Here is a 71,568-nt window from a genome sequence, read left to right as displayed (position 1 = left end):
CCTCTCCGTGCGTAAAGCTACCGGGGGAACCTTTCTGACAGACAAAAACACAGTGGACCGTGCGCCACACACTACACCACACCGAACCCACGGGCCCCGACGGAGGTGCATGGCCCCTTCCCCTTGCGCCATGATGAATCCTGCACTGGGCTCTCCGTCCCACGCCGGCAAAGCAGCTCTCCAGAAAGAGAAAGAGGACACCGCCACCGCCACCGCCACCGCCGCCGCCACCGCCACCGCCACCACGGACACGGACGGAGAGGAGCTCCGACCCAAGGACATGACGACCGACAGAGGATACAAATCCCCGCGGAGCAGTCTCCCGTTCAGCGTCGAGTCTTTAATCTCCAAGAAGAACGCCTGTCGGACGCCCGCGCACCCCGCCGCGGACTCGGCTCCGGCGCTGCCCCCGCCGGCGCTGGCCCTGCCGGCCCTGGCTCCTCCGGGGGCGGCCCCGGGCGCGCTGTTTTCCCCGAGGACGTTTTACGCGGAGAGGAAAGCTTGTGCGGAAAGTTCCCAGAGCTCGTCCGGCTGCAGCCCGAGCGACGACGGCGCGCCGCGCTGCGAGAAGGACCAGGGCACTTGGTTCCAGACGTCGTCCTCCTTCTCCCCCACTCCTCCTCGTAAGTCCAACCCTTCGCTTAAAACCCTGCTTGGAAACCGCTGAAGCGCGGCTGGAACCTCTAATAGCGGCAACGACCGACTGTCAAGTGGAGACATATCCGCGTTTTTTATTTTCCTCGTGCGTAAAAGTCACTCGCGATTGACTAACGATGCGTCCCTGCTTTTGGCCTTAATCAAATGATATGAACTAGAAAAAGACTAGAAAACCACCAAATGGACCAAATAAACTAAGTAAAAAACAAACAAACAAAAAAACACCAATTGTTTCCTCTTGTTCTATGTGCACACTACTTTTTTTTTTAGGCACGCTTGTTACACCACAGAACACCCGGTGTTTCTCCTGCTCTTCCTGACCAAACACGCCAAACTGAAAAAGGGGGAAAGGGATTAAATAAGACGTTTGCTTCCCGTCGTTCCGTGAGCACCTACTACTTTTACGCGAACATTGGCTACACATAGACACCAAAGACACCACTGAGACCTCATTCTGCGCGTAATGACTGTCATGGCCCGGTCAAATGCACATTTGGCGAAAGTCCCTTTAAACCGCCTTTTCTCCCCCCTCCTTGTCTACCCTCCAGGGAGCACCAGTCCCACCCAGTGCGCCCTGAGGAAGCACAAGAACAACAGGAAGCCCCGGACGCCCTTCACCACCTCGCAGCTCCTGGCGCTGGAGCGCAAGTTCCGCCAGAAGCAGTACCTCTCCATCGCCGAGAGAGCGGAGTTCTCCAGCTCCCTGAGCCTGACGGAGACCCAGGTGAAGATATGGTTCCAGAACCGCAGGGCCAAGGCCAAGAGACTCCAGGAGGCCGAGCTGGAGAAGCTCAAGCTGGCCTCCAAGCCCCTGATGCCGGCCTTCGCGCTGCCGTTCCCCCTGGGAGCGCACATGGGCTCCCCGTCCCTGTACGGGGCCTCCGGCGCCTTCCCGAGGCCCGGCATGCCGATGCCGGGACTCTTCAGCGGACCCGTCACTTATGGGATGTACTATTTGTCTTAAATGGACTCTCTCTCGCTTTCTCTGTCATTGGCCTTTGAGATTTTTATTTGGAAGGAAAAAAACACTTATGAATGACGGTGACCCAGGTTTTTTTAGACATTGAAAACCTTTTTTTTTTTTTCAAAACTCCCTGCACAAAGCATGCAGGTCTATGGTTTTAAATATGAGGAAATAGGTTCTCTTAAATACATATAATTGGGTCCGGTTGAAAAAATAAGCTCTATTCAATTATAGCCATTATAAATAGGCCTACGCGCAAACAAAATTGAGTCACTGGATCAACTTAAGAAAATGTTGAAATTTGTCACATCAATTTTTCTCAGGTGTTCTCAGTTCCACGAAATAAAAATTGAGATGCATATTTTGAGCTGAGAAAGCCCCGGAAAAATATCGAGGTTTGACAAATTAAAGCACTTTTTTTTTTTTAGTTGATCCAATGGGATCGCCCCACAGGCCTCGGCCAATGAAACAACAGTGAAAAGGCCTTAAATAAGTCATTCTGATAAAAATGTTCCGGATTGCTATACTCATGTTTGCAAAAAAAAAAAAAAAAAGTGGCATTTAAACCGCGTTATAACATGAATGTAATAATCTACTGTAATAATGTCCTTGAGTGAAAGTTGTACTTAAAGGCAACAAAAAAGTACTTAAACGGCCCCTGTGCCTTATGACCTATGTGCTTTAAAAATAATAATAACATCTTTTATTGTCATCTAGACTGTTCCACATACGTCCCAGAGTCTTCTGACCAAATTCCGTTATTTTTGTAATATGAATTCCGTTGTTCTGCACAAATCTACAGAGAAAAAAATTATATTTTTGGTGATTTCTTTCTCTCACTCTGTGGCCTCTATGGGAATGATTTGATGATGAGTTTGATATGATAAGATTTTTAAGGTTTTTGTTTGCTGTTATGATGTAAATAACGTGTGTAGATTAAGCACAGGGTATTTATTGAATATCTCTATATCTGTACTGTGTACACACATTCCCTATCGAAATCTTCAGTTACTTGTAAAACTGACTTTTAAATAAAAACAAAATACAAAAATAAACAAGTTAAAAGTGTCACGAGAGCCTTTGGCATTTATTGTTATTCTGTGTAAAGGATTACGTCCCTGTTACTGTGAAGGGCTGCAGTCCCATTGGAAATGGTCATTATATATATTCTGTTTGTTTGTTTTGTTAGGTTTTTGTTTTTATATATTGTTTTGTCCCCAAAAAAATATATTTTATTTTTGGCAAGCAGTTGAATCTTAATACAATGGAGAGGGAACAACTTTCCCTAAAAGTCAGAATAAATTATAGGATATCATCTCCATGGTTCCAATAAATAATTGATAGATATTTTATGTTGCATTTGTACCTCAACAGGAATATTCTCTCCTGTCGCTTAACACTTCAACTGTTGTTTCTTTTTGTTTGTTTGTTTTGTGCTGCAGGAAACATCCGATGCCTTGTATAAATCGACATAAAATAAATGATATATATTCCATGTAGTGATTTCCCTTCAGAGCAATGAGATCGACTGTTTAACTGTCAGGACTAATTGTAAAACACACTCAATATGATTGAATGTTGTGCGACTTAAATGTCAATATTGTTCGGCACTCGTTCGACCAATCTATACTGTATGAGTTACAACTATTTTTAATCTCCATCAATCAACCTTTTGAATGAAAGCATGACCACTCCAATTATGTCGGCATGATTGTGGCCTATAATGATTATCAGCCTAGATGTTTTGTCCTTTTGCCTGGAAAGATCCAATTATAACAAGATAAGACACTTTAATTCCGGTGTCAAAGGGAAGAATTTGAACAGAATAGCGCAAAACAAAATGGAAGCCAAATAAAATAATAATAAAAATATATAATATAAGTGCACATATTAACAGATATATTTGTATAATATGATCACAAGTGGGGCTGCATATAATGAGGGGGAGCGTTGTGCTGCGACTCTAAGGGCAACATTTATAAATATTTCCCATTCATGGACCACTTCTCACCGCTGGAGGGCAGCAGATTGGCCTGGTTAATAGTCCGTCTCTTTGCAGACGGAAAATCTAACAATGTTTTTGTTTTATTCTTTTTTATTATTAGAATTGTTGGTTTTTTTTTATAAAATCAGTAATATTCGTTGAAAAAAATCGAATGAAGTCTGTCTTTTTAATATATTTCCATTTATGTTAATATGTTCCCATGAGCAAAAGACATCCAAACGATCCTCTTAAGGGGTCGACGCCAGAATAAATGTTATGTTTCTGGGTGTTCTTCCCAAAAGCATGATTGGCATTTATATCATTTTTTAAAGCGTACCATTATGAGTCCAATTATTATTATTATAATTATAATTCTTATTCTTTTTCTTATTCTTATTCTTGTTGCTGTTGCTGTTGCTGTTGCTGTTGCTGTTGCTGCTGTTGTTATTATTAATATTAATATTGTTATTATTATTACTATTATATAATAATAATAATAATAATAATTATTATTATTATTATTATTATTATTATTATTATTATTGTGGCCCATCATCATGTGACGTCACAAAACTGGGCGTTTGGGGCAGTTGCCGTCAGTTCATGTACACGCCAAAGAACACATATACACCAACAGGACCAAGTACATATTTAAGATTTCACCAGGAATTGTCTCGTTATTATTGTTATAATAATAATAATAATAATAATAATAATAATAATAATAATAATAATAATACAAAAATAATAATTGTAATGATAACTATTAATATTGATAATAATAATAATAATAATAATAATAATAATAATAATAATAATCATATAAATATGATTCATTATTTATAAGAATAATTATCAACAATATGATTACTATTATTATTACTATTAATAATAATAATAATAATAATATTAATAATAATAATAATAATAATAATAATAATAATAATAATAATATTAATATTATTATTATTATTATAAATATTATTAATTGTTTATGAGATTAATTATCAACAATGTTATTATTATTATTAATAATAATAATTGTAATGATTACTATTAATATTGATAATAATAATAATAATAATAATAATAATAATAATAATCATCATCATCATCATCATATAAATATGATTCATTATTTATAAGAATAATTATGAACAATATTATTACGATTATTATTACTATTATTATAAATATATAATAATAATAATAATAATAATAATAATAATAATAATAATAATAATAATAATAATAATAATAACAGGACTTAGTTATAGTAGTCGTAGAAGTTCTATAAAAGTTTTTATATAAATTGTATTTTCCGTTCAGTTGAGCGGTGAGAGCGACGTTCCCTCACTGACCGACAGAGGGCAGCACCACGAAGCGCCCACTCCGCCGGAAACTCGTTTGAGGCGCTTCCGCACTTGCGCAGTAGCCCCAGAGAATCTGCACCTTCGAGGTAAGACGTCGAAGGACTCAACCTCCGGGTGAGTCTCACCGCGTGGAGGTGGCATTTAACGTCGGTCACCGTCGTGTTTCTCCGCCCGTGGGGTATCGTGTAACACGGCCTCCGTGCGCTGTCGTAGCAGCGGCGGTTATTAATGGCGGACCACGTCCTGACCTTGGCTTGGACAGCGCGCTGTGGTTAACATTAGCCGGCGAGCGCCGGGTTAGCTGCGTCCTTGTTAAACCGAGGCGCAGAGTGACCCGATGACCTTTACTTAACCCATAATAAATACACGGAGTCTCCCTCTCGGTGACTTTGTCCCGGAGCTCCGTCTCGCCACCTCGCCCGCTACCTAGCTAAACAAACCCCGAACGTGCGGAACGTTGTTGATTTGTCGCTTACTGTACGTGTGCGGTGCAGTGATGTGATGCAAGGGCTGTAAAAAAAAAAAAAAGAAAGTAGGAAGAGTCATAAAGGATCTAAATTAAAAATATACCTGCAAATATGTGTGCGATAGCAGCAGTGTAATAATCGGTAATAATCAGTGTCTATAGGTCCTTAAAGGTCTTGGATTTAAATTGATGAGTCTTAAGTTCAACATCAACAGTTTGGCAGATCTGTAGTTGTCGTTTTTTCTGCAAAATGGGTGAAGTTCTTCTGCATCTGAAATACTTAAATGATTTACCTAAAAATCAGTCTAGTGCATTAAATGGAACACTCTGATGCCAGCAGACGCCCACAAAATTTTCCATGGTTATAATTATCAATAAGTATTGTAATTGTCACGCAGCGTGCCACCCTCCTGGCTGGCTGTATTCACCGTTTATCAACATCACCCCCCTGCACTGTAGCATGTATCTTACTAATTGAATGAAGCATTACACATATTAATGGTCAGCCACGGTGTTGTCTGGATCTGAAAGGTTATTTGCTTCTGACTTCAGATCGTAATGGCAGGACGTCGCGCAGCCCTGAAGGCGATCGACTGGGTGGCTTTCGCCGAGCGGGTTCCACCCAACCAGAGGGGCATGTTCAACGCCCTGAAGACCCGCAGCGATGCCATCTCTGCTAAGTTAGTGCACTCACGCCCCTGCTAAAGGGGTCCAAACTCCAGTAAAGAAACCACTGCCCCAGATGTTGGAAGTTAAAATTGTACTGCTGTTAGCTACTTCAATTGTTAGTTTGGTTCTTGATAAAGTGGCAGCGTCAGAAAAATACCAGGTTTACAGTAGGTTGCTCTAATATCTGCAATACAGAGCATTTACATACAGGAGTTGTATCAGTCAGGGCACTACATTTCTGTAAGAACAAAGAAAGGTCTCACAAATTGGCTTAGATATTGGAAAGATGGACTTAAAAAAAAAAACAAGTACTTGTCTTGACAAGTACTTGAGTTGCCTTTTTAAATCCACTCTGTTGACCTTCCTCTCTTCTTCCAATACTTTTATTCATGAGCACCTTTGCACCTGCGTCAGTCGTCCGTCTCTCTGTCATCTCTTACACTTCATTTGTTCTTCCCAACACCAGACTTGCTTCTCTGCCAGAGACTCCTGTAGCCATTGATTGGAGTTACTACAGGAGTGCAGTGGCCAAGGCTGGGATGGTGGACGAATTTGAGAAGAAGGTGAGTTTAACGCAATGGGCATTTTTTTTTTTTTTTTTTTTTTTTTTTTTTTATGACTTATTTTGATGACCAAATTAGCAGAGAAGTTGGAAAATGAAAGCAATGTAGTGTTTAATTTATAAAATTTCCCCAAATTAACACAACAGGATCAGAATTGTGTGAAAGCCAGAGGTTTGAGACAGGAGAGGAGGTGAGAAATTCCCGGCAATAGAGATCAGCAGTTTATTTACATATATAGGGTTAGAAGAAGTGATTCTGGCATTACTGCCCTTTTAATCATCTTTTTGAGTTATTTTATTTTTATTTCATTTATAATATTCTATTCCCTAACTGCATTACCTTTTGAGAATCAGTTCGTTTCAGTTAGTTAACTATCTATTTCATTTTATTTTATTGTATTTTATTTTATTCTATATATTTTTACTTTATTCTATAAGTATTCGACTTACTGTATTATGTTTTAGGTGTCAGTTTGTTGGTCGATTAGAAATAAATTTTTCCTAGGACATATTGTGTGTTATCACCAGGTACGTTGCATTACATTTCACTGCATATATGTATGAAAGTATGTATATGTATGTGACGAATAAACCTCTTGAATCTTGAATCTTGAATAGGTAGAAATAAGGGTTAGCGATTATGTTCGGTTTTGTAACTATTGTGCATAAACAGGGTGCGTTGCAAAGACATTTCACTGCATATATGTTTAAACGTATGTATATGTATGTGATAAACCTCTTGAATCCTAATAGTTTCTACAGGGTAGAGAAATGGGAATGCACAGATTACAATCTACTCTTTTGAGAGCATCCTCTGTCCAAATGGCCTTTATTTGCCAATTGATTAAAAACAAAAAAAAGGCATTCAGTTAATTTCTTCTTTTTTATTTTTTAAATGTTTTTATTTTTTTTTACTCCAACGACTGAGCATTTTCGTAGAATCTTTTCTTTTTATTATATTGATGATTTAAAGATTATCCCTTTTTGTCCGCAGTTTAAGGCCCTGCAGATCCCTGTGGCCGCCGACACACAGACTGCGGTCATCAACTCACAGGAAGCTGAGGCTGTAAGCACCGGCTATTATACCCATTTATTGGCTCACATTGTTCCACAGAAATATATTATCATTTAAAAGACTTTGATTTCAAAAGATTGTCAACATTCATTCATTTGATACATAGTCAATATCGGCACACAAGAGTTGGGTGTGGTCTCATGCCATGGAGGTACCAACGTGTGCAGGACTGCCCACTCACTAATTGCCCCCAGCAGCTCTCACCAGTCCCTTTCTCTGTATCTGTTTGCCGAAGCAGATTAAAATCAAATCTAGCCTCTGCTTCTCCTTTCATGAGAGAGCTGCTATGTTATGAGGTGCACACCTCACGGCAAAAATGTTCAGTTCAATTTAGCTTATCGTGTCGTCAATCAGAATCAGAAATACTTCAATAATCCCAGGGGGAAATTACTTTCGTTATAACTCCAATCTACATACAACATATTTACATACAACATATTAACATACAACATATAATTATCAAGAAACATATTTATATATAAATAAATATATACACATATCTATATACAAAGAAAGTGCAAAGTGTAAAATGTACAGTTAAACATGTGCAAGAAGAAGAAAGTGCAGAAGTGGATATCCGTGTTTTGAGGTCAGATTACAGAGAGGGGGTGTCTGACTCTCTGAGGGAGGCGTTGTAGAGATTGATGACCCACAGGCAGGAATGATTTCCTGTAGCGCACTGTGGTGCATCTGGGTAAGAGGAGTCTTCTGCTGAAGGTGGCCAAACGGGCCAATATGTAATATGCTGCGTTTGCTCCAACAGAACCAGAGCGCTGTGGCCTACATTGAAGCATCCAAGACCCGTATCACTGGATATGAGGAAAGGGTGAGCCTCAACATTGCGCCAATCAATGCTGTCGAAACATTCCCCCCAACAAACGGGGCCAATGTTGTCTGACACTTGCCGTCCAAATATGTGAACGTTCTGTGCTCTCGACTCACATATTTCATGATGTGTTCTCAAACCTATTGGTTGTATTTTTTTTCATTCTCAGTTGAATAAGTTGAACACCATGATCCCCTTCGATCAAATGACCATTGAGGATCTCAATGAAACCTTCCCAGAGACCAAGCTGGACAAGGTCAAGCACCCCTACTGGCCACACAAGCCCATTGCTGACCTGTAATCTCATAACTTGAAGCTCTGCCCACAATAAAAATGATGTATTCAAACGTGGACTGTGTCACCGTTGGTCTGTTTCACATGTATCCTCATATGATTGATAAGAGCTCTACCAGATTGGGGGTGAGGTTGCTGCGCGTCAGTCATGATCGATGTACTTCCAGCAGGGGGCGGTGTGGACCACACTGCGGCGTTGGGAACGCGTGGTGAACTTGTAGGAGACTGTTTACCACGTGTCAAGTATCAATCATGGCGGGGAATCGTGTCCAAGGTTCAAACTGGCGACGAGCGTTAAGCAAACAAGCCCAGATAACACGGGTGGAGTTAAGGTACATGATGGTATCTGTGAAGGCGTGCGTGCGTGTGCGTGTGCGTTCAGTGCCTTAATGTCCAATCAATAAACGACTAAACTCATTAAATACGTATAACTTGACGTTGACACGCTTCACTAGCCAATCACGGACCACTGCACTTTGGCCCCCGGTGACCATTGGCCACTGACGAACTATCGTAACCCGGATGTGGGCGGGGGCGTCCCACACCCCGGAAGCCTCTCTGGATTGTGATTGGTCGGCGGCCGCCGATCTCCTGCGCTCCGTTCGGCCAAGCGCTCCCGTGCCGCGGCCGGTGGGCGGGGCCTGGCGAGGGACCGTCTCCACTCGGTGTTGTTTGAAAGTGACGCCTGACGGGAGCCCCCCCGGTGCAGGTAGGACTCCGCCGCCCGCCGCGCTCAATGGCGATCGACGCCCTCCCCGCCCCTCCCCAACGCCCCGCTTCGCGGACGGGGCGGCGGGGCGCCGGGGGTCGCTGTCGCGGGCGGGCGGGCGGGCGGCGTTAAACCTTCCACGTCGCGGCGGGAGGCGCGGAGGTCACGGGAGGAGAAGCCGCGGCAGCCCGCCGGCGGGTCGGCGCTGGTGCGGGAGGACACGGTGGCGACGACCCGCTCCAGGCGGCTAGCATCAGCGGCGCAGCTAGCTCACAACCGTAACCGCAACGTATCTGTTGGGCCAAGTGCAGCTTCGCGTACGAGACCCTGGTCCCGGTAACAGTTGGTGAATTGTTGTGCGTAGTTGTGTATTTCTCTACGCGATAAATCACATGTGTAGGTTAAACAACACGGACAGGTTATCGCAGCTATGTGGGATGACACCGCCCGGCTGTCCGCCCGGTACCGACACCTTGGTGAGGGAAAGTAACGTAAACAGCGCCTAATATTTGCGGTCGTCAACATTTTTATTGTTTTACGTAACCAGACGCTCGTGTTATTTTCCATAAATCTCGACACGTACCGTGTGTGTGTGTGCGTGTGTGTGCGTGTGTGTGTGCGCGTGTGTGTGCGTGCACGGTAACGGGCCTGTAGCGGCTGCTATGTCCCCATCGGCTTCAAATGGGTGGTTCGCGGACCGGCGACGCACCACACTGCGTCACAATGGAGATCCCGTCCCATCGCTGAGCTGGAGGGTTCTCGGCTTTTGTTTATCGATAAAGGAAGAAATAACTAAAGCACTGGCGCGCCAATAAGTCCCGAAGGAAAATGTATTTTGTTTAAAGTCATTTCAAATATTTTAGAGGTTTTCTTTTTTTGTTTTTTTTTTTTTTTGTTGACTTTGTGATTTTACAACTGATGTTAAACCAATCAGGCTTAATATATATTAAAAAAATAAAATAAAATGTTTGGAACTAGTAATTTAAATCGTAGGGGAATTAGAAATATATATTTCTAGAAAAACACTATATAATGAATTGAAAAATATATATTACGGATCGGTTTTTTTTGGGGTCCCAGAACATAGTGTCCCTAGCCACTGGGAATCCATCTGTGTTGACGTGAAACAATCCTGCTTGGCACATGACAGGTCAGTAAGGCAACACGTGGGAGGCTCCAGTGATTCAAAACTATTTTGGCAGCGGCGAAATGTGATCTGATCAGGTCCTGTGCTGGAGGACCCTCCTGACATGGGGTGCTTTCACACCGTGGTTGAGGATGGACCGCGTTTCGTAAACTGTCCGAGGCAGACTAAATAAATAAATAAATAATATTACCGAAAGCGTAAACTCATAAAACACTTTCAATCATTGACAACCGGAAAGCTTTGATCGTTGCATAACAATGCTTGACAACAGTGACAGCTGTGAATTCGGCCGCCGATAACATTGCATTTACTCAGTGCAATGATGATTCTATCAATCTCTCCCTAACAAGTCCTTAATGTAAGTAGTGTCATTGTTATTGTAATTTATATTATTGATATTATATTTTGGCAATATCGTCCAACCCAATTGTTATTCTATAAAATACAATTAACAAACGTAGAGATGTGTGTATAATGGCCGACCATTGAGAATGATTTACAGTCGCTGAGTTACAGTCACATCTATACAGACCAGGACAGTCATGTCACACCCCTGAAAGCCAGAGTCTTGGCTCTTATTGTCGTTGTGATCCAATAGTTAGGAGTGTGTGTGTGTGTGCGCGTGCATGTGCATGTACATGTGTGTATGCCCTGTTAAATGAAAACAGCGCTGGCTGTTGGTTCTGCCCCTAGACAGAGGATGCCAACACTGGCTTCATTGTTCACTGGGAACAATGGGAATCGGCCTGCGTGGTGGGAGGCTCTGCTGGGCGGCGAGGGGTTAAACCCGCTGTGCCGTGGCTGCTACTTATCTTCAGTGGAGGGGCAAACTGAGCTGATGATCTTACTGCGAGGAAACGAGTGTTGCAGGGTTTTCACCTCAAATGGCAGCAAGAGGGAAGTTGCCCCACTGCAAGACACACAGAGAGTTGCTCAAAAGCATTGGTTTAATTTTGGGAGTAGGTCGGTCACCTACTCAGGGGGATGATCAATAAACACTGAACATTCAGTGACCGTCAATACATTTGTTCAATTTCAAGTTCTAAAATACTACTCCAAAGATATTTTGCTTCTTATTCTAATAATGTAATGAGAGGCTAAGTTACTATACATTAGGGATTTTACTACAATGACGTTGAGCTTCCAGTTCAATATGCTGTATATTGTTGTTGTTTTAGTTTTAGGAGTTTGGGAGTATCGTGGTTAATATTCCACTTTGTTAATATGTTAACACATTTTTCTGAGATAAATGTTTCTGGACACGGTTCTCTGTTTGAGTAAGTGCACTGATAATTACTTGGATGTTAAGTTATTTACTCCTTTCCAGTAGCTGTAGATGTGGATGTTGGGTATTCTATTGCTTGTGTGTTATGGTGGTTATGATACATTTGGTAAAAACAGAAAATCCAGATACCTCAATATCCCAACGGCAGACGTCCATATCACCATGTTTTGGCCTCTCTGCAAACTACCCAAATGCAACGCTGCTTTGGAGCCGCACCGCCTCTTGCTGCTGGGTGTGCTGTCTGTAACAATCCACTATCCATCTCCCACTCATTTGATTTAATCCACACGACACAGACTGTCTGCCCGCTGTCAGGATATTATGTCCTATATGAAGGAAATGAGCCACAATCTTATAAACCAACGGTCTGTCAGACCACATCAGGACGTAGGATATTCAGTATCAAGTCAACAAATTAAGTCACGAACAAAACCTATGAGAACAATAGACTAAAATCTAAGGTTTCAGTGTTCAAACCTCAATGCCTCATAGAGTAAATATCGGTAGAATATCACATTGCATTGAGATAGCATATTAAAGGGGACCTATTATGCAAAACTCACTTTTTCAGTAATTGTTCACATATTGTACACTCTCATGAGCCTACTAACACACAAACTGTGAAAAAAGACAATTCATCTAAACATGTCCTGAAACAACCTGTTCACATTTGCAGCCAACCCCTAGGTTACTTTGGCTTCAGTAGAATTTGAACGGCCCCCATCTGAGTGACTTAAGAATTTTTTAAAAGAGGAAAACAGGAACAGGAATTAATACCAACTGTCCGTGAAGAAACTGCATAATGTAAATGTTGGTATTTAAAAGGTAATTCTGCTGTTTCTTTCTATTAAAAATAAATAGACTGTAGGCTGCGGTGCGTGATCTGCTTTGCGTTTCTCCAAACAAAACCCAAAGTGTTTTTATTGTAGATGTTTGGATGTATTTATTTTATTTTCCGATGTTTACATGAAACAAAAAATCCCCGCGAAAAATCCCCCGAGAGTAGCGGTGTCTCCCACAAACTTGAAGCACGGCAACGAATGTGGGAACTAAATTTTAAATGAGGCCTCGTAGATCTAATATGAGTTCAGATTCAGCAACTGGATTGCTTATTTCTCGCCTCCAATTTGTTCAGAAGCATATTTGGGTGGACTGATGAGGTAAATCAGTGAAAGTAAATAATAACTCCACGAAACACGGAAGCCATGCTCAAACCCTACTGACTCACGGAGCTCGGGGCCTCAGGAAGGGGGCTCCTCCCGTAAAAACCAGCCCCTTTTGGAACAGGACGGTATAGAGGTACAGTGGGGCAAAAAAGTATTTAGTCAGCCACCAATTGTGCAAGTTCTCCCACTTAAAAAGATGAGGGAGGCCTGTTATTTTCATCATAGGTAAACCTCAACTATGAGAGACAAAATGAGGAGAAAAAAAAAAAATCCAGAAAATCACATTGTCTGATTTTTAAAGAATTTATTTGCAAATTATGGTGGAAAATAAGTATTTGGTCAATAACAAAAGTTAATCTCAATACTTTGTTATATACCCTTTGTTTGCAATGACAGAGGTCAAACGTTTTCTGTAAGTCTTCACTATGTTTTCACACACTGTTGCTGGTATTTTGGCCCACTCCTCCATGCAGATCTCCTCTAGAGTAGTGATGTTTTGGGGCTGTCGCTGGGCAACACAGACTTATAACTCCCTCCAAAGATTTTCTATGGGGTTGAGATCTGGAGACTGGCTAGGCCACTCCAGGACCTTGAAATGCTTCTTACGAAGCCACTCCTTCGGGCGGTGTGTTTGGGATCATTGTCATGCTGAAAGACCCAGCCACGTTTCATCTTCAATGCCGTTGCTGAAGGAAGGAGGTTTTCACTCAAAATCCCACGATACATGGCCCCATTCATTCTTTCCTTTACACGGATCAGTCGTTTTGGTCCCTTTGCAGAAAAACAGCCCCAAAGCATGATGTTTCCACCCCCATGCTTCACAGTAGGTGGGGTGTTCTTTGGATGCAACTCAGCTTTCTTTCTCCTTTAAACACGACAAGTTCTATTTTGGTTTCATCTGACCATATAACATTCTTCCAGTCCTCTTCTGGATCATCCAAATGCTCTCTAGCAAACTTCAGACGGGCCTGGACATGTACTGGCTTAAGCAGGGGGACACGTCTTTGAGTCCCTGGCGGCGTAGTGTGTTACTGATGGTAGCCTTTGTTACTTTGGTCCCAGCTCTCTGCAGGTCATTCACTAGGTCCCCCCGTGTGGTTCTGGGATGTTTGCTCACCGTTCTTGTGATCATTTTGACCCCACGGTGTGAGATCTTGCGGGGAGCCCCAGATCGAGGGAGATTATCAGTGGTCTTGTATGTCTTCCATTTTCTAATAATTGCTCCCACAGTTGATTTCTTCACAACAAGCTGCTTACCTATTGCAGATTCAGTCTTCCCAGCCTGGTGCAGGTCTACAATTTTGTTTCTGGTGTCCTTTGACAGCTCTTTGGTCTTGGCCATAGTGGAGTTTGGAGTGTGACTGTTTGAGGTTGTGGACAGGTGTCTTTTAGACTGATAACGAGTTCAAACAGGTGCCATTAATACAGGTAAGGAGTGGAGGACAGAGGAGCCTCTTTAAGAAAAAGTTACAGGTCTGTGAAAGCCAGAAATCTTGCTTGTTTGTAGGTGACCAAATACTTATTTTACCGAGGAATTTACCAATTAACTCATTAAAAATCCTACAATGTGATTTCCTGGATTCTTTCGCCCCATTCTGTCTCTCATAGTCGAAGTGAACCGATGATGAAAATTACAGGCCTCTCTCATCTTTTTAAGTGGGAGAACCTGCACAATTGGTGGCTGACTAAATACTTTTTTGCCCCACTGTATGTTAGAATGCATAATCAAAGTGGTATTTTCAGCAAAAAGCTTTAAAAGCATGTTTTGGGGACCTATACTGTATTAACTTGTGTAAAAAGGAGCATAATAGGTCCCCTTTAAACACGTTGAACCTGGCAAATATTTTAGTTTAGTCTTTCAGTATTTGCACTGGTATCCCGTTCAAATGCTTTATGGAATTGTCCTCCAACTCTATGAAGATTTCCCATTACCATCCCTCTTGGTGGTGAACATGCTCCCCTCTTCTAAAAGCCAGACCACCTTGTACCAAACCTCCCTGCTCTGCTCAGAGCAGCTGCTTAGCATGCTGCCCGGGGCGCTGCTTCCCACCGCCTTCACTTTCTGCCCGAGTTTGGAGTTTGGCGAGCTGAGTGAGGCGGTCTTCTGTTTGTCTGTGTGTTTGTTTGCGAGCGCTCGCCCGCCGTTGTGTGGCTTGCTGGTGTCAGCTGAATGTGTCTGCGGAGGACGATGGCATTTGGCAGCGGCGGCGTGGAACTTTGACGGAGCATGTCTCCCTCGCCGCTGTCCCGTCAGTGGCATGTGGAGCTGAGATGTGTTTGAGCCCGTACGGCTGTCAACACCAACGTGCGTGTCGAGCTCAGTGGCTCCAAAACTAGGGATGCGCACACATTGAGTCATCTGTGTGTTTGTGTGCATTTGGCAACATGCTCAATGTTGTAATAATGTCGAAAATATATACATACTGTTGTTTTTAGTTGCATTGAGTTCCCCTTTCTGGCTTCATTATGGGAACTGTGTGATTGTTTCATCTTATATCAGATATTTCTAAACGAAACAGCAAATAAAAAAAGGACAAAAACAATTTTTTTTTTAAAGAGACGAGGAAATGACTATTGAAGACAAACGTTTCAATAAGATACACACCGATGAAAGCCTCACCCCCAAATAAGACAGCAAAAATGATTAATACATTTAATACCTTTCCAGAGTGAAGAAGAGAAGGATTGTGTATTTTTTGCCTCGTTCAAATTCATAACCACAGTAGTCCGACATGTTTTTGTAAATGATGTTTCAAAACAAACATCATTTACAAAAACATGTCGGACTACTGTGGTTATGAATGTTTCTCATGTTTGTCATTGCTGCTGCAACTCTGGAATTTCCCTTTATCTTATGTTATTTTAGAAAGACAGACAGACAAAGGCTTTCATCAGCAGAATCTAGCTGAAATGTTGGCCTGTACTTCAAAGTGATAGAAGGGTTTTTAAAAGCGTCGTTTTCTTCACGTCTTTCTTACGTGTGTGAAGTTTGAATCGGAAGGATTTTTTGGTGATGCACGCTGTTGCAGTCTTGACACAAGTGGAGTTTGTGACTTGTTTTCCCCATTGAAGCACCAAGGGAACCAAATGGGCACGGAGCCAGTGATGCGTTCAAGACCGATCGGTAAAACAGCCACATCCAACTAAGGAAAAACAAATTTGAACCTTTTGTCGAATTTGGAATTTAAGGTCTGAAATCCAGGGCCAAAGCATGACTTCCTTTGTTATGGTTAGTTTGAAGAATATATTTATCATGAAAACATATCATATATCAAGAAGTTTTGGTGTAATATGTTTTTGTATCATTTTTGCCTGACTACAGCATTCTGTAACACAAAGAAAAGTTTCCTGCTGGAATGGCCTTTCTGTTTTTCATGAGTGAGAGCAATTCCTGGAGGTTGGAAAACTCTTGGTTGTGAAATGAACGAGTTCCGAGTTGACTTGAATGCAGCATTGCCGTGGAAACTGATGTTGACACGTTGACAATGTCTGTCATAGCATTTTTTATTTTTTTTTTAATTGAGGGAAGGTGCAGGCAGATGCTTTTATATCCTTTATCTTATCTCTGGCCAGCGTGCAACGAGTATAAGGGTGGAATATATTTTAATTTACTTTGAATTTACTGTTGATCGTCCTCCTTTTCAAACCAAGCAGATCTTGACAATAGATTCCCACAAAACATGCATATAACCCTTTAATAGGCTCTTCAATATTATTTTGTTTGCTTCAATAAATGTAGATGCACCATGGCCCCAGCGCTGCAATCTGTTTCCTATTTATTTTATGTTTTTTTCAAGTTCTATTCTTCCCGATCATAGTCACTAAATCCCTACCGCCTCACATCGGTGGTAGGGTAAGAAGAGCATCCCTGATGGATGGATGGATTGATTGATTTATGAGGGGGCTTAAGATCTGGGTAGGGTGCCGTGTGTGTGTGTGCGTGCGCGCGTGTACTTGTGTTTGCATTTCAGCCTCTGTCGCCATGTCCCTAGGGAATCTCAGCTGGTGGTGACAAAACAGCTTTCTCTCTCTCCTCTTCTTCCTCTGAGGCTCAGAATCTGGAGTTTTTCAGAGGCGATATTAAGCAGCAGGATCCTTTGCAACGCAGTGTATTAAAATGTATAAAACGATCCCGTGGCTCCGTGGACATTCTTTACTGCTGCCCTGGGCTCAGGCCATCACCTCAGCTCTCCTGTTATTTGCACCGCTGTGAAATAAGATGATCCACTTGACCAGCTCAGCGGTGGCTCTGACCTTTGAGTGTTGTGAGCATGGACACGCATTCATGTGTGTGTGTGTGTGTGTGTGTGTGTGTGTGTGTGTGTGTGTGTGTGTGTGTGTGTGTGTGTGTGTGTGTGTGTGTGTGTGTGTGTGTGTGTGTGTGTGTGTGTGTGTGTGTGTGTGTGTGTGTGTTCCTGTCCGTAGATGACCAGTTTTTTTAATTTTTTATTTTATCTCCTGCTTTCAGTGGCCGTTGATGGACCATCCCTATGAAGAGGTGGGGCCAGAATGGGACAGAGCGCCTCGGAACACGAGGTCCAAGACGCCTCCGAGGTGGGTGGACTCAAAAATCAGTTTTGATGCTTACATGTAGAGTTGGATTTCAACACAACGCCACAGTCAATTGTATCTTCAAAACTTTGTGATTGACCCAAAATACTTGCACGCAGAGCTGTGACAATCGTGAGGTTTCAGTTGACGCTGAACAAATAATAGCGATTAACGACTGAATTTTTTGCCACTATCAGTAGTTATTATAAGCCTCTAATAGTCGAATAATACACATTCACCTTATGAAGAACAGAAATTTTTGACATTGGAATATTAACCTTTGAAATTTGAAATGTCATCAAAACTGAGGAAATGCACCAACTTCGCATTCTCTTTTTTGTGACAAATCCAACACTTGACTTCAAATTCCCTTCAATTTGAATGTAAACGTCACTGTAGAATCGGATGATTTTACAAAATGATCGCAACTGGCTCAAATTGTTGCGATCAGGCGATTAAATGGAAGTTGTGACAGCTCTGCTTGCGCAAGTAGTGAGTTGACATGCGTTTTACACTGGCCGTACGTCATCTGCTACTTCCTGCTGGTGCTTTGCCTCCTCCCACAGATCAATATGCACTAATAACAGACATGAAGACTCCATCTGGCTGCCAGCCAGAGCACTAAAAGCCTCACCCCAAGAATACTGTATCTGATGAACACACACACACACACACACACACACACACACACACACACACACGCACACACGCACGCACACGGGTGATGTTCTGTTATTGCAGCAACACATACAGGCTTCTCTTGGCTGATCTCTGCACTCATATGCTGTTGCAGAAGACTCTCTGCCTGGGTCAGGCCTCCTCCGGGGCCTGCAGGTTGGTCGGTGGAGATCCTGGATGAGCGCAAAGAAATAAGTCACAGTACTACTTCTCAAAGCTTTAAGTAAATGTAATAACAGCTGGCACGCAGCTGGCGGCACCTTAGCAGCTGGGCATTTTGTCCAAGTGCACCCCGCAGGGTACACTGGAGAAGTGCCAGAGTCTGTGGCATGAACAGAAATGCATAAAGGCCGGGGGTTGGGGGTCATAGTCTGACTACGTCCCTACAATAATAGAATACATGATGTGTTATTCAGAAAAACATAATTAGCAGTGTACAGTCTGGGCACGGGTGCAAGATGTAATACATTAATAAGACAGAACCGTGTGTGTGTCTGGGAGAAGTTAAGCAGTACCTGGGAACGGAACGGAGTGTTTTTGGATGTCTCAAAACGTAGGTACCTGCTAAGCAAACATTTCTGTAGAGACATGGGAGCATCACGTTGACTTATCTCTCCGGACAAACAGGAGAAGATGGGAGTGTGGTGCGGCCTCATGCAGGCTGGAGAATTGTGCACACACAGCAAGGACTAATTATATGGAAATATAAAGAGGAACTCCATTATATGAAGATATCTCCTTCACTGTTAGGGGAGAGGGTTATATGTAAAAAGGGACATTTCTGAGAATCTCAGAATACAGATTTTTGATCTCAAAATGCTGACTTAAATTTCTGAATTCTGACTTTATTCTCAAAATTCTGACTTCATTCTTTGTTCTCATTTCTGAGTCTCATTTCCCTATGTGCTCACATTTTCCTTGTTTTTTTTTTGTTGCGAATGTGACTTACATTTTTCATGGTCATGTTCTTTATAACCTTTCGAGCGAACATTCCGACCATCCCTCTTTACGCGTCTCCCCCGAGCCGATCTGCATCGGTGTGCACGTCTCGCCGTGAGCCCCCGGTCCGTCCTGTGTGCGCTGCGCTCTCCTGTCGGTTCCCTCGGCAGGCGGGCGGCCCCGCAGGCAGGTGGAGGGAAGTCAGGGGCCCAGGAGACGATTCCTCTGACTACGTCACACCTGTCACTTCCCATCTGTGTGCATGGGAATAGGTCCATGGTGTGGAAGAATGATATGGGAGAATTCTTTGAGCTCAATAGTTATGGGAATTTCTCATTGTCATATAGATATGTCATGTTTCTGAATTCAGAATCCCATGTCCCAAAATCTCAAAGAATACAACTGCGGTCGAGTCATTTAAAGACTCACCTCAGACCCAACGCAAATATTTCAGACCTCCTATTACGAAAGTTTTGAAAGTCTAATAATTTTGTGAATTTTGTCAAATGAATGAATTTACAATGTTGGGCTTATGGAGAAGTTGATTTGGAAAAAAAGAACGTTCTTATAGTCAGCAAAGGCAGAAATACAGGGAAAATGTAGGTGTTTAAATTGGCACTCACCACACACTCATCTCCGCAGTGGGGCAGAGCTCAACCCTCTCTTGGTTACCTTTCCGTGTTTGGTTTCATACAAGTCGGAAACTAAATCAAAATTAATATGAATGTAATATACAAACACTATATTTTTCTAAAAGACCGCTCTGTCTCCCCTACGTGACGTCACGTTCAAGTTCACGGGCACTTTGCTCTTTAACGGTCAAGTTGGAAAGGGTGGGCGTGGTGCGGAAACATCCTCAAGCTACTAGATGACATCCTCATACACACACACACAGACACACACACACACACAGGTACACACGGTGGCCCGCTCCAGACCTCCTGACCACACCAAATGCACCGTCATCGTCCTCCTCCCGTTTTCCTCCCGGTAGCAGCAGGCAGAGCCAGACATTCCTGCCCCGCGACAAATCCCCGCATGCCTTTCCGCTTGGCCGAGCCTGCCGCCTCTCAGAATGACACATGCGATACGGCAGTGAGCGGGCGAGAAGCCGCTTGATGTGGTCGCCGCAGGATACGGTCACACTCCGCCCGCCGGGGTTCTCATGAAGCCTCCCCCTTTCTCTCCTTTCCACCAGGAAAGGTTCAATAACCTCAAGTCGTTTGTGGAGGAGGAGCTGCAGACGAGCATGGTGAGCATCGTGCCGGGCAGAGCTGTCCATCTCACTGGCTTTACCGGGGTTTTACTGTAGTGTGACTGGCAGAGCAATTGAGAAAACATGGTTTGAATTCATTTGATCTGAAATGCAATATTAAAATATCCCATAATAGTTCACATTTAACTTACTTTACTTTAAACTGACTTTTTTCCATTTCCCAATAAATTCATTCTTTTAGTAGCATAGTGCCAAATCTGGGCTTGAAGGGAAAAAAAAATGGAAAAATGAATTTAAATAGAAACTTTTTTTTTTGTTTTTTGATAAATGGGATGTAATGCCCTGCGCCATCTTCAGTGTTTACAAACAGCAGAACTAACGCAGCCTCTCTCCCCCTGCTCAGATGGTGGGGATGGTCATTGGCGCTGGTATCGCCATCGTCCTCATCGCCATCCTCATCTTTTTCGTCCTGCGGAGGATCCAGCTTCGAAGTGAGTCGCAGCCGGGGAAAATAAATACGTTAGGGTGATCCATATTCAAGCTGAACAGCAGGCCGAGCTCTGCGTTTTCCCCCCTTCTGTTCTGTTGTGTTTTGACACTACGCTATCACTTCACCCATGTTCATGCAGACCTGGCAGCCCAGGAAGCGCCGAAATACCGCTTCCGCAAGAGGGACAAAGTCATGTTCTACGGGAGAAAGATCATGCGCAAGGTGTGTGTTTTCCGGGCGGCGGACAGATAAGTTATCAATACAGCACTTCCAGTCGGGACGCCGGATAACTTTTGAGTAGTTTATATTTCGAAATATAATGTCGACTAGTTTCAACAGCTGCTGTGTCTGCAGAGAAGCAAGGAGGGAATGAGGCAAGAGACAGATACCGTCCAAGAAAAACCAGGGCCTGACACAAATTTATAGAAGTGGTTGACAAGGCTGACAAAATGGTTGCTTGATTTCAGTCATTGTATAATTGAGCGTTAATGATCCTCAAGAATTATAATCCATATTTCAGTTCTCTCACTCGTTTCACTATTTTCGAGTAACTCAGTGTGCCAGGATAGGTCCTTTTCCTTGGTGGAAGTTTCTAACATACGGGAGGAGGTGTGCCACTCTTAATACGGTGGACTATGGCTCAGACCTGGCGACCGTTATTGTCGGACCATGCAAATTCCCTTTCCAAGTGACCCCCATCCAACCCCTCCCCTCTCCCCTTCCAGGTGTCCCAGTCTACCTCCTCCCTGGTGGGCACGTCCTCCTCCTCTCGCCCGCGACTGAAAAAGAAGCAGAAGATGCTCAACATTGCCAAAAAGTACGAGGGCGTGCGCCCGCCGACACGTGGCACGGTCGTCATGTAGCATTTTCACCGTCACCGTCTCACCCCTGCCTCCTCCACCTCCTCTGGCCTCATGCAGGATCCTGCGCTTCAAGAAGGAGGTGCCCACCTTGCAGGCCAAGGAGCCCCCTCCCTCCGTGCTGGAGGCCGACCTCACGGAGTTCGACGTGGCCAACTCCCACCTGCCCTCTGAGGTGCTCTACATGCTCAAGAACGTCCGGTAGGTCCATCACGTGCAGGCGTGGGAACAGCCTGCGCTAGACAAACAAAAGCTTTGTACGTTTTTGACCTGAAGACAATTTCCATAACAAAGTTGAATGAAAGTCTTCAGTATAACAACCGAATATTGACAAAAGCGAATATTACCGTATTTTTGGACCGATACCTCAGTATTGTGATTTTGACGATATTTTTGGGATGCCCATCACTCAGGTAGCGAGGAGAGGCTACACCCCAACATCTAAAACATTAAATTTTGAAATCTTTTCAAGGTCTTTTCATCGCTTTACTTTGTCATTGAATGTACATTGATTCCACCAGTTTAAATATTCTATGACCCCTCATTCGGCTACAGCGTGCTGGGTCACTTTGAGAAGCCGCTGTTCCTGGAGCTGTGCAAGCACATGGTGTTCCTGCCGTTCCAGCAGGGGGAGTACGTGTTCAGGCCGGGACAGCCGGACAGCAGCATCTACGTGGTTCAGGATGGAAAACTAGAACTGTGCCTTACTATGGTATGTCCACAGCCTACACTCTGATAACTCATGGTGACTTGAACAGGTTCATCCAGTCCTCTCTCTAGTCCTGTGGTTACCAATGTGGGGTCCGGGGTTCCTTCTGAGAGGCTCAAGGGGGTCCCCCTGTTAAACCTGATTAATGAATTGATAAAATTGATTAATGAAACCTTTATTTAACCTCTAGCTCCATTGAGATTCAAATCTCTTTCACAAGAGAAACCTGAGAACAAAACAAACATGATCCATATATCATACCTTTGCGGGCGCTTTCTTTCTTTCCTCTATGTGGAAACAACAAGCTGCTTGGTCATGGCCGTGTTAGTCGTGGAGCTCCGAGAAGTAGAATCCCAGCTTTGTAAACGAACAATTAGAGCCTTTATTATTTGTCGGTTAGAGGAACATTTCCTCGTTTTGGACGGGAAACCTTCTTTGTGGAGATTTGGAGATTGAACGCAAATCTAGGTCAATATTCGGGTATTGAGCTGTTGTGTTGTCATTAGAATTAAAATGTAATAATCAGTAGACAAAACCCTGTAAATATTTAGGTATTTTACAATTGACGCTGTAATGTAGAGCGGCGTGCGGGAAATGGACAGCACGGCTCCGCAGTGTGTGGTGTTTCCAGGTGTGTTGAGGTATTTAGGAGAGAGGTTTTAACACCTTCGCTTTTTTAGCTGCTTTCAGCCAATGATAAATAGTGTCGGTAGGACTCGTTTTCATGTTCTTTATTCATCCTGTCCTGCAGGATGGCAAGGAGAATGTGGTGAAGGAGGTTTTCCCCGGAGACAGTGTCCACAGCCTTCTCAGCATCCTGGATGTCATCACGGTAGGCCGCGGCCACGCCTGTTTCTCTGCATATGTGTAAATGCATCAATGTCACATGGACACATGCATGCAGGGACACATGCACTCTCACTGCTTTCAGTGTCCTACATCCAGTATGAGTGTCCTACTCACCCTATTCAGCAGATAGTCTGATAAAGTATTTCACCAATTCAGCATAAATTAAGGCTTAACATGATTAATATGTCTGAGATTTCTAATTAAAACAACAAAAATCAAAATTTGCATACGTATTTATTTGGAAAATGGACATTGAGTATGCTTACAGTCCCCAGGAAAAGAACTTGAACTTGAAAAGAAGGCAAAAAATATACAAAGTTTAAATGCATTTTAGGGTCGCGCCGAACTAGAATTGGGATATTACATTTCAAATGGAAGTTTAATTCTAATTTTAATATTCAATGGACATTGAAACCATAATTCTTCACCTCTAGTGCTCTCACCATTAGGAATTCAGATGGTAAAAAAAGATTGGATGTTGGTTAAGTGTAGCACCAGAACATGGTAATCCGGTATTCTCTGTGCGTCTGTGTGCAGGGCCACCAGAAGCCATACAGGACGGTGTCGGCTCGGGCGGCCGAGGTGTCTACTGTCCTCAGACTGCCGGTCGAGGCCTTCCTGTCCATCTTCGAGAAGTACCCCGAGAGTCTGGTGCGGGTCGTACAGGTCAGTGGTGCTGGGAACGTGCCCCCGACCGGCTTTATTCTCTGTAGCAGAAAGAAACCTGTTCATTCCAAGCTCTCTATCCGTCTGCTGATATGACGTTAGGTCAGAAACGATCCTTTCTGCTTCACATGCTCAGATCATTATGGTTCGTCTCCAAAGAGTTACAGTCCTGGCTCTGCACAACTACCTGGGGCTCACCAACGAGCTCTTCAGCCATGTGAGTTTCCACACACACACACACACACACACACACACACACACACACACACACACACACACACACACACACACACACACAGGTAAAAAGCTTCCAATTTCTTAATTTCTTAATCCTAAGAGAATTTTTTTAAGGACACAACTTTTTGTGGTAGAAAAGCCTTTATTCTAAGAATATAGAAAACTATTTGTTTGCAATTTTTCCTGTGTGATATTTTTGTTTATGTGATGTAAAGTGTCTTTGAGTACGTTGAGAAGCACTACACAAATAAAATGTGTTATTGTTTTTGTTATTATTATTATGATTATTATTATTATTTATTTATTATTTTTTAGTTGGTTTACTGATGTGTTTCGGCCTACGTGCCTTCATCAGGGTGTCGATGGTCATTTTCATGCCCTGCTATCTAAGAGCACCTTGTGATACCTCATATTTTACTTTTTCTGAATCTATAGTGCTCTTCTAGAGTTTATTTTTCCTTTCAATCAATTCTAGTTGAATCGTTGAAATGCTCAAACACGTTACATATTTATCCATATTAAGTCATTCTACCTCACAAGGTAGTATATCCATCTTTCTTTGTTTACAAATGCCATTGTACACACTTTAATGACTGCGTACGGCCCCCAGTGTAAAGTGTGTTCTTCTGGCTGTGGAGCAGGAGATGCAGCCCTTGCGTCTGCCACCCTTGTCCCCCCACCAGCCCCGAACGAGCCCGATCCGCCACGGGAAGCGCTTCGGCAGCCTGACCGTCCCCGAGGAGCACCGCGAGGCCGCCACCAGGGGAGAGCCCTCAGGTGAGGATCGCTGCACCTCCACATGTCGTCAGTAGTTGGATATTTTAAGGATACGCTATTTTTCAACCCAGGTCTGATTAAAAATTCATACAGGGGGGAAAAAAAAAAAGTAACTAACGTTGCGTTGCTTCCTACTTGAAACCTGCTGTAGCCAACTTTACACTCTAGATGTGCTGCAGTGATTCGGTAGTTCTAAATAAAATGTGTTATCACTTTTATTCAAAACATGTGTGACTCTACTTTATGTTTCCCACTTTTGAGACGTAGATGTGAAGTTTTTTTTGGGCCTTTTTAGGCTTAGCCAACATTATAAGACCTATCCTTTAGGTCACTGATTCTCAACCTTATTCATATCAGGGATCCTCAATTTGATCAGTCTATTTGATCCGATTTTGTCTATGGGACCCCAGTCTGAGGAGATTTTTATTTTTGCGATGTAGTCCAAACTTCCAGTCCTGTCGAGGCTATGGTTTCAGAGATAGCGGTGAAACTAAGATTATCCAAACATGTCTATATAGATATACAACATCAGCCTGTTAAAGCTCAACCCTCTGTCTTTCTCTCTTTTGTTGTTGTTTACTGGCTTTGTGCAGTGGGGGAACAGAGTAAAGACGGAGCAGCATTGCCAACCCTTAGCAGGACCATCTCCATGCCTGTGGACATTGCAGGTGAGACGTTCCCTTCTTTCCCACACCTTTCTTGTCGGCAACGCGGCGGCTTAGCAGTGCTTAAGGAAACGGATTCCCATAAAAAAAAACATAACGTACGTGCAGTTAAAATTGTACGGACGCCCCTTAATGGGCCTGACACGACTCCGGTGCACCCGGACCATGGTTTCCGATAATATTATCAGATGTTCAGACGTTTGTTTTTGAGAAAGTTAGAAATCAGAAAAATAAATCGATTTAAATCGTCCACGGCAAAGTGTAGTCGCTATGTTGTAAAGTCTAAATGTACTGTAACTTTATTTATTAGAATTGAGTTTGTTTATGGATCATACTATGAGCGAATAAAGTGGGATGTTTATATGTTTGTTTGAGTTTGACAACAAACAACTTCGATTGATTGAGGAGCAGTTTTCGTGTTTATTGATTTATTTTTCGGTCGGCCGGACCGACCGCGTGGAAACGTCAGATGAATCCTGTGGGATTTCTCTTTCTATTTATTTCTGCGGTGCAGGAATGCAGAAGAGCCTGCGGTCAGACTTCGACATGGCGTACGAACGGGGACGCATCTCTGTGTCGGCAGAGGAGGGAAACACCCCGCCCACCTTCACCAGGGTCAGTACACACACACACACACACACACACACACACACACACACACACACACACACACACACACACACACACACACACACACACACACACACACACACACACACACACACACACACACAGACACGCACTGAAAGATCCTTACTTTAGGAAGAATTAAGATGCATTTGCTGGAGTACAAGTAGAAGCCGTGATGAGGAAAATTACCTGGGTGAGTGTATTTACTGTAGTTTACTCATAAAAGCTGGCTGAGGTGATATTGGCTACAACCCATTTGTAATTCACCTTTTTAATCCATTTAAATTTTCCATTAATAAGCCATGTTCATTCTGTGCGATAAAACAGATTCATTATGCAATGCTAATTCATCCGATCGATCTGATGAATTAGCATTGCATAATGAATCTGTTTTATCGTGTTCTAAACGTGTGTGACCCCGGGTGTGTCCCTGCAGTCTGTGTCCCAGGACCAGCGGGAGAAGCGGGTGACGGTGGACGAGGTCCCGTCGGGCGTCTACCTGTACCCGGAGGAGGAGGCGGGTGTGGACAGCATGTTCTCCCCGCTCCCCAGCCGACCCAACAACGCACTGTTTGAGGAGGCGCAGAAGGAGATCCTCAGGAAGCTCATGGGGATCGAGGTCGGTGCAAAGAATGTGTATATTATTATTACTATTATTATGAGAAACAGAAACTGTTTGAAACTCACTCACTGGTTTATTTCTTCATCTACAGCAGATGTCAATATATCATATGGTGTCTTTTCGTTCATTGCTTTCTTTAAAACATTAGGGGGGGCGGGGAATGTTACTACTCTACTCTACCTCTAATTTAGATTTCGGTTGGTAAAGCTTTATTCTTTGTGGTGTTTGTCGCCGGATTGTCTTCGTGTGTTTTGCCGTTTCCGTTGTTAAAAGTATATTTCTAGAAAAAAGAAAAGATTGAAAAAATAAAGGCCATAGCCGTACTGTCTCCACTGAGCCAGTGAAGGATTTGAATCCCTGGTGCTGATGTAGGTGTAGGTCCCATATCCCCTCTTTATGTACAAGAATACAGCATTTTGCGTTGGTTTTAGGGATTAGGTAACAACAGCGGACAGACTGGATTGTTATTCTGGAATGAATAATCCTGCTGCTTCACAGCCTCCGGGATAATCTACAAACAGATTAAAACGGCTAAGAAGTCATAAGGAGGTCACTGGGAAGAGTCTGTCTGTCTCTCAGTCTGTCTGTCTGTCTCTCAGTCTGTCTGTTCGTCTGTCCGTCTGTCTCTCTGTCTGGCTATCGCTACCAGTCTGTCATTCTGTGTCTGTTAGTCTGTCACTCTCTATCTATCAACTCTCTTAGAGTTGTCATTAGGAACAAAGTGTGTGTGTGTGGGTGTGTGGGTGTGTGTGTGTGGGTGTGTGGGTGTGTGGACTGTGAACCCGACGGTATGATTGCTGAGCTTTGAAATACAAAACGAGTTTTGTATTTCAAAGCTCATCTTTTGGAAAATTCAAAGGACAGTGTGAGAAACCCTGGAAAAGTCACTTCCCGTTGCCGAAGAAAGACGATGGGCTCCCATCAGGGAAAAGCTAAACGTGCGTGCCGACTCGTAAACGGGCCAACGCTCGGTTTTGGCCCGTGACGAAGGCTCACACCCCGCCCTGTGGGGACTGTTCTGCGACGCTGTGTCTTCTCAGCGGATATTTCTTCACTGTGAGATTTCAAAACACTGTAGTGGCGTCAGCGCTGCGCGGGGCAGATGCTGCCGGCACTGAGAGAGCTTGTGTCTCCTCCCGCCTCCAGGACCCGGCGTTGCTGAACAACAGAGTGACCCTGCACCATGTCAAAGCCGGAGCCGTTCTGGCCAGACAGGGAGACCAGGTATCCCCCTTCTCCCCTTCCACGCAAAAGAAAACACAAAACACAAAACACGGCCACTTCAAGTTCCAACTTCACTGCTGCGTGCATTACATCCTGGTAGCGATGAAACGCTTCCTGCGCACGTTGCCAAAATAATGAGACTGAATGACGGATAGGTGAGAAGAAGTCATAGGCAATAAAACTGTAATAACGGTTGTAATTTTGCAAAACAAATCTAAAATATGGAGCGTGATACCAGCTGAAATATGGAGCTTTCCATCTGAAATGAGCCCCCCCCCCCCCTCCAATTTGAACACAGAGGGAAAAACAGACGCTCCCGAGGTTTTTTTGTGCACGACTGAATTGCCTCATTATCCCTTAAGAATAAATAAAAAAGTCTTTATTATACTCTATTTTATTCAGTTCTGTGTTCCCGAAAACAGCTGCTCAGGTAACAGGTGTAGGTCGACTCAGAACATCTGTCAGCTCACATCTCTGTCAATCTGCCCTCTGGGCCACGACCTCCGACCCCTGGCCCTCTGAGCTGTGCCCTGTGTGTTTGGGCCCCGACGTAACTTCCTCCTCCCGCAGGACGTGAGTCTGCACTTCGTGCTGTCGGGCTGTCTGCACGTCTACCAGCGGATGATCGACAAGCAGGAGGCGGTGTGCCTGTTTGTCACGCAGCCCGGGGAGATGGTGGGCCAGCTGGCCGTGCTCACCGGCGAGCCGCTCATCTTCACCATCAAGGCCGTGCGGGACTGCACCTTCCTCAAGATCTCCAAGTGCGCCTTCTACGAGTGAGTCTCGAAACGGTGGATCAGCTGAGCGTGTACGCAACAGAGGGACCATCAATTAAGGCCAAAATTGAAGTCATTAATCTTCACGAAATACCTGAATCCCCTTTTAAGTATTTAAATGTGTCTTGTGCTGCTGAAATAGGAATTGTACCGCAAAGCAACACATGAGTACATTACATACACTTAATATCAGGAACAGCAGAAAGGAGTCAGAATGTAATAGAAATAACTGTTTAGCCCAGGGAGCCTCAACCTATTTGGCCAACGACCCCCTTTTTAGGACGGCCTTTTTTTCCTTTTCTATATAAAGGAAATGTTAAATTAAGAGTCGTCGTTACTGGAGTGCAGTCGTTCTTGCTTTGAATATAGAAATTAGGATACATTACAAACCTATTTAATTATTTTTAAATTAAGAACAAATCAGTCAAGTATCAATTTATTTATCTTAGCAATGCCTACCGATTCTGCGTACATATCGGGTGAACCCACGCGGGGTCGAGACTTCCAAGGTCGATCGAGGAGTGGCCCGGAGTGGAATGCCCCTTTAAGTGTGTGTGTGTGTGTGTGTGTGTGTGTGTGTGTGTGTGTGTGTGTGTGTGTGTGTGTGTGTGTGTGTGTGTGTGTGTGTGTGTGTGTGTGTGTGTGTGTGTGTGTGTGTGTGTGTGCTCTCTTGTGCCCCTGCAGGATCATGAGGGAACAGCCCAGCATGGTGCTCAGCGCAGCCCACACTGTGGCCGTCCGCATGTCCGCCTTTGTCCGACAAATGGACTTCGCCATCGACTGGATGGCGGTGGAGGCCGGCAGAGCCCTTTACAGGTAACTCACTCTGTGCTGTTGTCACAGAGCGAGTTTTTTAAATTTAATTTAATCAGATTTCTGTGCTCGGGTCCAGATGGTATATTAAGGGACTTGTTTGTTTTCAAACTAAGGAGGCAACAAAACGCGCATTTCATTAAGGTTTTGAACCCAGAACTGACCGAATAATTTTCCCAGCTTCTTATGGCCACTCAACTAAAAGCCCAAAAACCTTTCTCCAGAATGAACCATTACTCATTTATCGTCAGCTGTAGAAGTTGATCAACTTAAGAAACCTCATCGACTTCCTTTCCCCGCTCCCCGCCTCCAGGCAGGATGACCAGTCGGACTGCACCTACATCGTTCTAAACGGCCGCCTGCGTTCCGTCATCCGCAAGGCCAACGGCAAGAAGGAGCTGGTGGGGGAGTACGGCAGAGGAGACCTCATCGGAGTGGTGAGAGCCTGGGAACCCGACAGTCCTTTGGTTTCAGGTCCGCATGGAGCACTTTTCGGGAAGTTGAATTCTTTGTGTGAAACGTGGAACCTAAAATCCATGAGAGATCGGCCTCAGGGGATGATGACTTTGGTATCTGAGGAGTGAGTTTAATACACAATCCACATTGTGTAAAACTTTTGGGAAAATTTCCTTCAACCCAACGGATTAAAACCGACGTTTCCACATTGGTACATAATTCCCATGAAATTGGATGAAAACACATGTTTGTATTGTAACGATTTTACAAAATTGTCATTGGATATTATAGACTGCGCCATCTGTATTTTGCCTTTGCATAATCACTTTCTTATAGAATGATTTGTTTTGTCTTTCAAAGTTCCACTTGGCAGCTATGCAGTAAGGCCGCACAAAGAATTCCTCTTTGCACCTCCTGGTGGCCAAATAGAGAATAGCAGCATAATTAAATTACATGATGTCGTTTAGCGCAGGTTTTCCTGAACTTGGGTCTGCGGCCCCCTTGGCATCTTCAAAGCGATTGCAGGGGATATTTTTATCTTTAAGTTTGTAGAGAACTCCTGATTTAGGGGGAAGTGTTGTTCTATGCTTCTTAAAATAAGTACATTTGTCTTTTCCCGCCTTCTTCAACACCAATTTACATCCGAAATTCCCCCTAACTCAGGCCCCAGGCCCTGCAGGTGCTTGTGTTCCCAGGCCGGGCTTTATATATCTCTGTGTTTCCAAGGTGGAGGCCCTGACCAGACAGCCCAGAGCCACCACCGTGCATGCCGTCAGAGACACGGAGCTGGTCAAGCTGCCGGAGGGAACGCTCAACAACATCAAGAGGCGATATCCCCAGGTCCACGCCTCGCCCTTCTCCCAAAATCAGCTCTGTCGCAGCCGATTACTTGATCCATTTTTTAGCTCAGACTTACGCTTCATATGCCTTCTCCAGGTTGTGACGCGGTTGATCCACCTGCTGGGTCAGAAGATCCTCGGGAACCTGCAACAGGGCCGCGGGCCTTTTTCTGGTGAGGCCATGGTTCACGTGCAAATGTGAAAAGATATATGAAAATGTGAGAAAAAATATGAAAATTTAAATTAAAGTTGGAAAGAATGAATGAAACAATACTAACAGCCAGCTATAATAGAGTGGGTAAATAGAAACCAAAAAAAAGACTTAATAGTCATCATACTTTATCAAAAAGTTAACCACGGTTTTCAAGACAAGAAAGCAAAGTTCTCATCTGGCACGTTCCCGAACTTGCGTTCGTGGCGGGAAAAGTGGATCCCGCCACCAGCATTGGCGATGGCGTATAAAGGAGCATATGCAGAACACAAATGCATTAAATGGCTGTTTCTTAAAACGTGCTGGCTAAATAAAATATCAAATATGGACATTTTTATTTATTTATTTTTTTACTAAAGAACCTTAACGGATTACCACTTTAATTGACTCCGCGCCATCCAGGTTCAACTCTGTCCACCATGACCACCAGCCCCGACGTCACCAACCCGGCCAGCAACCTCTCCACTGTGGCCGTCCTCCCCATCTGCGACGAAGTGCCGATCAACGCCTTCAACCTGGAGCTCAGCCACGCCCTCCGTGCCATCGGTACGTCCACCGCAAAGTCGGATGAGATTGATGAGGCATTACTTTTAATGTTACGCCTGAGGGCTGGGCGATATATCATGACCTGTTGTGATATGAGACTAGATATGGTCTGAGTTTGGTCATGGTGGTATGGTTAGATGTTGTCTTTAACGTGCTTTACAGTATATTGATTCCAACTCTCTGAACTTCATAGACTGTTGTAGCTGTTCTGATTAACGCCTCCACCTGCTCGCTCATAATATCCACATTGCTCACGATTGTTTCTTCAGTATTCCTTGTGTGTTATGAAAGCTCCAATAGTCATCCCTAAAATAGGGGGAAAATATCAATATTGAGGTATCTGTCAAAAAATACAATGCTATTTGATTTTTTTCAATATCGCCCAGCCCCGCTGCACCTCTTCTCATTGCTAAGCTCACTCTGTATTAAAGGAAATTGAAGTCAGTTTTTGAAAGGAGTTAGGCCTCCCTGGTCCTGGTTTTTTGGTTCTTTATCCACCAACTGAGCATGTTTTACTTTTGTACCTTCAAAGACCTTCAAGATATTTCACTGGAACACAAGCGATGCGCTCATGTTAACGTAAATAATGAAGCAGAGAGTATTTTGCTGCTCAGGTCCCACCTTGCTGCTCACCAGTGAAATCATCAGAGAGCGCCTGGGCGCGTCAGCTCTGGACAGGTGAGTTCTCATGACATCAGACGCCGGTCATGAAGGGAACTCCGGGTTGTTTATTCACAATTCCTAATTCTATTCCTCCACTCGCTTCGTCCCCATCCCCGTCCACCCCCCCGACCCTGCAGCATCCATGAGTACCGCTTGTCCGGCTGGCTGGCCCAGCAGGAGGACATCAACCGCATTGTGCTGTACCAGACGGACAGCAGCATGACGCCCTGGACGCAGCGCTGCATCCGCCAGGCCGACTGCATCCTCATCGTCGGACTAGGGGACCAGGAGCCCGCCCTGGGACAGGTGAGGGAGGGGGGAGGCAGAGGGAGACCAGGAGCCCGCACTGGGACAGGTGAAGGAGGGGGGAGGCAGAGGGAGACCGGGAGCCCGACCTGAAAAAGGTGAGGGAGGGGGTGGCAGGGGGAGACCAGGAGCCCGCCCTTGAACAGGTGAGGGAAGGGTGAGGGAGGGGGAGGGATAGGGGTAGGTGTGTAACGCCACACTCAGCTAATGGTTCGGTCGATTCATTCAAATATTCATAACTTGTAAATAAATGATGACTGTTGAATATTCCTTCTTTATTCCTTCAGCATTAAATGTGCAAAATGTGCAATGTCCAATTAAAGTAGAACAATTTCAAGTATAACCTTTTTTTCACAGTTTCTGCTGTTATATTTTTTTATATAGTTTAAAGTGCAAATAATACAATCTCTCATATGGAATGAAGCAGGTTTTAAAAGCAGATGCTTGTCAAAATAAATGAATATCAAAGAATATTATATACTGTGTATATATATATATATATATATATATATATATATATATATATATATATATATATATATATATATATATATATATATATATATATATATATATATATATATATATAAACCCTCAAAATAACCTCTAAATAAATGTAAGCCAAAAGAGAACCCTCGAGTTGCAGAGTTGTTAAAAGAGTGCACCGCGTTCAGGCCAAACGAGCGGCATCTCAACGCTCCTCCTTCCTGGGTTGGAATCCCGGCCCAGGTCCGGTCCGCGCGCTCTGCCTGACATCATGTGTTTTAGTCCGCTCCTCCACTGTCCTCCAAAGACGCAGGGCTGAACTGGAGAACCTCAATGACCAAGATGTGTGAATAGTCTTCTTCTTGTCCTCCTTCTCATGTCGTCATCCTCCTCCTCCACCCTCCTCCTCCTCGTCCACCGCAGCTGGAGCAGATGCTGGAGAGCACGGCGGTGCGGGCCCTGAAGCAGCTGGTCCTGCTGCACCGGGAGGACGGTCCTGGTCCATCCAGGACGGTGGAGTGGCTCAACATGAGGAGCTGGTGCTCAGGACACCTGCACCTCAAGTGTCCCCGCAGGGTCTTCTCCAGACGCAGCCCCACCAAGCTGGTACCGTTTGCGTCATCTCTAAATACTATCATACTGTCTAGAAGAATGAAGGTACAGCCATAGAACGGAACACATGCACTGTACTGTGTGCTGTATGCTGTGTTTGTGTTGGTGCAGAGGGAGGTGTATGAAAAGGTGTTTGAGAAGACGGCGGACAGACACAGCGACTTCTCCCGCCTGGCCCGGGTCCTGACGGGGAACAGCATCGCCCTGGTGCTGGGTGGAGGCGGCGCCAGGTGAAGCATTTATCTCAGGGACCAAAGTGCATCGATACTTGGGAAGTTCTACGTCAGTCGATGGCAAATTTAGATATTCGCCTCGTACCTCTTCATCGACAGCGAGCCTAAAATACAACCAAATGGACGCTCAAAAGGTCAATAACAATTCCATCCATGTGTCTCCAGAAGCGAGATAGTGAAGGGCTCCATGCTAACTGTGTTAGCTCAATACATAGCTGCAGAGGGGATCAGCTAGCCTAGCTCCTGTGAAATTATGGAAATACACCTTCCAGCCTCTCATAAGCTGAGTTATTTATGTTATTGAAGTTAAAATTTTCCAGGTTATGTTTAGCCATTGATCACCCCAAACAAAGGTGTTACTGTTCATTAAAAATCGATTTCATCCAATGCGATTCCTAAAGATGAAATGCTAAAAAAGGTGGTAGCGTCTCTGTGTATCCCAAATGCCAGGTTGCACCAATTTCCATGGCCCGTCAGGCCTTTGGTTCTCACATTCTGTCTTTAGGATGTAACTTCTATGACTGTTATGATGTTTTTCCACAACATCCGGCTTTGGAATAGTTTTGAAATGAAATAAAGACAACTCTGTAGTTGCTCTGTGGTTTTTGTTCCCATTTCCTATTTAATTTGCTGCTGTTTTGGTGCCTTCAGAGGCTGCTCGCACGTGGGTGTGATCAAGGCCATGGAGGAAGCGGGGATCCCCATCGACATCGTGGGCGGGACGTCCATCGGGTCGTTCATCGGGGCGCTGTACGCCGAGGAGAGGAGCGCGGTGCGAACCAAGCAGAGAGCTAGGGAGTGGTCCAAGGTACGCCGCCACACAATGCACCACCTCTCCAATCTCCCTTCACCTTTCCGTCATATTGGAAATGCACTGGGGATTTTTTTGAGAGTGTTATTCAAGATTGCAATAAAACATGTTTCCATTTCGTCGCCCTGCTATGTATTGGTATTAAATGGTGTAAGCGGCGGTGGAGTGGAGACCAGCGAACCTCTCACACTGGAAGCAGAAACACTTTGTTTCCAACCGTGATGTTGTTTCACGAATAAGAAATGGAGGGAAATGGAACGAGATGTTTAAAATTTTCACTTTGTTTTGGTTGCATTTTCACCGTATACAGCAGGTGTCAATTTAATTTGTGTGTTCTCTACCAGGTGTTAAAGCATATTTCTTCATGCTCATGTTTCATAAATGAGACTTGGAATGATCTGTTTTGTTTTTCCAATACAGTACAGTAGTTAAAAGCCGCTGCAGAAACCACAAATGGGAAATAAAAATCCTTTTTGTTGATAAAGGAGCTCTGCTCTTCTCCTGCTGAGATATTCTATTCATTATTTTTGTAGGCGATGAACTCGGTGTTCAAGACGGTGCTGGACCTGACCTACCCCATCACCTCCATGTTCTCCGGCTCCGCCTTCAACACCAGCATCTACAAAGTGTTCCAGGACAAACAAGCCGAGGTGAGAGGTCGCTCGAGCCAAAGAAAACAACAACAAAAAAATCACAGAGTATACTTTGACTATACGCACTTTGACTAGATGCCTTAGAGCTGTGAAGATGGTAAGAAAACAAATATGACCAGGTTCTAAAAAGTCATTGTGTGCGTGCGTGCGTGCGTGCGTGCGTGCGTGCGTGCGTGCGTGCGCGTGCGTGCGTGTGTGCATGCGCGTGTAGGACCTGTGGCTGCCCTACTTCAACGTCACCACCGACATCACGGCCTCCGCCATGCGCGTTCACCAGGACGGTAAGTGACAGCTGAGCTGGAGCCCATACCCCAACCACCCTTTCATTCAGCGAGTCAAATTGTTGTTCATTTCTTCATCATTTATTCGACTCCGATTAGAGAGCCTGGTGTCGCTCAAAACCAGGAAGGATTAAATGAGTTTTTTCAGCCGTGTGTGTGGAATGGATTAGACGAACGCTCTTCACATTACGTAACAAGGCAGCAGCTCTGTTCGCTCACAGAAGGACGGAGGTCGACCGTGTGAACACGGGAACATGTATAATATCTGTTCACACGCAGCCAAAGAAATTCACCAATTCAGACGCTGAGTGAAGCATCGCTGTTTTGGTGGGGGATTATTCTCCATGTAAACAAAGGTGTTTCCGTCATGTTAGAGTACAGGCGTTGAATACAAACCTCTGCAAGTTAGGGATTCTGTTTAGCTCTTGAGGTAAAAACAAAGAAATATGCTTTTCTAAATAATGTAAATATCTCAACTAAACGGTGTGTGCTGCATTATCTGGATTAAATGGCATGGTTTTAAAGAGGTTAAAGAGGCTGTTGTTTAAATAATGCCATTGTGTTTATGGAATATGCATCTTTGACGGAGGAGAATCCTACACTACATTTAATCTTAATCAGAGGTTTTCCACAATGAACCCCATTCAACTAATAACTATTTGAAGGCGGCACAACAGAAAATCCTGTGTGTGTGTGTGTGTGTGTGTGTGTGTGTGTGTGTGTGTGTGTGTGTGTGTGTGTGTGTGTGTGTGTGTGTGTGTGTGTGTGTGTGTGTGTGTGTGTGTGTGTGTGTGTGTGTGTGTGTGTGTGTGTGTGTGTGTGTGGGGGGGGGGGGGGGGGGGGGATGATTATTTTATCATCAATATTCACTGTTATTCCATCCCTGATATGGTTTCATTTACTATAATAATCTATTGTGCAGTTTTTGTCAAATTTTTCCAAATCTCACGACAAAAAAACAACCCTCATTAGTGAAGGTGACTATATATATAGTTTGGGTTATTATACTGTATACGTAAGACAACCTTGCGATTCCTCCGCAGCCCCCTAGGGGGCCACAGACCCCAGTTTTTGGAACTGCACACTTTTAAAAAATCACTGGATTTTGTGTGGGTGCCTCAGCCTCCAGAGGAACGTGTGTTTTGTTCAGGCATCTTGGCATGCGTGTACTAACCGCTGAGGTCATCGCTGCGTCATGGTTCCCCATCCTCCTCCTTAACCTCAGCAGCCTGAACTCAACCGCTCTTGTCTCCCTTAATGTCGCCCTTCTCTGCCTCTCACTTGTTTCAACTTTTCTTCCTACTTTCTCTCTTTCGTCCTCTCAAAGAAGTCATGACGTCATTTAGCCGTAGCCGTCATTGCCATCATTGTTTTGTGTCTAAAAAGTCGAATAAAAAATAGCCTGAAACCCCATTCTCCAGTTAACTCGCTCCTTGCGACAGAGGCTCTCTGCAGAAATGTCTCACCTTAGGGGGCGCTGTAGGAAGAACTCATCATTTTAGTTGCTGACCCCTAGACTCCCACCACCACCCATGTCCACATCAGTATGTAGGATCCAGAGCACTCCGCCCTTTCTGCCATCGCTGCCCTGCTTCCCGCCTCTACTTCCTGTCCCCTCCTCTCTGTTTCCTGTAGCCGGACCGTTTTCTTTTCTCCACCTGGTACCTCCATTCCCTTCGAGCGTTGTCTGCTGCTAGTTTGGACGAGTGTCCTCCACGTTTGCGGTTTGAGGCGCGTCCATAAGAGGCGCGTCCTTTTTTTTGTATTTTATTGACTTATTTATTATTGACTGTGGTCTCTCACAGGTTTGGTTGCTCACGGCAGGGGGTAGGTTGTTAAAAGCATAAATGTAACGCTGGGAATTTTAGGTGAACACACCCAATTTAGCCCTTGGCTGGGTGGTTCTCCTCCCGTTTTTCCTATTTTGCTATCGTTTTGGATATTTTTTAGGAGAGCATAAATTATCAGTGTCTCTCTCTCTCTCTCTCTCTCTCTCTCTCTCTCTCTCTCATATTCCCCCTCTCTCTCATTCCCTCTCTTCCACTCCACCTTTTGTGCTGATTGGAGTCAACTAACAATCCTCGTTCTAATTCTTTGTTGCATTTAACACAAACATTAAGGAGATCTAACGGTATGAAGGCCATGGGACTAATTTACATGGGACTTTGGATTAATCTGGTTAATTCATTGCTCTTTGTATTACTGTTCACGCTAGTTTGAGTCTGTGCAACCGGTTCTATAAATCATTATTTTAATAAAGGTAAATGTAACTGGTTGTGTTCTGAGATGTTTTCTACTGTTTATGCAAATGGGATGTCGCCATGTATGCTGTGCTTGAAATCGGTCTCGTCGGGCGTTTTATCGCGTCTACTTTGTGTTCCGCTAAAGCTGCCAATGCTAGCCTGTTAAAGTGCCTCCCTCTCTGTGTGTGTTCCACACTGTGCTGTAGCTCTGTCTCTCTCCTCCTCCAGTTCCTCTCTTTTTCCTGTGCTCTCTCTCTCTCTCTCTCTCTCTCTCTCTCTCTCTCTCTCTCTCTCTCTCTCTCTCTCTCTCTCTCTCTCTCTCTCTCTCTTCTCCCCATCTGTGAGGTGAAGTCCGCCCCGCTCCACCCCTCATGTTTGACGTGCTCCACCTTCTCCATCTTCCATCTCCTCCCGACAGGCTGCGTCTGGCGCTATGTCAGAGCCAGCGCCTCCTACACTCCCTATTTACCTCCCCTCTGCGACCCCCGGGACGGCCACTTGCTTGTGGATGGTTGCTATGTTAACAATGTGCCAGGTCAGACTTCATGAACATACCCCACCCCCCCAACCCCCCGATCGTACCCCCACACCGAAAGACCACTGGGCTACCCTCCTCCTCAACCTCCCACTCCCACGTCTCTGACTCACCCCTTTAACCCACCCAGCCCTGACCACTTGGACGTTGGGAGACCCATGGTTTGGAAGGAAAGATTTATCTTAGATCGGTCAAATAACTAAATAAGTCAATCAATGGCGTGTTTCGGCGAGCTGTACCTTCTGCTCCGAGTGGATTGGCGGCTAGCGCACACTGCAGATTGGAATAACCTCAGCTCCACCCGGTATTAAACCCCACCCTCCCCTACCTCCCCTGATGGGCCGCTAGGTGCATGCTTTGATCATCTTTGGGTGGGCCAGGAAGAGAGATGCATTGCGGCCTCGCTTCTTTGTGGCCCTCCTGTCGTTGCCGACGTCCCCCCCACCCCCCCTCCACTCCCCATTCTCATCTCCAACGTTCTCCGCTTGGTGCTCTGGAACCCAGACGACGCAACCGCTTCTCCTCCACGCGTCTGCTTCGGTAGTTCCATAGTTCAAACGATACAATGGCGGTCTATGTCCAGAGCGGTATCTAGTCCACGTTGTGTTTATTGTGACCGATGGAAGCCAATGTCTGTGGTTAAAGTGAAGTGTTCCTGTTAAATCAAGAAGACGGAGAGAGGGGAGATAACATTGTTGAAGATGGCCAAGTTGTTAATTAGGTGTAAATTAATAGGTCGTCGCTCCACCGCTCTGTTTTTGTTGTGGACAATTTGTCAGTTTCAGTAAGTCCAAGTGTTTCTGTGTTGTGGCGTCAAATGCAGCATTCTTCCATCACAGCCATAAGCAGAGTCCCTTTCCAAAGTCTGTGCTTCCATGTCATGTCAAACGTCTCCGCCCTCCGGAACATATTATGACTCCTCCACAAAGACCCCATCCTCTCCCTTGGCTTTGCTTGCTTTTATCTGCATGCCAATGCTATACAGCATGAGCCAATCAATATATTTTGCATAAATATGCTGTAAGTTGTTGTGTACATTGTGTGTTTAATTAAGTGCCTTTAATTTATGGAGCAAGTGTTCTGGATCCTACAGTTGCCCATTCAGGCCCCTTTCACCAAACCTTATTGCATCCCTCAATAAGCCTCCTCACAATACTTTGACACCACACTGGTTGACCAACAGCAATGTGTTCGCCGTTGTTGACAATTTGAGGCCCACTTCTACAAGGAGTTAGAAAGATAAAGACAACTCTGCAGCCTTGCATTGCACTCGTTGCCTCGCCCAAACCCCACTAGCAGTGGCACCCTTCTCTTTTCTCTGCGGTGCGTCAAATCCTTCCAACCCATGCAGCCTCCGGCCTGCCCCGCTCTCTGTGCTCACCACTCTGTGCTCCACGCTCCCTGCTGACGTTAGGGCCGAGCTGCACCGCAGGACGGGGGGGGGCAGGCTGGTCGTCCCCTGACGTGTTCAATGGGGGAGGGATCTCCCAAACGCTGTCACCGCATCGCGTGCTGCTCCTCCTGTCCTCAGGTCGGGCTTATTTGAGCTCAGCGAAGATGTTTCCCACGGCTTCAGAAGCTAAACGTGGTCACCGTCATTTTGACCCGGTCGGTCGGTCGGTGGAGTCGATCTCTTAGAAATGTAAATTTAGCTCTCTGATACCTGCAGACACCCTGCATGCATACAATTCTGAGACGGCCTTCATGGGGGGTGCCCCCCGTCTTACATGGAGCACAGCAGCGCTGTCGGGACACAGTTTGGGGATCAAAACAGCCTTGATGCTCTGTCACGGTATACCACGCACTCTTCTTACCTCCCGCACTGGCATGTTGCTGCGCAGGTCGCCTGTGCTGAGGTACTGAGGTGTTTGTATGGTGTGCACAGCAGAGTCTGAAGGTGGGCAGAACCACAGTCCTCACCTCCCAATGGCCAGGATTGTGGTCTGCGCCGACACTAACAAAAATACTCTTCGGGCAACTTTATTGAGATGTTATCCCCCCCCACCCTACCCCGACCCCTCCTACTCCTTCCTCCCACCCGTCCCTCCTTCCCCTCCCCGGTGTGCCAGGCTCACTGTGGCGCTATGTGAGGGCGAGCATGACCCTCTCGGGGTACCTGCCGCCCCTCTGCGACCCCAAAGATGGCAACTTGCTAATGGACGGGGGCTACATCAACAACCTTCCAGGCAAGTAGAGGGAGTGAACACCCCCCTCCCAGCCCCCGCCCCTCTCCCCAAATGCTATCCCTGACGCCCACCGCAAGTCCTAACACAAGTGGACGGACGGTGGGGTCAGGGTTATTAATTAATTTCCTGAGGAACTTAAATGCTTAGCAGCTCGGTAAGTACGTGGAAGTGGTCTTGTGTTAACAGTGGAGGGTAGTCTGCTGGTGCTCGAGTGCTTTGAGTTTTCCCCATCTGGAGATATGTTTTTGTCTGATTTGTTTTTTACACAGACAAAAAACTGATTAATAATTGGTAAACCAAACAGAGATATTCTCAACAAACTCTAAAAAGCCCAGAAATGATCCTTTTATGATGGATGGGGAAAACTCAGCACTTGATTGTTGTTGAAGGTTTGACTGTTAAAGACAGAAGAAGTATCACATTGTCCATCAGCTTTTATAAACCAGGGTCAGGTCATTAAAGCTTGAAAAAGTATTAAATCCATTTTGCCAAATTTAAGGACCTTAAATAGATTTTGGGCTATTCAATAGTTTTTCTACTAATAACAATAATTTGCATTTCCCATTTACACAGAAGAGAAATTCTGACATTGAGGACGTTCGCCCGTTCTTGGGATAAAGGGAACAATTATAGAAAGTTTGAATGTATTTTATGTTCAAAACAATCTACAATTTGGGTAGTTACCCTAACTTTCACTGCAAAATTGACCTCAACCTTTGCTTAAAATGGCATTTGATAGGTTTAAAAACATCTAAAATAGTTGGCAGAGCGCTGCAGATATCCTGAAAATGTGAACATTTACTTTAAAATATGGAATGTGATATAATTGTCCATCAAGCTCCTGGTGTCTGGATGATAGAGAGCAGTGTTTCCCAAACTGTGGGCCCTGAGGGTACTGCAGGTGGGCCACAAGAGGTCATTCTGTGATTCAATTTTAAGTTTTAAATTACCATAAAATTATTTAATTGATTACGTTTGGGAATGGCTGATGTAGGCTGTTTAAAAAAAACCAAAACAAAACAAAAAACGGCAGCGGTTTGCCATCATGGTCATTTATGCGAAGATTCCCCTAAAGTCCCCGTTTCGTCCCCTGATTGCTCATGTTGAAATGTCAAAAAAAAACGCTGATCCTCCCATTGCCCTGAAGCGCAGATAAAAATAAGTTTTGTAAGCTGTTTTATTGCAACTATAAGTTAAAAGCCTTTTTGAAAAGGAGTGCAAGTATTATCCCTCTGCGGCCCATTATGTTCAAATTAAATGAAGACTTTTGAAAAAGCACCTTCGCAAATCCACTTAATGCAGTGGCGCTCATGTGGAGCGAGAACAGCCTGGCTTGAATCTTCGTCCAGATGAACCTCCCCCCCCCCCTCCCCCGCAGTCTGCCTCTGTGAGTAATGATCAAGTCTTTGTTGCATTGTGGGTCCCACACCATGTTTCACCAAGCTCTGGACTGAGGTTTTACAATTGTTTTCATGGGTGGATGACTAACATCCCTCTACTCTAGTGCTATTACAACTTTTCAGAGGATGGTGAACTACGGTGCCGAGTCGGCCCAGACATTGATCCATCAGGACAGAGGCGCCAGCGGTCGGCAACTTTTGAATTGACGTTGGCAACTTTAGAATTCCACTCTTATAATTAATATGCCTTTATTCAAACATGTATTGATCGAGCGGCCTTTATCGGCCTGTGAACTCAACAGCTGTTGTCTGTGACTGAATGGATCAATGTTCAACCTTTCTATCGTAAAAAATCCACAGTTGGAATGAGCTCAACGGCAATCAGCAACTCCACTCGGCCTTGCCTTCTGTGTTTGGCCGTGAATTGATTTACAACGTACAAAAATGAAAGAATTTAACAATTGCACATAGAATGTCTTAAATTGGCCGTAAGCATGCTGCAATAAGCGACAAGTCAGGCTGCGTGAGCCCATCTCAACATTGTGGAGGTGTAAGAAAACCGATGTTTCCCCAACACCAGACTGTGTCCTTATCGCCTGCGTTGCTGGAATTTCATGTCGCTGTATGCTTGTATCCGTGCGTGTGGGCACTTGTGTATATGTTGCGTCCAATAGCGGATATTGCCAGAAACATGGGTGCCAAAACAGTCATTGCCATCGACGTGGGTAGCCAAGACGAGACGGACCTGTGTAACTATGGCGACTGCCTCTCTGGCTGGTGGTTGCTGTGGAAACGGATTAACCCCTGGGCAGAGAAGGTTAAGGTACAGTACCGGTGGGCAGAGCCTTGCCAGCCATGGACGGCTGAGCAACGTCCGTAGTTCTTCATATATTACCTGTGGATCATTCCCTGCATGCCACATCAGTCTTTTAACCAACATTCTCCAGATTTATGCAGTGCATGAAAGACATTGTTAATCAACTGTGTATCAAAAATGGAATTGAATTGCTCGGATGCTCCTGCTTTTAATAATGTAACTTCTCAATCACTTTAATTATCACCTTTTTAAATATTTTTCGTGTCATTGGTATTTCCAGCGTAACCCCTGGTGCTCTGGTGTGCAGGTTCCGGACATGGCGGAGATCCAGTCGCGGCTGGCCTACGTGTCCTGCGTGCGGCAGCTGGAGGTGGTGAAGAAGAGTGCGTACTGCGAGTACATTCGGCCGCCCATCGACCGCTTCAAGACCATGGACTTCGGCAAGTTCGACGAGATCTACGTAAGTAGTCACCTGGACAGGGCTTCTCCGGTATTTTAATGCTTTTTAGGACATCTTACCAAAGACATATAGACAACATTGTGGAACTGGCTTACGTATGAAAGTTAGCACATGGGTTTATTTTATTTTGTGGGTTTTGGGTGTCACTGTAGTAAAATGCATTGAAATAAGAAAATAATTATCTTATTCTTAACCCATTCTTATTCTTTTTAAATAATTAAATTTTTTGGATTGTTTTATTATTATACTTTGTAAATACATTTTGCTCTGCTTTTACCATTAGTATCTGATGGCCTTCTTTTAATGTAAATCACTTTGAGTTACATGTCATGTATGAAAGGTGCTTTTACAAATAAAAGTTATTATTATATCAAGATATTCAATTCTTGTGATGAAGACCAGACTAGTCAAGTGAAGTCCCACTTTATTTATAAAGCGCATTTCATACCAGGGCAACACAATAAAAGATACAAAAATAAATAGAATAAATAAGAACACAGAAAAAAATGGGAACACATGCACAGCACAGCTCTGTCTGTCACTCCAATTCTCCGAGTTAGGTTTACGATTTGCCTCAAATGCAAAGTATTTCCAATCAGCGCTCCTGCTGTTTTCTTCTAAGACCGGCTCTGCTCCCGCCATCTTTAATGAGCTGACACCATAACAAGCCATGGGAATGAGACAAGTGAGGACAGTGAGTGAGAGGAGGTGGGGCTACGTGGGCACTGCAGCAGTGTGTGACTCGCTGTCAGAGAAGAGAGAGCGAGGAAATGCAGCTGCTACTGGTATATCGATAGTGCGCAAAAGGAGTATTGAAACCGTTTCAAATATTCCAAATCGATATGTATAGAAAAATAGATATTTTTGACAACACTAGTTGCATAAAAGCTCCATTCGTCCCCTTATTTTGATGTGACTTATTTGACCCAGGACGTGGGCTTCCAGCACGGCAAGCTGCTGTTCACCGGCTGGGCTCGAGGCGACATCATCCAGAACATGCTGAAGGATCACCACTCAGCGGACTACAACGACAACAAGAGGACCGACGTGAGCAGCCCGCACACACACGCACACGAGAATCCAAACTACTTTATTTTCCAAGTGCAAGTTTACATAAAGCCGGAACTGTTCCTCTGCCTAAATCTTATCAAATGGGGTCTGGGGCTTCCTTGGTCCTTGAAGGAAAAAGTTGAGAACCGCTGATCCCAGCATTTGTCTGCTCCCTCAGACCTGCACGTGTCCTGGAGCAGACTTCACAGATCTGGCAGAGATCGTGTCCAGGATAGAGCCCGTTCAAAGCTACGCAGCCGCAGACGGTGAGCAACAGTAGATCAACCCCCCCCTGCAAATCATTCCGTGGGTCGGATTGGACCCCTCTGTGGGCTGTAGCCCTAAGCTGTGCAACAACTTCTGATGCATTTTGTGAAATTGTTTTTATTTAGTTTCCTTCCTTAAAATTCTTTGTGTCTAATGAAAATATATGTATTAATTTAGAATACGATCATTAGGGGAAAAAATTAAATGCAAAACTGATTTGAGCGATAGATACTCTATTTGATAGGCAGTAATTATAAACCATAAAATAAAAATATTAAAATCAAAAGGCAATTCTGTCTGCCACACGCCACCCAAATGGCGTTTTCAGGGCCTTCTGACACAGACGATGCGGTTGAAATCACACCAGTTATATTGTAGAGAGTGGGCAAGGTGGAACAAGCCCGGAGCAGATGCAAAGCATGTCATGACAAGGGCTCCTTTCCTGTGTGTGTGGGGATGGGGGTTTTACCTGTTGCCCGTTGATTATTCTAACGAGAAACAGGCGCACGGCCACACTGATCCTGGGCCCAATTACCTAGACCTAAGACGGATGTGGCTGCTCAAACCACACCATTCTCACACCACATACCCGACACCAAACTGAGGCCAGGGAGAATCCCTGGCCGAAGGGTTCCCATACCTAAAACTACAGACTCAAACAGTGTTCCCATACCTCAAACAAACAGAAATGTCCACTGAATAAAACGGGTCCCCTTCCCGGGGACCCGGTTCCCCGGAAAAGCACGGTCAGGGGACCCGGTTCCCCGGAAAAGCACGGTCCATGGGCTTCCCTCCCAGGGCGACGAAGCAGACTACCCCCTCCTCGCTTCCGGAGTGTGGGGCCTAGGGCTACTGTGCTGGCTTTTGGATGTGTAGCTGGGTTTGGCTGTTGCGGGGGCTGTTTGGAGGGGCGGCCTGGCTGCCGGGCTGCTGGATGGTCCCGGCGATGGCTGCTGGGCAGGGCAGCTAGCTGCAAGCAGTTACCTGTGGTGATTGCTGCAGCTGCTTCTTCACCGGACACCCGTGGTGCTGCTGCTGCTGCCAGTCGGGGAAGGGTTGGTGCTGGGGCCGCCAGTTGACCCGCTGATGGCTCCAGTGAGTCTTTAGAAGGCCCTTCTGCGTCCCTTCCCCGTGCTGGAGAGTCCCTGTTCAGGCGCAACTGTGGCAGTTTTGCCTGCCACATTGCTACACAAGTTGCCTTTTCAGGGACCTCCAACGCAGAGACATAGACGATGGAGTTGGAGAAAGTGGGCAAGGTGGAACAAGCCCGTAGATGGACAACATGTCATGACAAGGGCTCCTCTCCTATGTGTGTGGGATAGGGGTTATACCTTTTGCCTGTTTATTACTCTGACAAGCAACAGGTGTACAGCCACCCTGATCCTGGACCCAGTTACTTAGACCCAAGACATGTGTGGCTGCTCAAACCACACCACCCCCACACCACAGCAATATGGTAAAAGAGTGAAATATACAATGAAACCCAGCAGTAAACTGTACACAATAAAACGTGGCAGGATAATGGATCCAGGATAATGGATTTTTGTTTTTGCTTTGTATCCTGTGGTTAAATGCAATACAAAGTTAGAAGTTGACACTTACTACAGTTAACAACTGTGGAGGTGTATAAATGCCCTGATTCTCTGGCTGTCGCTTCTTTAGTTTTTCACCACTTTCTGAACTTCTCTGGTCCTTAAAACTGGCATCTTCTCACAGATGGAAGCGGATGTAGGTGGTGAAACTAAACAATACGCTGACAGCGGATTGCAGCGGATTTTCTCAATTGCTTTAACACGTTTTCACGGTCGCCAAAATGAGAGTTATCTTCTTCATTCCTGAAAGCAAGACACTCAAAATGCCAAAAAAACATCATCCACATGACAATGCACTTCAAAGTGTCGGATCACCCACATTTTCTTTGTAGCCTGATGAATAGTATTGTCAAAAATCGTGCTGCGAAAATGACATTTAAAGCAAAATTATTCATTGGTTTGACTCATCCCTATGTGCAACAAAAGGAGAAATACTAAAAAATTCAGGCTGTTATAGCATGAAAAGAAAAATGCAAAACAACAAAATTATGCAAATTATTACCTTTTCCCAGGCAGCCACACTTTCATTGCCCCTCTCCTGCCTGTTCAAGATTCACAACTCAGTTGGAGGGGGGGAAATCAGCCAGGCCCTTGCTGGATACAATTCACAGAATATGTGTTTGGTTGCTCTAAAATGTGAGAAAATAAACGTGTTTACTTGTAACTGAACTGATCCGAAATGTATTATCAACGCTTTTCTTAATCCCAGGGAGGAAATTACATAAGCAATTATCAATTAATAACAGTTTATTGACTGTTGTTAGGATTCAATAGAAAAGTTGTGTTTTATTCAGTTTAAAGAGAAATCCAACGAAAATAACGTTTCTCAATCCAACGCCTGGTTTCTCGGTGCAGCCGAGGAGTCCGACTGTCTGACGGAGTACGAGGAAGACGGCATGGACACGGTGAGGGAGGAGGAGTGCGAGGAGGAGGAGGAGGAGGAGGAAGAGGAGGCGGAAGATGCTGAAGACCACTCGCCCGGAGAATGGGGCCCCAACGGAGTCTTCCAGGCGCGTGCATGCGCGCGCACGCACACACACACACACACACACACACACACACACACACACACACACACACACACACACACACACACACACACACTGTTCTGGTTTAAAAGTGAGGTCTGAGTCAATGCACCTGGTAAGTGAGGGCCCATGTCCCTGGTGCACTTCTAAACCAAAGAAATTACTCAATTCGGAGACTGGTCCTCACATGTAGTGTAAAACCAACACACAAACACACACATTCTTGTACTGGTTTCAAAGTGTCAATACACCCGCTGAGTGAGGACCCTCGTCAGAACTCATTCATGTTAATGGGGGAGTTCCAAGCGTCAACACCACGCCCCCTGATGGCCAGTGCATCCAGCGGCGACGGCTACGAGGAGACATTTCTAACCGCGCGTTGACAACAGAACCGTCAGAATCTCATTTCCAGCCGGATGTGGTTGTTAGCGCGGATAAACTAATGTCTTTAACGGTGTAATATGTCGAGCTCATTATGTCACAACGCTTGCAACAGCAGGCACGCACCAGAGTTGCCAAGTCCGCTTCCATAATAAATAAAAAAAATTCCACAGTAGGTGACTTTGAAAGGAGTTCAAAACAACGTTATACGTGTTGACATGAATAGTAATCCATACAAAGGGAAGGTTGTTCACTGTTAACGGTACGCCCCAAACTTTAATTGGAAATGAGAGAAGTTAGGGTTTGAGAAATCGAGGGAATGTGCATCGTGCCTGCACACACAGGCACACACACACACACACGCACAGAGGGACGGGGGGGGGGCGGTTGCCACGGCCCCTGCTCGCTGCTATACAGCCTGCAGAGCGAACCCAACACTGGTTTATCAATCAGACAATAACAACAAAAGCAATTTGGCGCAGAATCTCTGAGTCATTTCCGGAAGTCCTCCGAAACTCCCCGGAGAAATCGGACCAATCGCAAAACAGTTTGCAAGCGCGTGGTGTCTGTTTACAAGTGTTGGTCTGTTTTTAAGCGTTGCGGTGTCAACACCAAGGGAACCAAGGGAACATTATAACGTGTTATTCCCTGAATCTGAACAAAGCAAACGACCTGCCCCACGGGTCCGAAGGCCCCCTAAAAACAACAAATCTAAACGTTTTCCAATTTAAACACATGACCGACCGGGGTTTTGGGCTCATTCAGAAAGAAATGAGTGTGATATCTTCCGGAGGACGGGGGTAAATAATCCTTAATTCCTCCACACGCAGACACACAAAAACGTACGGGACTGGGAGTGACGCTGCTGTTTGCTCCGCAGGACGAGGAGAAGTCGGTGCGGCAACGCAGGAAGCTCCCGCTGGACTCCAACACCTCCGAGGTCTCCGACTGCTGACCAGAGGACGCGGGGCGGGGCCAAACCGCTGGACCTCGCGGCGGGAACCTTTTACACTCGTGAAACTCTTGAGACTTGTCTGTTTTTTTTGGGGTTTTTTTGTTCTGTTTTTTACTCGAGGGGCGTCTCCTTTGATCGTTTTCCCACTTGAACTTAGGAGCCGTCACCTTTCGGAAGCGCACATTGGACCGGCTGCCTCCACTGACTCACCGCCGCCGCTTCCCCGCGATCCCCGCCCCCGCTCCCGCTCCCGCACCCCCGACCACACCCAGCAAAACGTACCAAAAGTTGACAGAGCTTCTCACCGGAAGGAGAACCGGCGCCACGTTTCCTCTGCCGCTCCTGACTCGCCGCCGCCGCCGCCTGCATGCGCTCGCCTCCTGTCACGACAGCCACACGCCCCCCGGGCCCCGTCATCAGGGCTCGCCGTCAGCGAGTTTCCCAGTTGCCCCGGGGGAAACCCAGACCTCTCGTGGTCACCAGTTGCTCCGGTGTCGACCGCTTTTCACAAAAAAAATATTAAGCACCGTGCACCGTCCGTGCGGTGGTTCAGAAACTGAATGTGTAATAATCCGGCTTCCGAGCAAAACTTGTTGACGCGGTTTAACATCGTTCAAACGGAACGAAAGAAAACAATTTCGGCTTCAGTGGAGATATTGATTTATTATTTTTTTTTTTACTTTAAAACAAGACAAAATATAAAAAAAAATAAGTTAGTTAATGTTTACCTTTTTTGCTAACACTCTCCTAATGCTGTAATTTGGATTATGATTATATAGGATCAATATCACTGAATTTTAAAATGACTCACATTCAGCAACCATGCCAAAATTTGCAGCTTCTAGAAGTTGGTGTCGGGCCCCGCACGAAGCCACAACACGTCCACATCTGTGCGCATTCGACGCTCAGCGAGTGTGGTTAGGGGGGAAAACCAGCTTCGCAAAGTTCCCATTCCACCCCGGGCTTTAGAGCCAGCCGATCAGCATCGAGCCGGAGGTCCGGCTGGATCAGCGCGTGGCCGCGGCGAAAACCCCGGCAGGACCTTGACTTTCTGAACCTGGACTTTCCCACACCTGCCGACAGAGGGAGAGAGAGAAACAAAATGGCTGCGTTTGGACGGATGCAGCGGGAACAGATGAGGTCTCCAAGTCTGAACGTCCGATGTAAAGACTAGACGGCGGTGACGGGATGGAGACGGAAGGAACTCGCAGCATACACTGGAGCGACGCCGACCGGCGTTTGCCACAATGGATGGATGTAACGAAGAGAGGAATGTACTGGAATGAATGGCGTTGCTGCGTGCGTGTGAATGTCACTCCGCATAGCGTCTCACCTCTGCTTATACCCACGGCACTCAGGACACCCACACAGAATTCTCCGCTTTTTTTTTTTTTTCAGGCGTCCAGGTTGCATTTAAAACTAAAGAAACAAAACAAAAAAAAATAAAATAGGAATTATATTGAGAAATAATGGAAACATTTGTATTAAATTCAAACGCGTATGGAAGAACGGTCCTTTCACGGACCGTGATATCTTGTCGTCTTGGAGATCTAAACCGTTGGATCTGGATTGGAAATTACACTGCAACCTTTTATAATTAGCAAACGGTTACTTAAAAAAAAAAAAAAGAGCAAAATGGACGGAATGTCCTTTAACATGACTTGATTAATACTGTACAACCGTGTAAAACGATGTTAAACGTGTACGAGGAGGATTTTTTTTTTTTTACATGTCGCTGAACCGCTTCCCTCCTAACACCCATTCAGGCCGTCTGGGTGGCTGCCAGTTTGCTTTCCCTTTTTATCCATTTATGTTAATACATTTTTTTAATAGTTTATTTTTCTTTTTTTAATATATGCAAATGATCATTTAAATATAACATGGTTCTTTTCTTATTTTATCAGCTTGGCTTTATCTGTTTTTGCACTGAAACGTGGAATAATCTGTTGCCTGGAAATGTTTGTATTTCCCACCGGCCTCGAGACGCCAGGGGACACCGGGCGTCTCCACCCGAGTCTGACGGAAAGATAATAATTTAATATGCATTCTGGATAATAAATATTAATCATAACGTCACGTCATGTTTTAGTTGAGTTTTGTTTTTGCATGTGTCTATGGTGACAAGCCCGCCAGCTGTCTGACTTTCTGGCCCATTTCAAGGGACAGTCGCTCATATTTGATAAGATATTTTAATTCTCAAATGGGCCGTGATCGATCAGCGGGTGTAAATATTGTTCATCGATGATGACCTGACTCTGCCTCGTTTGTTCCGACCAAAAACATCCTTTTTGGCAGTCGACGACAAGTTTGTGGCGTATTCTCAATATTAAATGCTTTTCTCTGTACGAGCATAGCAGTAGCAGCCCCAATCATTCAACAGCAATAATAATTAAATATTATCCTCGGTGCATTCGACCACGTGTGTTTATCAGTATCTCACTGCAGCCGGTTGAGCACATTTGGCAGCCCTGCATCAGCAGAAGACGACGGCTTATTTGAACAGGACTCACACGTTGACCATTTGCACATCTGGCTTCACGCTCATTTTTCCACTTCTGAGTCCGGTGTGAAATTGCGCTGAAGCGGGGGAAAAAAAAACAAAAAACATACGTTTAAGTTCAAGTTGAATTCATTGGGAAATGTCGCTGTGTGCGCCACGCGGGTTAAAAGGTTTCGACTTTTCCATTAAAGTCCCAAACGATTCTCTCACGGGCAAAGAATTGAAAAATTAAGGAATAATTACAAAGAATTCGAATCAAATTTGCAGCCTTTGGTCTTTCGGTAATAATTGGGGTCATGTTGGAGTCATGTTCGCGGCTCGCTGCTTAATATCCAAATGGGAAGGAGGCGGCCGGCGTGTTTGTGACCTCTGTCCATGTTGAACTGACCCGGAGGGATGCGGGAGTTGTCTAAATTGATCGTCTGATCAGGAAGGATGCTACAGCTTATTATGTTTTCTTACTTTTAAAACAAGTTTGTCCAACAGCCCTCGGACGGGATCGTTCTAACATTGTTGTGAACTCACAAAATGAGAAGTCGACTGAGGAGCTCTAAAAGTCTCATTTAGGAAATTGGTAACACTTGACCTTATGGGTCCGATGATCCTAGATACATTCATAAATTAATCTATGAACTTACAAACAAGAACTACGGTTAAAGTAATGAATTAGTTCTAGCTTTTAAGTTTATAATTTATTCAAATGTGACTTCACCCAAAAGTCTGAGACAACTCCAGAGCACCTGAATGTAGTTGTGACGGAGGTCCCACAAGGCTTTTTAAGGTTAACACAGTATTGGAGGTGGTGCAATTCATTTGGTGACTGTGTTTTCTGTATTCTGACTCTTTATTTCATAAAGTCATAATTCACGGAGAAATAATTCATAATTCATGGAGGGCTTATCTGTGAAATAGATATTTACAATCCCACAGTCGTTCTCCTGGGGAGTAAAGATGGACGGATGGAAGGACTTTCATCCCCAGTGGAGCCCATTGCCGAGCAGTGGGTGTGTCTACCTGTGTAGAGCTGCATGGTGGTTGTAGGTAAATATTTCCAATTGAGCAACTGCGGATTTTCTTTATTTCACTGTTTTGTTTTGTTTTTCCTCCGTTCTACAAACAAAACATTTTCCATTTGACTGAACGTTGCATCATGTTCTCAGGTTGCTTCCATCGTGTCTTTGTACGTCCGCTCCGTCTGTCACATCGGCTGACGGCTTGATCACATTTTCCCTCTGGAAGGCCCAGAATGTGGGACCGGAACTAACTGGGACCACCTGGAACTACCTGAGACCACCTGGAACTACCTGGAACAACCGGGGTCCACCTGGAACAACCGGGAACCACCTGGAACAACCGGGGACCACCTGGAACTACCTGGAACAACCAGAATTCCAGTTTTCCCTTGAGTTGACTGGAGCTCCACGTCGTCCTGCTGATGCTCCCTCCTGCTCTGTGTTCCAGGGACGTGCACGCCGGCGTTTCACTACGGTCGGCCGCAGCCTGCGCACCACGCTGCGCTCCACACCGAGCCAGGGATGCACCACGGACAGGCCGGTGCCCGGCTTCGCTCTCCGCGTTCGGCCTCCAGGGCGAGTTCACAAAAGGATTTTTGCGGCTTTTGTGGCCGCTATACCGGCGCAAATAGCAGAAAGAGGGAGCGTCTGATCCGCCGAGCTCCGCCAACGGTGGAATGCACCGCAAACTGCGCTGCCGCGCAAATAGGCTCTCGGTGCTCCGGTCCTATTTGCACCTATTTAAAGAGCTGTTATTCATATGGTTGCCGCGAAATTGGCCCCTTTCTATGGAAAGGAGCCTCTTTGCAAAAAAATGTCCAATGCAGTCCGAGTGAATCGGACGCTAAGCCGGCGCAGACAACGGGCCCAACTGCTGCGCAGATTGTGGCGCAGATAGCAGGCGCAGTCCGTCCTTTGTCAATTCACTCAGTTGAGGCTCAGCGTTCAAAGTCTACCACCATCTCTTCAGCCTGAGCTCCTGTGGTTTGTATACGAACAAGGATCGGTGATGGAATGGCGCTTCTCTTTAAAGAGGAACACAAAGAGTCTGGAGAAATATCTCTGCATCATCGTCCTCCACAAAACAAATTAAAATCCTGTGGCGCAGTAAAATTGTCCTCTACTTGAGAGGCCAAATGTTTCAGCACAAAGGAATCAGTTTATGAGGAAAAATGTTAGACTTAGACAAGACTGGTTTGGATAATATCCATAATAATAATAATAATTAATTGTATTTTAATTATAATTATTCTAATAATAATTTGTCCTCTTATTGTTATTACAATAAATCGTAAGGTAAGAATAATTATTATAATTATAATAATAATTATTATAATTGCTTTGCATTATACAGAACATCAAATACACTAAAAGAAAACAATAATAAAAACTTGAGATACTGTACAAGGAGTGGATATGCGGATAAAACAAATAAACAAACAGAAAGCATATAGGTAAAAGAGCACTCGGGAAATGTAATATTTATAAAATTATCTGAGAAGACTCAACTAGAATCAGGATATGCTTTGGGGTTAAAGTGCATTTTAAGAGGAGACGTCAACGTGGGTTTCTGCAGCATATCAGCATGCACGGCATTTTATTCTGCACCCCTGCAACGAACCCAGCAGCACCTCCAACATGTTAGTGGGAAAGGCCGACCCCAGGGTCTGCATCCCTCCAGGGTTCGGTTTGAGGCCGAGGAGGAACAGGCCTTCTTCACCGCCCTGCAGTGGCCAGGCAGGACCCAGGACGAAGGAGACACACGCCTCTCCTGCTGACCAGGATCCAGCGCAGCACCTTGCCTGCAACAAGAAACAGTTCAGTAAGTCCACTGAAATACATTCAGGATGTCACTAACAGAATTCTTGTTGTGTTAAATGACTGAATGGGTGGTTTTGTTTTATGATCTATACAATTATGTGAAGCACCCTTGTGCCAATTCTATGCCAACTGCTCCAAAACTCAGAAAAATGTTCAGATTTCAAGTTAGGGGAGGGGGGCAACTTATAGAATAGTACATTAAAGTGGCTTTCGGCTGAAATTCCTAAAATCTTGGCAACAGCTATTCTGGGATAGTTTTTCTGGTAGCCTACGTGCTTTCCAAGAAGAAATAAGTTTGTTTGCAAAGCCTTTGCTGAACCACGGTGAGAAGGCTGCAGCGCCAGGAACCTGCAGTACACCCTCTCCCCCAGCAGGTGGCAGCAGCACCGCTTCAAAGACAGCTGCTGTTTCGAATTTAACCCTTAGTTCTGCAGCTCACGAGACTCTTCTGACCAGTATCTTTTGTGAGAAATGGATCATCATCATCATCATCATCAGTCGGGTATTCTGCTAAATAGTATTCTTGGGTAATGTTACCGTGGGGGAAAGTTCATCATACCACCCGATGCAGCTATCAAAAGATGAATCCCATAATAAGACATATTAGGATGCATAAAATCACATTGGGCGGTTGTGAGCATCCTTTCAGGCTTCAGTGAGTCATCCTTCCATGATGAAATGGTTCCGACGGGGCCTTCATCTTCGTCTTCATCGCCATCTTCATCGTCGTCTTCATCTTCGTCTTCGTCAGCGTCCCGCGCGGTGTTGGCTTCAACTCCAAACGGCTCGCGGCAATTAAGGCCTCAGCAGACTGGAAAATGACGGCTTTTATTGATTCCTTTCCAGGGGCCCGTGTCGCAGCACGGGCCCCTGGAACTCAGTGACTCAGAACTCAGTGACTCAGTGCTCCCCCGGAGAGTTTTCAAAAATGTCCGATTTTGGATTTGACTATAGATTTAACCGTCACCGAGGCCGGCGGCGACGGGAGGAGTCACCGCGACAACTTGCCGGCCCCTTTTCAGCCCTTTACACGGAAAGATGGCTGCCTCAAAATCTTAAATCCTAAATTCACGATTCACAACCATTAACTTAAATGAAGCAAATTCAAATAAATTATATCAGAAATGAAATCGGCAATACCATAAACACGGAGTTCGACACACGACGTTAGGAATTTGAAAGACCTATAGTATTTTATTGTGAAAATAATGAATACCATCGCTGTCCCCCCCCCACACTTTATTTGCATGTGAAAGTCCTGCGCTTCTGAATCGATGTGACATTATGATCCGGTGGTCGCGGCGGTAAATGGATTCATAATCCACTTTGGACAAATGACTCATGACTACATTACGGTGCATCAAGGAATAATCTGTGTGTGCCAAGATGTGCACGGTGGCAATTTGCACAACGCTGCTCTTCATTCGGCCCGTGCACCTCTCCGTGCTCCGACGCGCGCGGAAACATGAATGCAGAATGAGCCGCAAAGTGAGCCAGCGCTTGTTGTTCGCGGCAAAAGGTATCGGAGTCGGTGCAGGACTCCCTCTCCCGTGGCGCCGGCACCTCCCGGCACCGCGTGAATTATGTGTTTTAATGTAAAAGCAGAGACGACGTCTATTACACCTGAACAAAGTTGTTTTTTTCCTCAAACGCCTCTTTCGGCTGCGGGTTAGACGCACCGGCACCGGTTTCCAGGGGGATTCAAACTCATCAGTCGCAGGGAAGTTGCACCTGAATTCGAGTCATCCAAGCTGCAAGCGGCTGATGATGTAATGTTCTGACGCGAGGCGTTGCACTTCATACCTGGCAACCAGCAACGCACACGGAGCGGCGCCGTGCAGATGGCCGTCACAGATGGATCAGTGTCCCAAAAAGCTCTGAATGTGTCGGCGTTGAAAACGACTACAGTCTTGTGTTTTTGTTTGTTTTATTTTTGTGGTTTTTACTTTGACTCGTAAAGACGCAAGGTGTTCGACTGGAACAGCTCGGCTTTTGAGACGCTGGAAAGTGTATTCCCCAGGAGCTAGGCTAGTTGATCCCCCCTGCAGCCATGCATGGAGCTAACACAGTTAGCACCGGGCCCGTCGTTGCCTCTGTACTGTGACGACGCAGTGATGAAATGGGTCGAGAAAGAACATTTCCCTAAAAAGTAATACCTTTTTTTTTTAAATCAAAGTAACCCTTTAACACACTTCCACACAGCAGTAAAGATCTGCAGAGAAGGAAAAAAAAACCCTTGCATTGTAATAACAATGACAATTATGTATTATTATTATTTATTACAATACACTTTTATCCGAAACAACTTCCGATCATGACAGCTATGCATGCCTTCCAGCGCTGTAGAAAAAACGAAAACCAAGCACCATTTTGAGACCAGTGGCCGGTAACTTGTGATGTGATGAAATAGACTGGAAGCGTGTGGTGTCTGAGTCTGACGGTCCTCGTAACGAGGAGGCAGCTTTCAGACGGAACGCGACGTGATCGGCTTCAAGCACATTTCAACTTGCCCACAGCTTGAAACGCTGCGACTGTAACGTCTCCCACGGTTGAATGACGCTGCGCGGCCGCAAAGACACCAATCGCGAGCCGAACTGGCTTCGGCCGGCGCCCCCGGCTTTCTACGCCGCTTTAGGGGGCAGGGCCGGACCCTTTGCATCGCGGTTCTGGTTTGTCGCATTTACAGGTAAATAATATTTAAATGTCTCGGTGAAATGCGAGGCCGTAACGGAGCGGCGGGGGTGATGCGATGAGTGAGAGCGATGAGTGATGAAAGCTGCATTATTCAGGAAGCGTCTAAGCTGCAGAAAACGGTCTTTTAACCACTGTGTCTGTACTTCTAGGAAGCTGCTAATTGTGATTTTAGTTCTGATTGCGACGCCATCGGTGCAGTTCTGGGGCAGAGAATGCTTCATTTACACCCCCGTGCTGCTAATGTTCTCCGTAAATATTCTTCTCTTTTCCTGTCTTCCACTTGAATTGGGGTTTGTTTGTTTTTTTTCTTCTTTCTTTTTGGCAGAGCAGCTGTTCATTTGCGGCGTGCCCCCATGGACTTCCGCTGTAACCGGAGGATTGTAGCGGGCGTCACTACCGACGGTGCCGCCGGCTGCCCGTCCCGTCGGCGCGCCGTTAGATGCGGGCTATTTCATTTTTACTCCGTTCCTTATTGAACGAGACCCAAGCTGCACCCTGCGTAACCGACCGTGCGTAACGGACACTCCTGCCCCCGTAGAGAGCATTGACATAATAATCATCCTCAATCAATCAATTACTCACCCGCAGGGCGCCAGGAAGCGGAGGCAAAAAAAAAAAATCAATCCACAATTCTGAAGTTTCTCTGCAAAGTTGCCTTGCAGTGACACTTCTCTCCACTTCTCTTCACTTATTAACATCACACCGACCCAAGGAGCGAGCGCGGCCATCCGCCCCGTTCTGCAGCCGCTATCAGGCCCCGGTGCTGCTTCAACCTCCATGTGACTCCCGTCTCTTCTTTTGGCGTCTGGAACTAACGACCTGAAGCCTTTTTCCCGCAGGCGAGGCGGGTCTCATCCCTCACACAAGGACAGCTCCGAGCGTCTTACGTAAACCACAAAAGACATCGTATCAGAGCAAAGAGGAACGAAGGCAGAGAATCAAACCGTGAAAAAGAAAAACAAGAAATGCCATACAGATTTAAAAAAAAAATAATAATAATTTGCCGATGATAAAATGGCAGAAGTCAAATGCCCGGACTCCAAACCGCGCCCGCTCGGGTCATTAACTGATGCGCAGGGGAAAAAAAATGTTACGAGCAGACAAAACGAACATGGATAAAAGTTTAAAGGGCGATTTAAAATTGAAAAACAGTTGCAAATGTAAGCGTCGGGAGCTGGATTTAAAAGTCGTACAGTGTGTGTGTGTTTGTGTGTTTTTTTGGGGGTTTTTTTTGGCAAACTTCTGGAAGCCCAACCACGGGCGGCATGAAAACGCAAATGATGCTTCCCCGTGTTTTCGTCTTTACTCCGGTCCTCGATGACATAAGAGGTCGGGCGAGCGCTGCGCTTCAGGGAGAGAGGTTAACGACTGAGTCACAACTCACATGGAGCAACATAATTATACGTAGTTACAAAAGCAGTGTTTATGGGATGTGTTTGTGTGTTTATTTCTACCCGTGTGCGACTGTGGTATATTAACATGTGAGTGAGGGACTGTACCTTGTGTGTGTGTGTGTAAGTACTTACAGGTGTTTTTACTGTGTGTGTGTGTGTGTGTGTGTGTGTGTGTGTGTTTCAGCAGCGTTAGTCACCGTCTCCCCTGTGTATAGCGGAGGATGATGGACGTACAGGGGTCAGCCACCAATCATCCACTTTACACTGATGAAAGAGGCCGCCCCCCGCATCCCGTCCCCTCCCTCCTCCCTCGTTCTCACTCCTCCTCCTCCTCCCGCTCGCTCCCTTCACTGTCTTTGGTCTCATTAGATGGTCGGCATCGGCAGAAAGAGAGCTGTGTTTTTTTTTAAATGGATATATAGATAGATGCATAGATGGATAGATAGCTACTGTAGATATACATTTTTATTTGTATATATATATATATATATATATATATATATATATATATATATATATATATATATATATGATGGATAGGTTGATGCATAGGTAGATCGATATATTGATCTATACATACATAGGTCTAGACACACATGGATGGATGGACGGACGGACGGACAGATAGATGCATTGATAGATAGACATAGATAGACATAGATAGATAAATAGATAGACAGATAGATAGATAAATAGATAGATAGATAGTTACATTGATAGATAGATAGACAGATAGATAGACGGATACATTGATAGATAGATAGATACATTGATGGATGGATGGATGGATGGATGGATGGATGGATAGACAGATACATTGATAGATAGATAGACAGATAGATAGATAGATACATTGATGGATGGATGGATGGATGGATGGATGGATAGATAGATAGATAGCACACAGCCATAAATAGAAGCACAGACATGGGAAATGCGTCGACCCATGACCAGCAGAACAGGTCTTACTCATCTATTTTTCACGAACACAAAGGGCCATCGCGAGGCCGACACCGAACCTCAACGTCCACATTACCTGCCCGGGCTGAAAGGTGGGAGGCCGTGGTACACTTACATAACCGGTTTAAAAGCCACATGCCGTACGTTGTCCATTATGACTGGCCCTTATAATGGCACGTGAAAGCCAGGGATATATGAGTGCAGTGGCGGAGGAGCCGGGGCCATTAGTCTTCTGTTAATCTCTCGAGTTAATTGCTGCTGCGCTCCTCTGGCTGGGTGTGTGCAAGTAATCCAGGCGATCCCACAGAGAAAACATGTTGTTCCTCCCTTTTTATTTTACTGATTCATCCAATAAAAATCGACCCCCGATGAGCATCCCATCTGAGCCCAGACCTTCTCACAGAGGGTGACTTTTTACTTACATCTTAGCAGGATTAGAAATGGCTTTTCATAAGCCTGACAGTTTGCCAAAGTTGGGTCAACACGCGTTTGTTTGCTTTGAGGGCTCCGCTGGAACAGATTCAGCTGCTCCCGCGTTCATGTTGATAAAGAAGGAACGAGTGAATTATCGTCACAATTGTTGTTATAAATGAGTGAATTATCGTGGACGGTTTTGGCGTGCTGGCCCACTCGGAAAGAAATCAAAAGATTTGCATAAATTTCCACAAAAGCAAAGTCCGTGCATGTTTTGTGTCTGATTTCTCAGTATGGTGGTATCTCAGTAGGTGGCCCGATACCCAACTATGGTCATCCAAAGGGTCTCAGTAGACCGGGATATTCACGAGGTTTCCATTGAAATTGCCATAACTTCTTTACTCCACCACACAGTTAAATTGCAGCCCAGCAGATTGGACCAGCTCAAATGCACGAATGTTCAGCAAAAGTAGAAACTCATTCTAATCCTTGGAACGTCGCCGCCGTGCGTTCATGTGTCATGCACCATTGTAAGGCTCCATTCACCACCCTGCTCTCCTCCAAAACTAATGAAACACTCACAAAGTTGCCCACCACTTAATCCTTAAGTCCTTCTTGAGGAGCAAGCCGAGTGATTGTATGCGGCCCTTTTCGGGGATAGTTTGCAGGTGTCACAGTGCTGTCGATACAAACATAAAGCCCGGAGTGGGTGGAAACTCGGACCGGCCTGTTGGCCAGAGACACTGTTCAATGGGAACATCACAGAGGTACTGATTGTTGTCTTGAAGGAACAATCGGTAACGACGGAGCACGAGTGGAAACCAGAGGAACTACTGTGCTGTGGAAAGCCGTTGGAGAATTGATTCACTTTTTCGCACTAGTAGCAATTCTGACTGAACTAATTGTAAATCTGCACTTTGATATGAAAAAAAACACATTGTTGATATCAAAAACAGACATTCTTGACATCAACAATTCGATTTGTTGACATCAAGAATGGGAATTGTTGATATCAAGAATAAAACTTTTGATATCAGCAATTCACATTCTTGATGTCACAATTGCAATTCTGCGATGAAAGCAATGGGAAGCGGTTGAAAATGTTTGATATCAAAAATTGAGTACGGTGGTATCAACAATGCAATTACATTTTTTGATGTCAAAGAGTAGATTTCAGTCAGAATTGCAACTAGTTTGAAAAAGTGAATAAATGCTCAAACGGCTTTCCATAAACTACTGCTACATTGACAAACGTGTCTACTCCCTCACGACCCCAAACTGGACCCTTGCCTCTCTGCTCTCACCTCTCCATCCCCCTGAGAGAAACATCCTCAAACTAAAGAGTATCAACTGATAAATTAAACTCAATAAGTTCAAGTTAATTGGTAATACATCCCTTTGCAAGCGGTTCTACATGTATAGAAAACCAAATTACATTTCACTGCATATATGTATGAAAGTATGTATATGCATGTGACGAATGAACCTCTTGAACCCGTGATTGCCCCCCCTGGTGCCCCCATGGTTTTGAATGTGCCCTGTTGGGTGTCCCTGCATTGGAAGAAACATAATAAAGTAACCCCAAGGGGGCTTCCAGCAAAGAGATTGTGATGCGGGGCCCTTCCAGCAAAGAAAACGTAATGAGGGCCCTATAGGGTGCCCTTCCAGCAAAGAAGATGTGATGCAGGGCCCTATAGCGTTCCCTTCCAGTGGAAAAATTGTGATGCAGGGCCCTAACAAGCTCCCCTTTGAGTGGGGAAATCATCATACTACTTTCCCTAATGGGTGTCCCTTTTCCTGTAGAATCCCCACATGTAATAAAATAAAGTGTGCCTCTATGGTTGTAAGGGTGCCCTCTATGGTGCCCCAAGGGTGGGTATGCACTGCAGAAGGAGGCAGATAGCCTGAGCAAACTAAAATTAGAGTAGGAATCCCGTCTCCCTCATTAAATTCATAATTGGAACATTATCCCTTCTTGCTGTTGTGAAGCTGAGAGTGCGTCAGTGAAGAAGTAACACGGCCCCTGCTGCTAACAGTTAAATGCTGGCTTACAGGTACAGTAAAATTTACATTTAAGCTGACGCAAATGACTTAATAATATTGACGTCGTTTTTTTGTTGTACCAAGCAAATGCTGCTGGCATTCGGGTATTTAGGCAAGGCAAGTTTATTGGCATAGCACGTTTCAACAACAAGGCAATTCAAAATCCTTCACGCATCAAAAGCATAAAGACAAAGTGTAAAAGAAACACATTATGAGAGGACTTTATTAACGAGTTCCAATTAAAAACCACTTGATAAAGATAAAGATGAGAATAGAATACACAGAATGGATCAAATCAAGTCATAAAAGTGACAGTGCAGTGCAAGAAATGAATCAAAGCCACATATTTGGTTTAGTAAAAGGCAGCGGCAAACAGACAATGTTTTCAGCCTTGATTTGAAAGGGGTGAGAATTGCAGCAGAGCTGCCGTTTTCTGGGACTTTGTTCCAGATATGTGGAGCATAAAAACTGAACGCTGCTTCTCCATGTTTCGTTTTGACTCTCGGGACAGAAAGCAGACCTGAGAGACAACCTGAGAGGTCTGGATGGCTCATAACGTCTGTATTGTATGTATGTATTTTGGCCCTAAACCATTCAGTGCTTGATAAACCAACAGTAGGATTTTGATATCAATGATTTTACGAACAGGAAGCCAGTGTAAAGATGTGAGAGCTGGAGTGATGTGATCCACATATCTCCGGTCTTAGTGAGGGCTCGCGCAGCAGCGTTCTGAATCAGCTGCAGCCGTCTGATGGATCTTTCAGGGAAGGCACGTAACATCAGTCTAGTCTACTAAAGATAAATGAATGGACGAGTTTTTCCAAATTTTGATTAAACATAAGAACTTTAACGCTTGATATATTCTAAAGGTGATACTAGGCTGACTTTGTAATTGTTTTAATGTGGCTGTTGAAATTTACGTCCGAGTCCATATCTACACAAAGATTTCTGGCCCGGTTGGTGCTTTTTAACATTAACCGATGGAAGCTGAGCGCCGACTTTTAGTTGTTCTTCCTTGGCTCCAAAAGCAATTACTTCAGTTTTTTTGTTTTTTGTTTAATTGGAGAAAATTCTGGCACAACCAACTGTTGATTTGTTCAGTGCACTTGCTCAGTGATGGTATTGGACCATATTCCCCTGGTGATATGGTTATGTAAATTTGTGTGTCGTTTTCGTAATTATGGTAACATATTTGGTTGTTTTCCGTAATCGGAGCCAGTGGCAGCATGTACAGTAGATGTTAAACAGAAGAGGCCCCAGAATGGAGCCTTGGGGAACTCTGCATGTAATTTTCGTCTGCTCTGATGGGTAATAACCTATAGACACAAAGTAGTCCCTGTCCTTTGTGTGGGATTCAAACCAGTTTAGCACTGTGCCAGAAAGCCCCACCCAGTTTCCCAGTCAATGTAATAATATGTTGTGGTCAACCGTGTCAAATGCAGCACTGAGATCCAGTAATAGACTGAAATTCTGCCACTGTCTGTGTTGAGATGGATGTCACCGCAGACCTTCACAGGAGCCAACTCAGTGCTGTGGTGTGGTCCAAATCCCGACTGGCAGACATCAAAACAGTTGTTTAGAAGCCAAGAAGTTGTTCCGCTGTTGAAAAGCAGCTTTTTAAATTAATTTACTTAAAAACGGGAGCTTTGATATAGCAGGCCTGTAATTGTTCTTTGGTGAGGTGTCTGTTTTCAGGGCCTGTAGGAAGAAACCTGAGAGAAGACAATTTGAGGCCATGTAATTTGAAACATTTTTGATAAAGCCTGTTGGCAGAACATCAAGGCAGCAGGAGGAAGATTTATGGTGTTGTGTAATGTCCTCCAAGTTTTTATAGTTGATCGGGTCAAATTGTGTTGTGGTATTTGAATAGATTTTTAGTGGACACTGTTGTGGTTAATTGTTAACCCCCACCTGAAGAGAAACATATTACATGTTCTACTAAACCACAAATATTCAAGGAAGTGAATATATTCAAGTGAGCCTGTCGACAGTTGCGAAAAGGGCATGTGCATTATTATTGTTTTTGTCACAGAGAAGAAGGAGCGCCCTGCATTTCTCACTTCCAATTTATAAATGCAAAGTCTCTCTATATAGATGTCATAATGAACATGGAGCTAGTGTTTAAATTTACCAAGCTACTGCAACTGACATGCATATATTTAGGTAGTGTTTATATTTAACCAAGCTAATACAACTGACATGCTAATATTTAGGTAGTGTTTATATTTAACCAAGCTAATATAACTGACATGCTAATATTTAAGTAATGTTTATGTTGCTCCAAGCAAATACTACTGGCATTCTACTATTTAGGCAGTGTTTATATTTAACCTAGCTAATGCAACTGACATGCTAGTGTTTAGGTAATATTATATTAGGGCTGTCAAAGTTAACGCGATAATAAAGCGTTAACGCAAATTAATTTCATGACCATTTGCCCGAACTCCTTGGTCATGTTGTTTGGTCTGACCTGAGACTGAGCGCCAGCAGCTCCATGTCCCAACTCCTCCACCTTAACAGTTACATGTCCTGGTTTGCGCCACCTGATGTTCATGAAGAGGGCGAGTCCCCCTCGTTCGGCTTGCCGACACTGTTACCGGGACGGCAGAGCTGGTGGTATGCTAAGGCTGAGCTAATGGCAAAGCGGTGGAGGTACAAGCCCGACAGAATAATCCGTCGGTCGTGGTGGGGAAGGTGAACTCGCTGGCCAACAAGACGGACGAGCTGGCTGCCCTGGTGAGGAAGCAGAAGATCCACAGGGAGTGTAGTTTGCCGTTTCACTGGAACGTGGCTAACCGGCAACACTACGGACGCTAATGTGGATTTACCGGGATTCACTACCGTGAGAGCGGACAGGGACGTTCCTCCGGCACGGGCTCAACATTTAGTGCCCCGTTGTTCGGAGTGAGAGCAGCTGTTCCCTTGAACAAACAAGGTTTCCTCCACCGTCTTGCAGATAAGGAAACGCCGTATCCATAGGATGAAAAGACATCGGCACAATGCGTGCTGCGGAAAAAGTAAAAAGTGAAAACAAAGTTGGGAAAAGAGTAAAAGACAGTAGACAGACAAAGCTAATGGAGAGGCGGCCCCTGGCGTCGCCGCAGGTCAGTATGTCCATCTGTTCTGTTGTTGCCTGTCGGGCTTGAATTTGTCATGTTGTGGTTTGAGCTTTTTTTTTTTTTTTTTCGAGCTAAATGCAGTACCTTTGAGGGTTTCTGGACAATATTAGTCAGTGTTTTGGGTTGTTAATTGATTTCCAAGAAAAATACATTTGCATTAAGCAAGCAAATTTGTCCACTTGTTGTTGATAAGAGTATTAAACACTACAGGTACATTTTGAACAGATAAAAAATGTGCAATTAACTGTTAACTAAGCTAATGCAAATGACATGCTAATATAAAGATAATGTTTATGTACCAAGCAAATGCTGCTGGCATTCTAGTATTTACGTAGTGTTAATATTTAACCAAGCTAATGCAACTGACATGCTAGTGCATAGGCTTTTGTGACCACACGTCCTGGTTTGTCCCGGTTTCTCAGGAGGTAGAGCGGGTCGTCCAGTAATCCAAAGGTTGCCGGTTCGATCTCCGACCCCTCCTCCTAGCATGCTGAAATGTCCTTGAGCAAGGCACTTAACCCCTATTTGCCCCTGATGTCTGCGTCCATCGGTGTATGGATATGGCTTAATGATGATGATGTAAAGTATATTTATATATTATACAAACTACGTACAGAAAAGCGCACAAAGCAGCTACTCTGCATCCACAAACATGCCACCAGACAAGTGGGCGTGTTGACGCTGGCGCATGATAGAAACATCATCAACGCGCCCGCTCGCTCGCCCTGAATTCTCCGGACAATGACCCGCTGTATTCACACACGGGCTCAATCTGACATTACACAGACTTTATTCTACTTTATCTGCCTTTAACTTACCTCACCTTCTGAGTGCCGCACGTGCGGTACAGTTAAGGGCCCCGGTTTGGGGTTTTCAAAATGTGGTCACCCTAACACTTACATTTATTTAAGAATGCTGTGATTTTTTTTTTATAATGGCTTTTGTGAGCTACCATGCTTCGCTGTTTTTAGGGTGATGAAGGGATTCAAATCAATAAATTGAGAACTATGAGAAGTAAAATCGTTCACTCTCAAAATCATTTGAGAGTGAATGCCCAATATGCCTCTGAGTGTTTTGAGTGTGGTGTGAGTTTAATTTCCGACTGACTCAAGAGGGAGTTGGCATTGCGTACCCTATGATTACAGAATGCCAAAGAGTGAAAGAAAACTAAAAAACATATAAAGGGATCTGCAAAAGGAAGCTAGAGGCAGTTCTTCATGGAGACCGGATCAAACGCTGCGGCAGCAAGGGAGCCGATGGGAAAGACAAAGGAAGGTTTTCCTCCTCCCACGGCCACGTTATGAGCTGCCATAAGGTAAGTAAAAGAAAACTGAGAAAGAATGGTAGGAGGTGATATGAAACATTTACCCCTGTGTAATTCAATTTTCCATATTGTTATTTGTTCCACTTTCTGGAAAAAGGCAGCGCTGACAGTGAAGGTGGAGACATCAGAACGCCAAGGGATGATGAAAGAAAATGACGATGATGTCAGCGAGGGCGATGATGGCGGCGTTGATGAAGATGACGATGATGAAGATACCAGGGAAAGTGATGATGATGCGAGGAAGAGCGATTCCGATGGTGAACATGGCAGGGAGAGAGATTTTGAGGAGGAACATTTTGGAGGGGATAGGGTTGGAAGTGGACCTGAAGGGAAGGAAACCGGAGCCAGACTGTAGAAGTTTCGAAAACGACGCACCAACAACTGACAGAGGATTTATAGCTGCATTAAAATATCCCACTGACCCTGCACGTGTTCAAAAACACAGCATAAACCACTCGGAGAGATTTGTGGAAATCTGTCGCTCGACTGGGCCTTGTCAGCCAGTTCTGAGCTTTCCCAAGACAGAGGGCGTTCATTCCACAGGGAGTGGTATGGAGGAAATCCCTGGCTAGAATACTCAGTGACCAATGACTACGTTCTATTTGAGCTTAAGACTCTTTTTGAAAGGAAAGGTATCACAGTGAGACAGTTTGACGAACAGCGGGGGTTAATAACTGGGAAAAGGGCGCAGGAAAAAACTAAGGGACGTAAAGAAACAGAAGCACACATGATAAGCACGGCGAGGTGGAGTAACTTCGGACAAACGCAAGGCAAGGTGGTGCATTCAGGGGTCATGATGAAAGTAGCACATCTTCAAATAAAGGAAACTTTCTGGAACTTTTTCAGCCTCTTTAAAAATACGAATCCACCATCAAAACGGACCCGGATAAGATCATTTACCTCCAGTCCCATCAGAAAAGGCCACAGACATCTCTGTTGTCCTACAGGGGACAAACATTACCGAATGAAGCCCTCTGGCCACTTATGTCAGAGGAGTCATACTTAAGGAAATGGATGAGAAAATATTCTCCATTCTCTTGGATGAGACGGCGGATGTGTCACATATTGAACAGGTGTCATTTGTTGTTCGGTATGTACATGACATGGAAATCAAGGAGAGATTTTTGCAGGTGTTTGACACGTGTGTAACTACTGGGAAAGACTCAGAGAATGTTGTAATGGCACTCCTTGGGGAAAATGGATTAAAAATGGACAAGCGGACAAGGCTATGACAGTGCTGCAAATACTGTGTGAGTGGAAGCCACTGGGCTCTGCAGTCGCAAATTCAGGGTCAGTAATGACAAAGCTTTGTACAGTATGTGCATTACCAAGCTCACTATCTAAAGTTGGTCTTGATGGAGAGTGCCAAATCGAGTCCACATTGTTCAGTTCTTTAATTTAGTTGAGAGGCTAGTCACTTTAATAGTCTGAGCCTCAGACCCCAGCGAGTACATCAGCTGAAAAGGCTGTCTGATACAGGGTGGGCTTGCAGAGCAGATGCCTTTAGGACTCTGACGAAGGCCGTTTTAAGGACATCTACCTCAGCTACTCCAGGACATGGCTGAGAGCGACCCAACAGACTCTGCAGCAGGTGATGTCCAGACACCCCGATGTCCCATAGACTTTGAATTGATGTTGTGCATGGAGATTGCCACACCAGGTCACACCGGTCTGCACAGCCTTACCATCCCAACTCACTAGAAAGGCACTACAGATGACACAGCTGCTGAATCTCTGAGACATGTTTGCAAGATTTATGGCTTCGAGGTAGAAAATGTTATCATTGAACTCATAGTGTTCCACTCATCATATGCTCTCCCAAATAGCAATGTGCAAACTATGCTCAAGTGCCTCAAAAACAATAATATGGACACAGTTTTCCCTACCCCCACTTAGCACTTGAAAACATATGCCACATTGCCAGTGACAACCGCATCTGAAGCTGATCAAGACCCAGCTCAGAAACAGATGTGGGGAAAGTAGGCTCTCTGAACTTTTGCTGCTGTCCACTGAGAGAGACATCCCAATCGACCAGAATGCCACCATTGACATTTATTTTTGTAGTTGTACTTTAAATGTGAGTCACCTAATACAATAACAGTAATTTGTTTTGTTTCTGTACACTGTTGGGGCCCGACTGTGTGCAGTCTGTGCCCTTTTTCTCTTTTTCACCCCTGCCCCTCAAATTTCCTGTGTCCTTCGCCGGGTCTGGGGGTGAGCAACGTTTCCACCTCAACAGAGAGTCCAGACCAGACCGCCCTGTTTGAAGAAATTGAAACCTCAGCAGCCATCGAGGTGACCGAAAGACCTAACCACATTTGAAAACCCCCGCTGATATATCTTTACTGATTTTTTTTATCTTTACTGATATTACTAATATGTCCTTTAAAGCTAAAGTAATATGTTGAGGTAAAATACATCAACCCCCTGGCTGCCCAAGCTGCACAACTAACATCCCTGGTGAAATGTGAGCCTGAACGTGTCCTGAACATGATTCATGTTTTCCAAACTCTAATGAAATAGTTCACTGTTGTTTGTGAATTCAGGCCGTAGTCGTTGGGAATGGGAGTGAGGGGAGGTGCTCAGGTCATGATTGCATCTGACAGGTTAGTCCTCATTTACAGGCTGAGGGTCATTACCCCTCTTTATGGGCCCCTGGCTCTGACCTGTCTCCCTTAATAGATCCGAATGGCACCGGTGCCATCAGTGGATACAAACAAGGCCTCAAAACAAACCGTCAAATTGATTTGTTTGCTGGAAATTCAGCATGGCATGTCACAAGCTGTACCGCAGTGAGGCAAATTTGTAATTATTGAGACCCATGGGACATCTGGGAAGGTCTGGTTTAATTTGCCTCTTTGTATTGTGTGTGTGTGTGTGTGTGTGTGTGTGTGTGTGTGTGTGTGTGTGTGTATGTGTGCACAAGTAAGTTATTTTAATTACAAAAACCTGCTACATTTGTTTATGTACTCTCTCTCTTGCATAAACATCAATATATCTATATATATTTGTACTGTATATATATACAGTAATGCCCTCTGGCCCTTAGGTCAGCGGACCGGAATCTTAAATGGATTTGACCCTAGTTGAAAACCACAATGCTATTTAAACATTAGTCCAGATACTCTGCTCCCATTTCGAAAGGTCATTCACTTCAAATAACAAATTGAAAGTCGTTTGGAAGCCCACACTCCAGGAAGCATTAAAAAGAACAAGCAGATCTTTTGGGTGGGTGGGCTCCACAATGGCCCAGTAGTAATCACCATTCAAATGATAATGGGACACATTAGGACAAATTAGAACATCAACTTAAAAAAAAGATTCTTGTGAATCTCATGCACCAGTTAGCACCATACATGGGTTTCGCATAATGCTTTTGGATGTGATTAACATTTGAATCACACGCAAGTTGTTCCAAAAACACAAACGATAGGACAAAGGGCTCAAAAATAGATGTAAGTGTATGTGCGTGTGTTTGCGAAAAGAGACACAGGGACAGTGTCGAGGTGTTCAACCTGGTGTTTGCTGACTTGACTTTGGCTCCGACCTGCTCAAACAGTGCCGAGGCGGATGCGTGGCGGTGTTGATGCTGGCCGCCACGCTCCGTCGGGCCCCGGTTCACACGCTCCAGAGTTTCTGTTGGTTCACCCCCTGCATGCGGCGGAGAGGGCGGCCATATCCGCCTTAGCATCCATCACTCATTACACCTTATCAATACTGCAACACCAATGAGGACCTTCAGTAAGTGTGTGCGTGCATGTGTGTGCGCGTGTGTGTGTGTGTGCGTGTGTGTGTGTGTGTGTCAATACCGCAACACAAATGAGGACCTTCAGTACAGGAATGTGTGTGTGTGCGTGTGTGTGCGTGCGTGCGTGAGTGCGTGTGTGGAAAGTCGCCTGTGTCTACAAAAGCATACAGGCATGTGTGTTTGAGTGCAAGTCGGTTGCATGTGTATGTGCGTGTGTGTGTGTATAAGTGAGTGATTGTGTAAATAGGTTTGTTTTTCCACGCAGGGGCAAAGTGTCTGAACATTTTACGTATTAATGCAGAATGTGCAGTATCCGGGTCCACGCCTTCCTCCACGTTTACATTGTCTACGTTTGAGATATCAATTCAATTCAAACGTATTTACATTTGTTCAGGCAAACCTCCGGGTGCATGGAGCTGAGCCACGGAATGTTTTAACGCTTTCAACCGATCCTGAATCCTCAACGTCCAGTATTGGCCAGCACTAGATGCAGAATAGACATATAGATAATATTGTAGAACATATGAATTGACACGTAGTGTACTTCATTTTTCTCCATTTGAGACAGGCTGCTATGTCAGAAAAGCAGGAAATCAAGCAGCTGTGCAGCAATGTAGCTTTAAAAAAATATATTACGTAAAATTAAAACAGAAACATTTAAATGTTGCGGTGAAACAATGAACAGATAAGTTTAGATAACCTAAAATTAAAACGGATGAGTGTAAGTAATGTAGTTAGAAAATATATATACACAGATACAGATATGAACCTAAGATAACCTAAATGATCTGGGATGCGGATACTGGGATGTCCGTCAGAAAAATTGCCGTGTGCATTGTCATGACAAATTGGATGTGTGATGTGTTTTAAAGCGCGTTTCTCCTTTTACAGTGAAACGTGACTATTATTCAGACGTGAAAATGTAAGAAGTGGCGTCGGCCTGCTCCCCGTCCCCGAGCCCCTTGGAGTTCCTAAAATCCCCGAACACCCTCCATTACACCTGTGATGAACCGATAATGCACCCAACCTGTCAACAACGCGCCATTATCCGCTCGTAGTCACCAAATATGGTTTTTTTGTTTTTTTTCCCCTCTCTTTCCCCCCCCCGTGTTTGTCTCTATACACGCGTCGTCTGAAATAACTGGGTAAGAGGAACGCCGGGGGCGCATCCATTACTTTGTACTCGCTGGATCGAGTGGCGTCTTCCACCCTCGTCCTGATCTCGGCCGTGCCATCAAGCCGATGAGGTTATTTACGTGCACCGTAATGCGACCATTATGGAGGTGAGGGAGTGACTCATTATGGATCATGGACGACCCTTTGGCCTTTGTTCGGAAAAGAGGGAGAGAAAGAGAGAGATTGCCGGTATCCGTCAACTTTCCACTATCATTATAATTTCTCTTCCTACCTGCACCTGATGCTTTATCTGCTCACGCTCATGCCAATAAAGCCTCATATGAGAACGGGAGAAAGAGTGAGAGGGTGGTACTTTATTCAGCCCGAAGTGAAACTGCCATTGTCTCCGTAGCTCACATCAAAACAGTAGCGAAACAATTATAAAGCGATGCCATAAAAAATCCCAAAATAATGTTTTTCATATCGCACCCGAGTTCACCAGGATGACAGACCGGCACCACTGTGGCGTGCA

General features: G+C 44.8%; 3 protein-coding genes across 6 annotated transcripts; all 3 read left to right on the top strand.

The window, feature by feature from the left end:
* Nucleotides 1–130: 130 nt before the first annotated feature.
* On the top strand, nt 131–1,621 carry LOC307229026 (homeobox protein MSH-C-like; the record flags this gene model as incomplete). Its single annotated transcript, XM_079998896.1, has 2 exons — nt 131–623; nt 1,206–1,621. 2 exons carry the CDS (start codon nt 131–133, stop codon nt 1,619–1,621), a joined length of 909 nt encoding a protein of 302 aa, XP_079855022.1.
* Nucleotides 1,622–4,978: 3,357 nt separating this feature from the next.
* Nucleotides 4,979–8,927, top strand: atp5pd (ATP synthase peripheral stalk subunit d). 2 transcript variants are annotated; one of them, XM_079999371.1, is made up of 6 exons: nt 4,979–5,064; nt 5,997–6,124; nt 6,580–6,676; nt 7,670–7,741; nt 8,514–8,576; nt 8,746–8,927. In XM_079999371.1, exons 2-6 carry the CDS (start codon nt 6,003–6,005, stop codon nt 8,875–8,877), a joined length of 486 nt encoding a protein of 161 aa, XP_079855497.1. In that variant the 5' UTR covers nt 4,979–5,064; nt 5,997–6,002; the 3' UTR covers nt 8,878–8,927. The 2 variants fall into 2 exon arrangements, with proteins under 2 accessions (XP_079855497.1, XP_079855496.1); XM_079999370.1 differs by having other exon boundaries at nt 5,003–5,092.
* An 8,715-nt stretch (nt 8,928–17,642) lies between these two features.
* Nucleotides 17,643–50,966, top strand: pnpla6 (patatin-like phospholipase domain containing 6). 3 transcript variants are annotated; one of them, XM_079999098.1, is made up of 36 exons: nt 17,643–17,731; nt 20,544–20,597; nt 20,965–21,052; nt 21,191–21,273; nt 21,777–21,868; nt 21,972–22,112; nt 22,467–22,623; nt 23,372–23,452; nt 24,007–24,135; nt 24,272–24,352; nt 25,014–25,149; nt 25,743–25,817; nt 26,329–26,429; nt 26,881–27,063; nt 28,213–28,290; nt 28,861–29,066; nt 29,751–29,882; nt 30,193–30,316; nt 31,062–31,175; nt 31,272–31,347; nt 31,788–31,931; nt 32,546–32,609; nt 32,732–32,900; nt 33,810–33,992; nt 34,110–34,228; nt 34,883–35,039; nt 35,576–35,692; nt 35,907–35,976; nt 38,638–38,754; nt 40,824–40,940; nt 43,015–43,163; nt 43,465–43,617; nt 44,548–44,664; nt 44,846–44,933; nt 47,382–47,536; nt 48,816–50,966. In XM_079999098.1, exons 1-36 carry the CDS (start codon nt 17,687–17,689, stop codon nt 48,888–48,890), a joined length of 4,170 nt encoding a protein of 1,389 aa, XP_079855224.1. In that variant the 5' UTR covers nt 17,643–17,686; the 3' UTR covers nt 48,891–50,966. The 3 variants fall into 3 exon arrangements, with proteins under 3 accessions (XP_079855224.1, XP_079855225.1, XP_079855226.1); XM_079999099.1 differs by lacking the exon at nt 38,638–38,754; XM_079999100.1 differs by lacking the exon at nt 40,824–40,940.
* Nucleotides 50,967–71,568: the final 20,602 nt, after the last annotated feature.

The sequence above is a fragment of the Zeus faber genome (genome assembly GCF_960531495.2).
Source record: "Zeus faber genome assembly, chromosome: 4".
Lineage (NCBI taxonomy): Eukaryota > Metazoa > Chordata > Actinopteri > Zeiformes > Zeidae > Zeus > Zeus faber.
The sequence above is the reverse complement of the archived record's forward strand: the minus strand, read 5'-3'. Positions and strand labels throughout refer to the sequence as shown.

Excerpts from the sequence above, each read along its gene's own strand:
- atp5pd (XM_079999371.1), top strand. The coding sequence starts at position 6,003 with ATGGCAGGACGTCGCGCAGCCCTGAAGGCGATCGACTGGGTGGCTTTC. Across the intron at positions 6,677-7,669 it reads TGGACGAATTTGAGAAGAAG|TTTAAGGCCCTGCAGATCCC; the intron begins GTGAGTTTAACG and ends TTTTGTCCGCAG. Across the intron at positions 7,742-8,513 it reads ACTCACAGGAAGCTGAGGCT|AACCAGAGCGCTGTGGCCTA; the intron begins GTAAGCACCGGC and ends TTGCTCCAACAG.
- pnpla6 (XM_079999098.1), top strand. The coding sequence starts at position 17,687 with ATGGGACAGAGCGCCTCGGAACACGAGGTCCAAGACGCCTCCGAG. Across the intron at positions 26,430-26,880 it reads CCCCGCCCACCTTCACCAGG|TCTGTGTCCCAGGACCAGCG; the intron begins GTCAGTACACAC and ends GTGTCCCTGCAG. Across the intron at positions 35,977-38,637 it reads CATGCGCGTTCACCAGGACG|GCTGCGTCTGGCGCTATGTC; the intron begins GTAAGTGACAGC and ends TCCTCCCGACAG.